General features: G+C 47.2%; 4 protein-coding genes and 1 long non-coding RNA gene across 6 annotated transcripts in view; 3 read left to right on the top strand and 2 right to left on the bottom strand.

Annotated features, from left to right (window-relative positions):
• Positions 1 to 3,519: 3,519 nt before the first annotated feature.
• LOC135397087 (uncharacterized) lies at positions 3,520 to 22,159 on the bottom strand. Of its 2 annotated transcripts, XM_064628422.1 has the most exons (12): positions 22,047 to 22,159; positions 21,121 to 21,165; positions 21,017 to 21,055; positions 20,646 to 20,687; positions 18,413 to 18,495; positions 15,837 to 15,977; positions 11,592 to 11,758; positions 11,249 to 11,464; positions 10,361 to 10,458; positions 6,981 to 7,095; positions 5,665 to 5,952; positions 3,520 to 4,279 (listed from the first exon to the last, which is right to left on the bottom strand). In XM_064628422.1, exons 5-12 carry the CDS (start codon positions 18,423 to 18,425, stop codon positions 4,136 to 4,138), a joined length of 1,182 nt encoding a protein of 393 aa, XP_064484492.1. In that variant the 5' UTR covers positions 18,426 to 18,495; positions 20,646 to 20,687; positions 21,017 to 21,055; positions 21,121 to 21,165; positions 22,047 to 22,159; the 3' UTR covers positions 3,520 to 4,135. The 2 variants fall into 2 exon arrangements, with proteins under 2 accessions (XP_064484492.1, XP_064484494.1); XM_064628424.1 differs by lacking the exons at positions 18,413 to 18,495; positions 20,646 to 20,687; positions 21,017 to 21,055; positions 21,121 to 21,165; positions 22,047 to 22,159 and having other exon boundaries at positions 15,409 to 15,929.
• Positions 22,160 to 22,614: 455 nt separating this feature from the next.
• Positions 22,615 to 32,737, top strand: LOC135397088 (papilin-like). Its single transcript, XM_064628425.1, has 4 exons — positions 22,615 to 22,932; positions 28,349 to 28,519; positions 28,899 to 29,073; positions 32,677 to 32,737. Exons 1-4 carry the CDS (start codon positions 22,866 to 22,868, stop codon positions 32,687 to 32,689), a joined length of 426 nt encoding a protein of 141 aa, XP_064484495.1. The 5' UTR covers positions 22,615 to 22,865; the 3' UTR covers positions 32,690 to 32,737.
• Positions 32,738 to 34,107: 1,370 nt separating this feature from the next.
• Positions 34,108 to 34,855, bottom strand: LOC135398222 (uncharacterized). Its single transcript, XR_010424043.1, has 2 exons — positions 34,749 to 34,855; positions 34,108 to 34,283 (listed from the first exon to the last, which is right to left on the bottom strand). It is a non-coding gene; the product is annotated as an uncharacterized LOC135398222 (long non-coding RNA).
• An 8,261-nt stretch (positions 34,856 to 43,116) lies between these two features.
• Positions 43,117 to 46,711, top strand: LOC135398221 (papilin-like). Its single transcript, XM_064629643.1, has 4 exons — positions 43,117 to 43,182; positions 44,149 to 44,322; positions 44,590 to 44,764; positions 46,609 to 46,711. The coding sequence occupies exons 1-4, from the start codon at positions 43,119 to 43,121 to the stop codon at positions 46,658 to 46,660; spliced, it is 465 nt and encodes a 154-aa protein (XP_064485713.1). The 5' UTR covers positions 43,117 to 43,118; the 3' UTR covers positions 46,661 to 46,711.
• A 12,815-nt stretch (positions 46,712 to 59,526) lies between these two features.
• LOC135398220 (actinia tenebrosa protease inhibitors-like) overlaps positions 59,527 to 61,912 on the top strand; it is an 8,429-nt gene continuing 6,043 nt past the window's right edge. The window contains exon 1 of the mRNA XM_064629642.1: positions 59,527 to 59,611. The gene's annotated coding sequence lies outside the window, so the exon portion shown is untranslated. The remainder of the gene's footprint in view (positions 59,612 to 61,912) is intronic.

The following is a 61,912-nucleotide window of genomic DNA, read 5'->3' as shown; positions in this document are numbered from 1 at the left end:
AGCTTGGACCTACGACTTGGACACGAAGACATGTGAACCTATTTTTAACAGCTGCTTTCTACAAGGTGTGCGCCGATAAAGTAGCCCCACTTTTATGCACATAACGCGTTGCCTCCTTTCATTACGAACTTCCGGTGGCGCACGACGACACCTTGACGCAATCGAAAAAAAAAAAAAAAGAAAGTGGCAATAAACTCTACTCTCCGTGCGTTTCAAATAGTGCATGACAGTCCACACAGTTCCGTCCACCGGGGGTGCCGGGGGTGCCACCGGCGCGGAAACCGAAATGAATAAACGCCACAGAGATGCTCATTTCTTTTATTAATGCCATAACATTTTTGCGGTACCCCCTCAGAAATTCCTGTGGTCATCCTGTGGCCGATGTGGCGATTGATGGCGCCCCCGTGGGCACGGAAAACAAAACAAGACCATACAAAATCTTCAATAATCGCTGGGATCCACGGACCTGTGCAGGAATAGTTTATGGCTCTGTAACGACCAGTATCAACGAAGCACCCAGCCTTTACGAAGGCAGCCTTCTATGCACGGTTCACTGGAGAGCCGCTAGGAGAAGGTCCACTTTGCGATTCCCTTTCTCCTTCCACCGTTCGTAGCTCTGTCGAATAGTATAAGACGAAACATCCCCTGAAGACTCACGCTGAGATGGTTCTCCATTGTGTGCGTCACCCCTAACATAACGAACGACTCCTCGCAAACTGAATTTTCTGTCACGCGCCAAATACGATTGCAGTACATCTCCACCCATCATGACGTTGGTAGACATATTGGTAGACTGGTTGGTAGAGGGCTGAATTCCACGAATGGGCACTTGTTCGCCGCCTTCTATTGAAAGAAATGTAGGACCGAAGGTCGCATAGCTTTCAGAGACTATCGTAATCCCCTCAAGACCGTGGCTTTTGGGCGCGACCTTGTTCTCCCCTATAGCTCCGAGCGTAGTTCAACTCCACCAAATTGGTGGCGCTGTCGAACACTATGACGTCGTTTGTTTACAAACGGAGAGGTCTATTGTTGCGCTCTCCAGTACCTTGCCTCCGTCCTTTGTCTACTACCCCCTCTATCATACTTATTGTATCTTGTGCTCTTTTTCATGTGACTACTTTTTGTTTCAGTGGATTCAGCAAGGAATCAGCAAGAAGGCAGGAGAACCCACTGACAAGCCACAGGAACTCACCGCGAAGACTGGGGAACCAACTGAGCGGAATTTAATCCACTCTTGCCCACTTACATGCAGAAAATTGCAAGTGGTTCGAAATAGCATGCAATAATGAAGTCGATTCCCCGCGATACCGTCGAGAATTCCATTTAGAGGGCAGAGTGTCTGGCTCTGACTTCATTGCACATCTGCGGCAACACTAGGCAAGTCATCGTTTTTCATTAGTCAACAAAAAGTCATTCATCAAAAAGAAAGAGCACGTTACATTGACAACACGAAAGGAACGGGAGAATTACGATCGAAGTAACATTTAATGCACCCTTTTTGTCTTCCCCTCACACATCCAGCTCTGTTTGCGCAACGATACCTCCTGAACGAGCATGTGTAAGAACACATAAGGTTTGTCTGCCGGCATGTTGAACGTGCTGCACTGCTATCTCTGTATGACGAATGCATGTTGAGACACTACGGTGGCATCGGAGGATGAAACCGAAGGAAGGATCACCGTCGAAACAGTGAGACTGAGATTACAACGTCCCGTTCAAGCTAAACCCAACTGCCGCGAAAGCAGAGCAGACTATATGTACACCAGGACGTGACCTCGCTCCGTCGTCGACCAATAGGATCAAACTTCCGTTAATGCATTACGGCTTCACTCATTTCCTCTGAAGGGAGCAGAGCAACGAGGGAGTGAGGGAGCGCGTAGTCCGCGTAGCAGAAAGAAAGCGCATTGATCACATGGAGGACCACTGAACAAAAGACGATCAACAGTATACATGGGCGGACATACTCTCGCTGAGGTCGACTAGCGACGTTTTACATAATGGTCCCCAAAGGCGCCATATAGCTCTGCAGCATTCAGTGGACTGATCCTCTACTAAAGCGCCACGCTCCCCTTGAAATTGCAGCCTTTCGGCTCGCAGCTGTTCCCTCCAGCTTTCCGATTCTTTCAGCACCCCATTCTCACCCAGACACCGGCCGTCATCCGCAGGCATTTGTCGTATGAGCCAAGCCGAGCGACTTACTGTGTCAGCTTCGGCTTTAAGGCGGAATCACTCGCTCCTGTTATGTCAGCTCGTCCCGATGGATGGCGCTGCGAGCAGAGTGTCACGTGATGTTTCTCTCCAGGAGATATCGGAAGTTGTCACCCTCTCCCCTCTTTCATCCCCTCCCTTTCCGCTCCCTTAGCTACGTTGCTACGTTTCTGACTGTTAGCAAGTCTGTCTAGGCGTAGCACCGGTGTCGTGTTACACGGCGTTGGGGAGCCCAGAGGTGGGAGGAAATTTATTGCGTGAAGTTGTTGGTTGCCACGTATTCGCAACCAGGCTCTCCCATACTGAGCACGAACAAAAAGAACGACTGCCTTGCGACTTTCTGCCTTTGACTGTACTGTTGCCAGCCTTGCCTTCCCCCTGTGTTGTCCTCTTCGTACTGTACACCGGCTTGCTTGCGCCATTCTAATTTGCCCAACTCAAAGAACGCTAGCGGAACCTTCCCCAAACGTTATCCCCCCCCCCCTCCCACGCCTACGGACGTCACCCACGTAAATCGTAATACGCGTATTGTTGGGCGAGAAAGTGCGGGGCTGCCACATGTTGGCTGCCCTGTACGCTATGGAAAAAGGGTGCTGCACTAATCATGTAAGAAAACTGTAGTAAGTAAAGCAAAGTAATTCTGTGAATTTCTTATTTTGGAGTGTAACTGCCAATATATCCCTTCGTGTCCGTCTCTCAACACGGTGTCCGGTTACACATAGCCACCTGCGCGTAGGCTGTACCTCCCTTCGGGGCGCGTGTAACAACCTCTACTGACTGAGGACCGTTTCGTGGAACAGTGCTGCAAAACCTGCTGTGTCACAACTGTCTTGTACCGAAATGCCCCAGTCAAACAGCCATCCGCTGCTTTTTGGCATATCCCTTCAACCTATGCATGGTGTTCCACATTCTCAATAAAGAAACAGTAGACAGAAACAAGAGACAAAAAACAAACAAGTGACAGTAGACATATTTCACGGAACTTGTGAAACGAGTATCAGTCTTGCAATGGTGAAATCAAGGTAATGGAAAGTAAGTTCTGGATGGATATTATTTAATCAAAATGCCCCAACCGCTAAAGACAGACTAAGCCCAAACCGTCAAATGTTTGCGTTTGTGAACATGGAGTGTGTCCCCTAATATTACTGTTCCACAACAAACTGCCAACGAGCCAAGAGCTGGAAGAGCCAAATAGTTCACCATGACAAAACAGTCAACAAGGCCCCGAGTTGAATGGGCAGGAGTAGACTGCGTAAACATGGCGCAGCAAATAAGACTAGGAACAGACACAAAGGGGGACAGAACACAGTCTGCAAATTCACAACCGAAGATTTATTGGCAGCAAACGACACAGAGGGCACGACGAACGAGGCCAAGTACACCACCGCCTCCCTTGCGCGCCTCCTCCACCCACCCTCGCCCCAAATGGAAACTGGTTGCGGTGGCAGCACTGCAGTACTTGCTAGCAGACGAAAAATTATTTTATCAAGGTTGGGTACACTAAAATAATTGCTTGAATTAGATTCCCAACAAAGACCTACACGACTTTACACAATTTTCAAGCTGGGCATTCGCCACGGAAGCACTTTGGTGGGCCTTTTTGCGTTCTCCCCATAGGACTACTACCCAGAGAAACAAATATTTCTATAAATTAAACAAAACGGTACAGATAATTGAAAATAGTGTCATTTCGTGTATGATATCTCATAGTATTATCTGACTGCAGTTTAGCGCAGTGCATGGAGCCGCTTGAGGTATAACCTGGAAATATCGAGCCCCATAGGGAATGCATTGAGGTGAGTCCCCCTTGAGCTTTACATGCAGTGACTTGCACTTTTGTCCTCTTCATGTAAACGCAGCGAATGACACATGACACACGTGAACAGGACGACAGAGCAATGCTAGTAAATAGTTCTTCCTGCGGACTTTAGCTATGTATTACATCCGCTATACCCTTCACCCTGCCCAAGCTGACGTCACTACCGCAAGATGTGCCATCAATCATGTCAAATGGGATGTCCGCGAGGAGCACGCCGATCGGGTATTTCACCGTTGTTTTCAGTTGCTTAATCTGAAAAGAAGTAGAAAAGAGTGGCCTGTTAAGATGTTTTGGCGTTATGCACTATGTCAAGAATGCACGCCCTACTGCACAGGGGAATCTGTTAAGCCGCGGTCGAGCGCCACTAGCTCCAGTAGCCTTGAAGGCTTCAGGAATGTAGAATTTTGCTCAACGCATCTCCAGTGGTCACGCCCCAGCAGTTCGGTACCCAAAAATATCATCGGTACCTTGTGTTATCACTAGGCAGTCCCACTGAGCCGCCCTCCATCAACGAAGGGTCAAAATTTAAGGGGAACACGAAACCAGTACTACGAAGCCGAGGAGCCCACAGAGCACGGTGTTCGTCGAGCCCGCCAGCATGATCTCCATCTTGAATGAGTGTGCAATGTCGAGAGAAAAAGTATCGTGCTTCTGAGGCTGTTTTATATCCACTCGGGTCCACCATCCAGCTCCCTTTTGCATGTTTGCATCAATACTACGCAAGGTATTTCAAATGGATCGCAAACTTGACACATACTTCGGATTACCTCATCCTGGGCCATAAACCTCTGCCCAGCACAGATAGCGCATGGTACCAGAGGGTACCCATATACCAAGGGTATCGAAATAGCACAGGGTACCGATGATATCCTTTAGCAAAAGAACTGCCGGGGATAGACTAAGGCCATTGGATCTTTCGGTGTAGAATGACGCAACCCAATTTACTGCATCGCAGTGTACGTTAGTAGGTAGGTAGTGTGTTAGTTGTAGGTAGAATTCCTACCCATCTCAGTAGAGCTGTATATTGCACCCCTTTTCTACTCCAACCAATTTTACCTTTTGGGCCCGCAGAGTAGAAATTGCCGTTCTACCAGCTTAGATAGGAAATTATACCTTTTGGAGCAAACGTGAGAAAGAGGAGCAAAGGAAAGGGTATACCCGCGAAGGAGGGTGCATGCGTGGATTTGCCCGAAATGGTACCATTAACATTGACTCTCCCAAGACCGTTTTCAGTGTCCTCATTAGGGGGAGCTGGCACTGATTGATGAGGTGCACAGGCGCTGCATACGCTGTGCACTGCATCTTTCAGTGTTCTCCGCAAGGCGGCTAGGCCTGCAAAGTGTTCGCATTGCGGACGATATTGAATACTGACTGCAGCTTGTACGGGGTGCTCCAGAAAACGGGTCATTGAATCATAAACCTAGAACTGAGTGGTCCCTGCTCGAAATATCGACCCGACCATTATCTGCAGGAGAAACGTACGAGACACGTGACCATACCGAATGAGCCTTCAGACCCAGGCTTAGTCGCAGTTTAGGTACTTACTTTTGCCTCCATACTGGACTTTGTGTCGAAGGATACCACGCTTCGGCTGGTGTCGAAGGAGTAAGTACTTACGCGAACGTTTAGGTACTTACTTTTGCCTCCATACTGTTCTTTGTGTCGAAGGATACCACGCTTCGGCTGGTGACGTTAAACTTCCTAACCGCCATATTTTGTGTCGTGCCATCGGTACCGCCAGTTGCTCGGCACCAGTTTTGGTAGCTGATTGGGCTTCTGTACTGGCATTTCTGTCCGAAAGCGGAACTGGTGTCACTCACAGTCGTATCGCTAGAGATGACGTGGCTGTATGCAGCCATGCTGAAGGAGACTCCCAACGGCTTGTCCGGAGATGTCACCTTCGACAGGGCGTACGCGGCGTTTTCCTGGTTTGTACAATAAGAAATGAGATCAGCGAAGAACAATGGGGATCATTCTATTTGTGGCGCTTGGGCGCAATATGGATCTGGTCTATGTATCGTAATACAACGTTGTACGGCAAGGACACCGCTTCAGACAATACTTTGTTGAAGTGCGCTGCTATTATAGCTAAGTATATACCTCAAGCAACTTGTCCAAGTATGCACAGTCGTCACGAATCTGTTCGACGACAAGTACAAGGTGTCCACGCAGGCGTGAATAAGGCGCTTCACATGCTCTAGGAGTCATCAGGATTGACACCAGCGACAACTGTGTGACTATGGGATATTTCCCCGATTTCGGATAGGGGGATCCAATAACCGTACGCGCCGATGATTCAGAATATGTCCTCCTCGGCCTGCACGTTTGCATGCACTACGGAGCACTAGGGAGCCTACACTCCCACTAGTCAGGCAGGACTGAGCTGACCCGAACATGGCAGATTGCCGGAACATTGCCGCGAATCAGCTGTTTGATGCCTCTAAATGTTGGTCGGCATAATAAGATAACAAGAGAGCCAAATTGGGTACGAATTGTACCTACAGCTTCCAGTCCAGTCAGCGTTTAGTCCTCTAAACTGTCCCCATAGAAATTGCTGACATCGCAGCGTGTCCCTACAGTTGCGACAGTGCATCGTAACACAGCATGCAAAAACTAGCCGCGGTAATTACGACGACTCTCCGTCTTTAGCGCCACGAAGTGGCTATGACCGGCGACTTGACAGACAGAGAGGACAACAGGAAGAAGTGAGGGGTGGGGGCAGGGAGGTTTGTATGCGTCCTGGACAGACTTTCGGGGGAACTATGCGGACATTGGTCTGGAAAGTCGACCGGAAAATGCAGTGGAAACTTCACAAAGCACAGCTGGTGCTGCGATCCGTCCTACGGACGACGTTCGTTCAGGACGAGGACAGTCCTCGTCCTGATCTTCGCCGCAGCCCCGAACCAACCCAACCCAAACCCAAGGAGATTCTGCCGTGATGATGATTACTTACAAACGTCGCATCGCCTTCTACGTTCCAAGACGAGCTGGCTCGTATTTTACAGTTGTCGTAATCGACGATCTTTTGCCACAGCTTGTTGTGAGTAATCACAACGCCGATGTGGACGCTGCACATAGAAGACATACAATTAACACGACTCCGCGTGAGGCGTTCGTTCTGAGGCAGCAGTGCCCTGTGCTACACGACAGTCTGTTCCGTACGAAGACACATCGCTCCAAGGTATGGAGTTTGAAAAACGCAAGGAGAATTGCTCGTAACTATCACGTATGCAAGAACCGTACCGCATGCGTTACAGCAGCAAAACAACGTCGATAATAACCCCTCTTGTTGATCAGGTAGGTCACCACGTTCATTCAGGTTCAGGCCAACTGAAAGCGGCCCTTGTTTAGCCAATGAAAAGGTGCAGAATGAAAAAAAACGGTCTTTCAAGGTTTGTCAGTGCTGAATCAAATGGTATACCTTGCTTGGATAAATCGCGAAGAAATTCGCCTTATACCCTGACCACAATGATCGTTGACATCAATGTCCGTTGAACATGCACGTAGCGCCACCAAGCGCATTCAAGCAACAGCAGCATTGTGAACGGCATGTCAATCTGTCCACAAACAGGATCTCGACGTGAGAATTTATTCCTCTATTTCACGCGCCTATCTCAATTTGCGAGGGATCTGTCGTTCGAAATCTGGACGCGGGTGTCATTTTACAAGGCACTACCGGACTGACTGGCAGACATCGTATGATAATGAACCATTAAACGTTCCCAAACGTCGCGTTACAATTGCGTAACCGTCAATTTAGCATTTTGCACTTGGCTGCAATATTTGAACGTTCGCCGTGGCCTCCCTGATGTACATATTTTCTCATTCGTACTCGTACTGCATATGCATAATGTTGCTCTCTCTGGAGTTCTGCGTTCCCCTGAATACGAGGTAACGGTTACTGCAGCCTTTGCGAATTTTCGTGTTTTTTTTTTTTTCTGGCAAGACAATACATACGGACAACACGGAATCAGCCGCGCCGTATGTATGTATATCTTCGTCTCCTCAGCGCAGAAAAGTAATCCCCTGTATGGAGGCTTACCCGCTCTGCTCAGCCTGTGCCGAGGTTGTAGTTTTGAACGAAAATATGAAGCAGAAAAAAAAAAAGAATAAACAAGAAAAGTGACATTGCTGGACATCACGTCACGTCACATCACGCTGGATACCGCACGTGTTGAATTTGAAAGTGCATTACTGAGGTGAGAGACTCAGGAGTACCCAGGAGACTCAGGAGTAGCGTCCCGCGGCACGCGAGCGCCACGGCGCAGTCACAAAAGGTTCGAGGAATTAGGATCAGACAGTTTCTCCGAGCAGCGCCGCTTGAGAACCTGTCAATCACAGTTTCGGTCCTCTGATTGGTCTGCTTTTTACGAAGCGGGCCACCATGACACCTTATTGCCATCCAAAATGTCGACGAAAACAAACTCGGTGAAGCGGGGGATTTCGTGACAAAAAATTTTCAGAGTACTGATTTTACGCTGTAAACGTACATCCTCATATACCTTTCTCGGAAATTATTTTCAACTTGTGCTCATCCATCGACATCTAACTGAAAATAATGTAGATTAAAAATCATACTGACAACAGAATGTGTCCCAGCAGGTGGTTCTGCCGGGGACTCTTTGTACAACAACGTAAGCAGACTACATTTCCCGACGTGCCTTACGCTCCCTAGGTGGCGTTCATGAAATTAGCACCAAAAATTCACTAGTTTTGCAGATTGCAAGAGGTATCCATTTCAATCCCATCTAATCCACTTGCCACCCAAAATGGCGCTGCTCATATTGGATACAGGCAGAAATAGTCAGGTTAGGTTGATTGATAGCGCCCCATATTTCAAGACTTCATTAGTCGGAAAGCTGACAAAGTGGGTGGAGCTTCATATAGGCATGACCCATGGCCAGACTCCCTTTTAATATGCACATATAATGCACATATATAATGCACATGCGTTGAAAGGTTACCTCCGTATTCAATAGACGCCGCTCACCACTTGCATAGCGCAGAGCCATTTATAGCGAGAGTTTGGCCATTCCTTGACCTTTTGCCGCCTCATGGGAGGAGCTTATTTTGACGTCAGAGTCGTCGTTGCGCAGCCCAAAAAGCCTAAATTCCTGCGGAATCCCCTTATCAGCCATCTAGTCCGCGCCATACTGATGCTGTCCGCCAGCTGGACGACACTTTCGTGGCCGTGTTGAATGCAATCTACAGGAATAACCGACTTATGACCCACTGGCGCCAGTGCTAAGGGGGCTTTGTTGCCCAACAGAAAGAAAGGATTTCGAAGCAAGAAGTACGCACGTGTCCTCTCCTTGGATTGTAAACAACGATCAGCATCAATATGGCGTCTGCGACCGGTTGACGACTGGATAACAATGGAGCACGACGAGGGAGGTCGCCCAGCCGTGATGTCGCATGACGGGCTTTAACCGGCCAAACTCTATAAACTGCTCTGGCATAGCGCAGTACCGTGTACTAAAAGGGAGTCTGGCCATTAATGGAACCTACCTATTTTATTGGGGCTCCACCCACTTTTTGAGCTCTGACCAATCGCAGGTAGAAAAACAGTTCCCTATTATTACCTCCATCCAGTATTTATACTTCACCCTTATTTACTGGGTGCCACCGTTCTCGAGAAACTGGATGAATTTCGATGGAAACGGATACCACTGGTGACACCAAAAGGACGGATTTTGCGCCCACTTTTATCAACGCCATCTGCATGGAGAGAGGCATGTTGGGAAGGCTCAGAACTGCAGAAATAGTTGCTGGCAGAAGAGATTGGCCAGGAGAGCGGTTAAACCGCCGTTCGTAGCAGACGACTGCCGCTGTGAACTGTTTAAATCACGTAACATTAAGTAGATCGAACAAAAATGAGGAAAGATGCATGTATAAATACAATTCAATGATATAATGCAAAATCCTAGGTATCCTTTGGCGTCTTGCTACTATCCTGGCATCGCCGTTTTAACTAGGCCTAACCTTAGCTACGAAACATTCGCGTAAATGATGGCGCGAAAAGTACAGATTTTGCAGATGCGTACACGAGGATATATACTCACAGTATGGAAGTCACAGCATGAAATTTCAGCTTCGCCGTTCCAAGCACCACCCTCCATTTTGAAGAAAATTTCGAGTCATGACGGCCCCCATGGAAAACGGCAACCAATGAAATGAGCCCAACTGTGACTGCCAGGTCGAGCCTCTTTTTTACGCTCCTCCCAATGGCAGGACTCCCTTTTAATATACTGCACTGGCCTTCGCGTATTAGCGCGCTTATTTATACCAGGAGGACACGAGAGGGCACTGGTGCAAACAAAATTTCCAACTTACTTGCCGAGAAACGCTGCGAGGCCCTCGAATTTTGCCGCTTTCGGGATTCTGAAGGCGCCAAAGTAGTGGACATTCTCCTCAGATATCGAGTCTAGGGCCTGCGGATAAAGACAGAAGTTGGATACTTCGCATGTCACTTGCTATGCTGAGTTTCAACATGCTCAGTAATACGCAAATACTGAAGTTATTAGCATTTAGATAACATCAGAGCAAAAATGCAGGAACATTGGGGTTAAGTAATAGTTGACACATTTGGTATCAGCACCCAGCTGTGACATTGCAGGAGGCATCCTCGCCATGGTAGCACTAGTGGAAGTAGTAATAGTAGTGGTAGAAGTAGTGCCATGAGCGGAATGGTACGGGTTCCCTCGCCGGGTTCGGGCGCCAGAGCTCGACACGGGAGTTTCGACCAGTGCAAGTACATTTCAAAGTACTAGGGAGATGCAAGATGTCGCATCTTGAAGAGGGAAACAAAACGGCAGGTGCCTCGTCCATAGACCAGCTCAGTTTTTGCACTGTGTTCGCTCTAGTTTGCATAGCGCCACCTGTCGGTGCGGTGGCGAATTTTGATAACCTGTGATGTCATCATATCATGTTTGATTAAATGCTGCAACATAAGCCGCCTAATTTATAACTGCTCAGGCAACCAGTTGTGCTATAGTGGATACATCCGATTAATTCATCCTGGCATCATATATGCCATCAAAAAGGAGGGCAGCAATCAAATTTATATTTCCCATTTTTTTTGTGTTTGCATTCCTAGTCGGGTACTTGATGAAGAAGTACTTCAAAAAGTACTACACTGCACTACAGTGTACACAACTGGAAAAGCACGCAGGAAAATAATTCATGCACACAATGCATATGAGTGCGTTGCGGGATACTTACAGTAAAAAATGTTTTCAAAGAACTGGTGACCTTGGCCTGGTCAGCCTGTACTGTGGGAATATCTACCCCCGTTACACCGCAGGCACGAACACCCGCCTGGAAAAGGTCCTTCAGCGCTTTCTGCACTGGTTGTTTACCCACGAGCCCAGACATATCGGCCAGATATGCTCCCATGAACGATATCCCAGGCTTTGGTGTGGGCTGTGATTTGATGAACTGCGAACCGATAAATATGTAGTTAGTTGAAATAGCAAAAACAAACTAACCGGTGTTGCATAAGACGCCACCAGCGATGCCAGAGCACTCGTACAGAATACAAAGAACGGTAACAGAGCATACGGACCGATTGGAAGGCGGCCCAAGCTTCGTAGTCTTGTGTCGGGATGACTTTGTCATTGTAGATAAGAAGATTGTCAAAGACAATGTAGTCGCATGGCACATCCTTGAACGCGGCATAGTCCTTAAACATCATGCTTACGGTGCACATGACGAAGTTTTTCTGCGGAGCCGCTGAAAAAGAACTGCTTGTGAAAACCAAAATCTCTGGCAATTACGCTTAAATTAAAACTGGGTTCGTTGGGTTACAGATCGTTCCTCATAAACAAGTGCAGCAGCACTTATGGCAACTGTCCTCATAAGCCTTTATGAACCCAGCTCTAGATAATGCATCATCAGGTCATCATGTTAAAACTTTGGGAATGTAATAGCATACACACATATGAAGGCGTGGCCAACCGTATGCCCCACGGCTCAATTCGAAGCTCCAAATAGGGAGGGCGCAGTAATAGTAATTCCCCATGGTATGAGTTTTTGCAGGATCACGAGGATTATTCACTGCCACCGTATGTGTCACCTAAACTAACCACTACGCAATGCGAGCTCAACTACATAGGAGCACCCCCCCTCGTTCATGTCAACTAAAGAACAAGTGGAATACTAAGCCGTAAGCAGAGGTGGACTGGATTGTGGGACCCGATCTTGGGACCCATTATCCTCTAACGCGCGTTATATGCTTCCTTCGGCCGTGATTCTCAACGAGCTCTTGCGCGAGTGTATCACAGCTGCGATCGACTTGTGATGTGCCATAGCATATTCTCATGATTCAGCCGTAATAAATGTGAACAATTTACGGTATATTGGTAACGTAATTGGTACACACACACACGGTTGAACTCGTCGCGGGCATGGCAGCACTCCAAGGCAAAGCCCTCAACAGAAAAGAAAATTTACTAGAGTAGAGTTCTACTAGAGTCACCAACCAAGATGCTCTCCATATCCTAAAGGGGTCCTGCCATCCCTGCCATCTCCATATCATTGGCCACTCTCACGTATACTCTCTGCACACAAACATCCCAGCTGTCAAGGAGCAATGATGCGGCATATGACTTCATTGCTCATTTAAAAAATATCTGGCACGAGGCCTACTAGGAGTTGGAGACATGGGTTGTTAAAACGATGTTCGAACGAGTGTTGAATTGTCGCCCAACGGGGTGAATGATGTTGGCGCATGCAAATGGATGACAGGCTACGCCCACGGTATGTGTGTAGCGGCAGTGTGTATGTGCCTTTAATTTGGAAGGAGATTTACAATAATGCGGCACATTTAGGTTGAGAAGTCGTTCTGGTATGTGTGACAGTGTGTTGGTATGTGTCGTCTGTGACGCGGAACCCGACGCAACGCGAAACCGCACCATGAAGGGGTTCATTTTAACCGTGATTGCATTCACAACCCCTTTAAATGATGCATTCACTGGCGTAGCCAAAGGGGGTGTCTGGGTCAGTTTGGGAGAGGGAAACTAAGGGAATCCTCCCACACCACCAACCTCACGACCATAGAACAGTCACTACAGCCTCTACCATATTATGCGTGTAGCACACTGCGGCCATGCTGCCATAATGCTGCGAAAACTGCACGTGTCTGACGCCCAGTTGGCCCTGAATATACTTCGGTGTTCCCATTATAATGGGAACACCGAAGTATATTCAGGGCCAACTGACTGCCTCGACTGTACGGCCGCCACGCACATGTGGTGGCTAAACATGAACCGACGCCGCCATTTTTAATAAGTAGGAGAGATAGTGCGTACGCAGTTGAAGCTTGCTATGCCGAGCCGTATTCAATGAAGTACGCATGCCCAAGGGGGAGTCCTCTGATGGCTCTACTGTGGCAAGCAAAGGGAAAAAAAGCATAGCAAGACTGGGGAAGTGTCCGGTTCCTGGCATGGCGCAGAGATAGTATCACGCATATCAGAAATTGGTGGCTGAGACAAGAATGATTGAAGTAAGTCTTTTTTCGGGGACCGTCACTAAACAATCAACCTGCATGACTGCAAGTTCTGTAGGTTTTCTCATCGCAGGCCTGCTGTCATACTTGATACACCTGCTGTTACACCTTTAGGAGGTACTTAAGTTCTACCTGCTACCTCACTCTCTGCAACAAATGGTGGGGTTATTGCTTATGATTCGGTGAGCCAAGCGGGCATACGCCTTTTTGTAGCAATTTGGGCATATGATAATTGCTTTTGCCACTTTGTTACACCATATCAGATGCTATGTTGACCTAGGTGGTCACTATAGAAGTTACCACCTTTTCACACCCTAGTGCAGAGGACAGGCAGAAAGAGTGAAGCTTTGAAGCAAATTAGTTTTAACCACGGCGGCCGCCTGCAGATGGCCGCTAACGAGCATACCCGGCAAAGGTCCATTACAAAGCAGGAAGAGCAGGTATAAAGGGACGGTGGCATCTGTGGGACCCACTAATGGCGTCGGTCGGCAATCTGCGCTTCTTCCGCAACTGCGGAGGCTGATGACAACAAGATCAGTGTGACGTCACTCCCGAGATTACGTTTCTCAGATGAGAAATGCGCCGTTCAGCCACCCACACCGCCACTACTCTGCCGGCACCTGCTCTTGTCACGTATTCAGCGGTCAAACTGCACCACTATTTCGTATGGGATTTTCGATACCGTAGTCAACGGAGAATAGTGACGCCATAGTTTCGAAATGCATTGAAACAGGTGCGGCCGTCCTTTTAAAGCGTCTCACGAAACTTTTCAATGTGTGCCTTGTGCTCCGTAAGAACCCTATAACGAGATCGAAATCAAAACCTCCCTAAAATCACGGAAAGGTAAGCCTATAGAAAGGTGAGGTACAAATTATATTAGGCAGCAATGATGCACCTGAGAAGAAGAAATGAGCTTCGTTTGTAACTTGGTTTGGGTGCCTTGTGTAACTACCCCATCTTTGCTAAGAACGAGTGAGGGCGCCTCCTTGAGAAAAGGAACGCGGACGTGTGTGGGACACTGGACGGCGCCTTCCTCCCACATTTCGTCCTCTCACTTCTCCAGTTACCGAATGACTGTTACGCCGCCGGAGGTTCTACAGCTGAAGCAGCGCCGATCCCAAAGCGTAGATTGTAGTCTCTGAGGCCGGACATAGTGGTATCGAATTCATGGATGGGTTTGCGGACGCTACGGAACCATTGGAAACCAGCTGCATTTGACTGCATTCACATGATGGAAAGTAACTTTGAGGCAGGAACATACAAAGCGACAAGCACAACACAACGCTAATCGAGACAAACAAACTTAGTTCGACACACCAAACCGCTGTCTGGCCTTTTTGATGACCAACATATTTGAACTGTTGCAACAACTTTAGTATGAGCATTTTAACTGATTCACATGCTGCATGCAAATTATTGTATGTAATGCATGTACATGAGCATCACGCGAACGCCACCCCGTGGGGACGTCTTACTACGCCCGTCCCGACCGGCGTAAATGACCGGCGGACAGCTGTTTTGGTGTTAATTATGTCGATGGGATCGTAGCACATAGAAGGGCAATGTGCAAGTATCCGGCGATAGATTCACAACTAAGTACTGAACTTGCCACCGTGGTCATTCATGTATTATGCTACATTGTTTGCAGTGTTTATGTTTGCATAAACCCTCGCTACAACATGTCTTATATACTGTGGATGTTTGTAACTTGGTGTTAGACCTGAAGTGCGGCCTTCTGCACGAAAATTTGTATGCTCTCAACAGACTTTCGACAGACGCTACTTGCTGCTATATATATATATATATACACGGGACGCAGAAACAGGCGACGATACGTACGTCACTTCGTAAGTCATTTCTAAAATATTTTGCATACTCTTTCCAATGCTGTCACTGCGGTGCTGTATAGAAGATCTAGAGCACATTCTTCATTGCCCAGCTGCCCAGCTTCATTGCCCAGCTTCATTGACGAGCTGGACTGTCGCCCCATCACAGAACTGCTTGATCCCTGGCTACATCCAGCCTACCAACGCTCTGCCAACAAAGCCCTCGACCTTCCTGGGTACCACAGAACTTATATCCTGATTGTGAAGGGGCCGGTTATTTCAATTCCCGCATTACCACCACCAGCACTGGGATCCCCTTTCATCCTCTCACAATAAAGTTGTTTTGCATGGAGGTTGTGAGGTTCTAGAAGATGTGCTCTTTGAAATGCTTCGTAGACTTGTTCGTGACAGATTCTGGACCAGTTCTGGAGCGGACTGACTGTTTTATATGGATGGCCCCTAGACAGCTCGTACGTACGAAGTTTGGTTGGGCCAGCAGGCTGTACAGGGACGTCTGATGGGCCGTCTGATGGGCTCGCCGATGGAGCTCCGCTACTGTCCCCCCCAGAGTCTTTGGGTGGTTCAGCGCTGTCATCATCGCCGCCGCTTGCGCCAGTGTCTGAAACAAAATGCTTTGTAGTCCAGAGCTGAACAACTAACGATTCCACTACCATTGACTATGTCACACGACCGCAGCAAGGAGCAGCAACGAACGGATCATCTGCATGTCTGCTTGAGGTTTCACCAGATGGAGAAATAAAGCAGCTTTTAAACCAACGGAAACACCACAAATAGGGAAAACAGCACAGCCAGTAGTATAGGGTTGACACACACCACCTCAGCACCAACTTCGAGCCCTCTTCAGAGAGGGGAACGCCCATAGGTTGGCTGCTAGCGCGTACACGAACAGAGAAAAATCCCTCGGGGCTTGACGTCGTAACCAATGACACAGATCGAAAACGGATCACCAAATGACCTAGCCAATCACCGTTCAGAATGACACCATTCTGTCTGCACGTGCCGCAAGCAGTTTCCAAAACCTGGGATTTATGCAAATCGTGCATTTATCACCAGTTAATTTCCAGAGCACCATTGTTAAGCCCTACTCTCAAGTCACGCGTGATAACAGCATAGCTCTCCCTATCGTCACGCATTAGGAGGTCAAGATCAGGTGGCAGTTCCTTCTGCTGAATCGGTCACACAAAAGAAAAAGGCCTTATATGATACCGTGAAAGACTATTGCCCAACCTAGGCTCTCGCCTCAGGGGTCTCAAATACGCGGACCGCATCTAGCCCGCAAACGGTTACGCTGTGGCAGAAGGGTATATCTGCCCCTGTACGTGTTAGGCAGCACGTATGTATGTCAGCAACGCTGCTTCTCTTTGCTCGCGGACCTCAACATGTTACCTTACACAACCTGGTATAATCGCATAATCGCAACTAATGTGAGGGCTCAATTCCCACTAAGCGGTGGGGTCTCGCAAGGAACAGGGGTGTAGAGAAGAAAACAAACGGAGACCGTATTTTCATTTGTGAGGAGTGATATTAAATTAAAGTAGTAAGGAGTACTGTAGTAGTTGTGACAGTAATAGTAGTAGTATAGAGAGGGTAGTAGTAAGAGGAAACGAGCAGTGGCGGTTCCAGGGCTCGATCCCCCCCCAAAACGCCCCCATTACGCGCTCCAACAAAGAAACCGCAAGAAAAAAGAGGGTCTGGACTCGCCCATGGAACGAGCTGGTGTAATGGACCTGTAGAGCCTTAGGTAGAGCCTTAGGTAGAGCCTTAGGCAGAGCCTTAGGTAGAGCCTTAGGCAGAGCCTTAGGTAGAGCCTTAGGTAGAGCCTTAGGTAGAGCCTTAGGTAGAGCCTTAGGTAGAGCCTTAGGTAGAGCCTTAGGTAGAGCCTTAGGTAGAGCCTTAGGTTTTTTAGGTAGAGCCTTTTACCCCGGTTTTTATATGTTGATTTGGTTGTCTCAGTGCATTCTATGCTAATAGCAGAGATTAAGAACAACGGGAGATTGAGAAAGGCTTCGCTAATGACGCCATGCGTCGCAAGGGGGGGGGGAGAGCTGAATTTGCTAAATACAAATACCCAGTTTTCAGTTATTTATTCACTGAACCGGGACAAGGGTCAAATACTTCCTATCACCCCTAAATAACAGGGGCTTAAACACAACCAGTTTTGTAGTTTCAGTTTTCAATTTTGTTGGTTTGATATGCTGAAGGTCTCACTGCTTGTTTCTCCTTTTTCTAATTTGCCCTTCAAACCATTCTTTCATTTTGGGCATTTTGCACTTCGACATAACCCTGAATTTTCTGGCCGAGCCTTTGCGATGGCTAGATCTACGTTATATTTCACTTGCTACGCCGGGACTGGGAGGTGACGCGGGTTCGAATCCTGTCACCGGCTGTGCTGCCTGAGGTTTTCCGAAGACTTTCCAGACAAATGTCGACACAGTTCCCCCTGAAGTCGGCCTAGGACTCATACTAACCCCCCGGTCCCCCACTCCTTCCTGGTGCCCTCCTCTCCATCTGTCTGCGTCTGTACGCCTCTCATAGCCACAGTTGTTTCGCGGCGCTAATTTATATTCCGCTATGCCTTACAAACTCCCCTACTACTACTACTACTACTACTGTTCCCTACTGATGTGTCCTAGAAAAGCAAAAAATTTCTTCCTTTTTCTTTTGTGTCTCGCTTTGTTGGAGAACACTGTGCGGCGCTGCCAACTATGCCCCATTTCCGCTTTTGCGGTTCCTTCTCGTCAGGTTTCAGACATGATTCACACTTCCCGCATATTTGTTACAGTTCACCGCAGAATTATTACGTCGAAGGCTTTGCTCTCAGGGAGCGTCTCGATTTGAATTAGATGTGTCCTTGCCCCTGCATCACATTTGATGTGGTATCACTGCCCCAAAAATCGAGGCACAATTTTGCACACGGCTCTGCAATATTCAACATGAACTGAACTGCCTTGTTCACCAAACGTTCGCCTTGTTTTAATCTGCCTCAGAGCACATCGCACAAAGTTTTCAAAATGATCTCCTCAGAGTACTCACCTTTGCCCATCATAATGAAGGCACCGACTCCAACTGCCGCAATGCACAAAAGTGCCACTGCGATGATTACTTTTTTGCTGCCTCTGAAAAACATGTACATGTTACATGTAGTAGTATAGAGAGTGCTGATGCAAGCTAGAACAAACAGACGTTCGCAGCTAATTATTTATTATTAATTATTATTATTATTATATTATTAATTTTATTAGACCTCTATCCGAGAAACGTCGTCGTGACGTTGGTAGACAGACTGAAACTGAAACAAACTGGAAGGGGAAAGCTGGTTTCTACGAACGGGCAGTTGTTTCGCTCCCTTCTATTAAAGGACAGGAGGACCGAAGGTCGCGTCCCTTTCAGCGACCATCGTAATCCCCTCAAGACCGTGGCTTTCGGGCGAGACCTGTTTCGCCCCTAGCTTCGAACGTAGTTGACTCGAATAATACGACGTCATTTATTTACAAACATTTATTTATTATTTATTTATTATTTACATTTATTATTATTTATTATTATTATTTATTATTATTATTTATTAGTTACATTTATTATTATTAAACATTTATTATTTAAAAGCGCATTTAAATGAATTTAAGCACTTTCGCACTACTGGTTACTGCTCTGCGAAGCAATCAAACTATCGATGGAAGACAAGCTCCGCTATTACGTATTATCGTATTTGAAAACCTGAAACCGAAACTGGTTTGATTTTGCTACGAAGTCCTCGTGAAGTTTCAGTTACGCCTCCATTCATTTTATTTAAGGAATGTAAGATAAGCGCTTACCCTGCGGCTGTAGGAGACAAGGTACATATAGTCAGTAGACATGCTATAGTAGTAGTAGTGAATCTAGCGAACTGGTAAGGAAGTATGAAGGAAATTGCCTCAGGCCGCTAATATTTCGAACAGAGACTCAGTTTTTCCATGAGCAGACTGTTCGAAATACCGGCGGCTGTCGTCCTGAGGCAATTCCCTCTATATAATCAATCAGTATAGTCTGTCCATAAACGTATCAGGCGTGCCACATTAGGTTCAATGCATAAGCAAAATGCAAATGAGCTGGTGTATACTTGACGTTGTCCTTGAGCTTGGGCGAAGGACAAAAGACGTCCTGTGTTGTCAGTTTATGGACAAAAGACACATGTTGCCACGTCTGCCTGTTCCCCTAAGGCTTCTTCAATGTAACAATGGCTGCACAGTTATTGGGTTATTTCATTCTATACATCTCTTGACAACCAAGTATGAAAAGGAAGTTCAAAACGAGAGGTTGAGCGATGCGATCGACGTCTGGCCGTGTAACAGGACTGCATACATGAAAATCAGTTTTCCCGTTAGAGATATGCTATAGTTGGGAATATCACAAAATGTTTACCGCTCCTCGCACGGGAAGAAGTCTTAGGGTGGCAGGCATCTCGAGGAAGGACAAAAGACGACCTGTGCTGTCTTTGTGTTTTGTGTTTTGTCCTTCCCCCAAACTTAGGGACATGTTGCCACATCTGCCTGTTGCCCTTCTTTCCCATGCGTTAAGTGCGGCGGCCATAATCTAGCCAACAGTATAATCTGTCGCTCCTTTCTGATACTGACTGTGAGGAGCTGTAGGCGTTTTGTGCTTTGCGGTGGGCCTTGAATATACGTACGTACGTCTTCCACCTCTAGGCTTCGGGGCACACTAATCATGTCACTGCCTACCCGCATGATATCGTTCCGTCTTCCCACTGTCTTGTTCTCTCATTCGTAATGCCGTTGAACCTGTTGTGTCGCGTTCTGTTGCAGGACGTACGAAGAGACCAGACCTCGAGACAGCCCAAAGACGCCCTGGTGACGTCCGCAAGCGTACGATGGTTAATGATTACCTATGAGCGTTCCATACGCGGCTCCTTGTTCTTTACAACGCAACGCAACGCATACCCCTAATGGAAAACTAATTTTCACGTATAATCAAAATCATCATGTAATATGATAATGTATCATATATATATATAATCAAAATCATGATAATCATCAAAAATGATTTTAGTGTTCACTGATGCGTATGCATTCCTGTTACACGGCCAGACGTCGACCGCATCGCGTGACGTCTATATTTATATAGAATATATTTATATTTATATAGAATATATACTAAATATATCTATATATTTATATAGAATATATAATGCATAGAATGAAATTGAGCACACAATATCTACACAGCCATTGTTACATTGGGATGCAGTTACCACATGTGATGTGCTTACCTTCACCAGCTCCAGAAACACCGGATTGTGACTGGCTGGACTCTGAAAGGAAATTGGCAAATCGGCTAGCGTAAGACAAGGGGCACGAGAAAAATGCCTAAGTTTGCGGGATGCAACAGAAAATTGGGAAAATATTGTACAGCAACGCAGACATGGGCGCACACTATCTGACGACTTTTTTGAGTACGTGCGCCAAATACAGAACGTCAGTTGACATCCTGAATTGGCACGCTACAGTAGCGTGTTGAAGGTCCTATGCAATTTGTGAGTCAGGCAAGCGTTTTGTGCACCAGCTGTCTGAGCTCGTACATCTCGGTATGTACATTACGGTTTGTAAAAATAATACCACTGCCAGAGGCTAATGTTCTTACCCATCCCAGACATCCCAGACATCGATGACATTGCGGACTCTGAAAACGAACAAAGAGCGCGTTATATATGTACTGTAGAGCAACCGAAATTACACTGCACATACCTTCGCCCATCTTTGCAAATCGTAAGTAAGGGTTACTCAAGGAATCTGGAAGATAAGTGGATAAGGTTAACACACTGTACTAAACTAGTCCTAGACAATGTTACTGGCACCTATCATTGGCACATCAGCAGCAAAAGCGATAAACTTGAGAATGCGGAAACGAGCCTGTACTTATACAGGGTGTTTCACGAAAATCCCCCGGCTGAATAATTCGTGAAAAGGTGGGGCTATCGAAGAAATTTCTTTTCGGTAAAGATCCTTGTGGAACCTGTTTTACGCATCGGGACCTCCGCAAAAAATATTGCAAGAAAAAGCCGCCTCGACACTTAGCGATTTTTTCGAGTATGCATGCGAAGTAAAAGTTGATGTTTATCTAAATAGTGGGCGTACGCAAATGAGCCGCTTACTACTCAGTTCATGGCCGATGTCCCAAGATCTTTACCAAAAAGAAAATTTCTTCGATAGGGCCACCTGTTCACGAATTATTCAGCCGGGGGATTTTCGAGATGCACCCTGTATATACCTAAGCCCGCTTAGGGTCATGAAGAATTCCTGCCTATGTCCTGTATTTATATATGAATTGCTATTCACGACTAATCAGGAAGCGAAAACGCTTGCCAGTGAAAGTAGATACAGTGCCTCGATCGACAGATGCTGATGTGGGACAGGGGCTGTTCCACAGAAACGCCCTTCGTGCTCGAGATAGTGGAGCCTCTCAATGCGAGGCTTTCACATTGATCGGTCCATAGTTAGTATACCCTAAAAGGACTACCACTTCCAAATCTATCGCAGGTTTACTCGCCCAATACAACGAATTTATCCAGAAGGAAGAACGATTATTATGTCCGACTGGCTGTTTAGCAACATGGTGCGTAGTAAACCACCACCACCAACCTGAGCAAGGTCAAAAGAGCTGCAGGGCTTACCAAAGACTGCGGAAGCTCAGCTGTGGAACACAATGTCTGGTCTCTGCGGACACGTCCAATGAAGCGTGGGCTGAAACTATGGCATTCACGTTCTTTATTGCGCGCGCAGCGCGTAATCTTCTTCGTTTGGCGAATTCTTCTGCGTCACCTGGCGGAGGCTTTCCTAGAATCCTCCGAAATCTCCAAATCTACCTGCGCATCTACTGACGCATACCATAGAGATTCAGCAGGCTAGATTATCCACACTGACACAAACAGGCGAGTTGGAGTCGCCACGTCGTTTCCGTTTGAGTTCGAGTCCCACCTCTACTTCGAAAGTAGAAAGAGATGAAGTTTGGCAGTGGAAGAAGACAACAACTTCGGCTTCGGCTTCGGCTCGCTTAACTTCACGGCTATCCTCCGCGAGTCCCACACTTATCATTATTCCGACAAGCCTCAACCCCCTCCTCCTCCGCCTCCTCTCATATATAGCTAGCGTTCAGGAAAATCCACGCCTATGACCCTCATCTGGTACTGGCCAATCGCCCTTAGTGGATAACGGCCATTTCCCCGAGGATGAAGAAGAAGAAGAAGAGCTTCGGAGAGCGCTCACGGGATGGCGCAGGAGGTCAAACGGAAACAGCATGGCGACTCCAGATCGCCCTTTTGCTTCAGTATCGATACTCTGTAGCGTATTTAGTGACTCTACAAAGCGTGGCTCTACGTACAAAGTGGTTGTTTCAAGTGGAAATCCTTTCATAAACCACTATCTCGAAAATATCGCTTACGGCTCCCTGCTGGGCTCCAGACAGCGTGCAGTCCAGGCAGTGGTGTTCCGTGATGATGTTGGCCGACCGTGTCGGAAGTGAGGTGAAACAGTATCTCGAAAGACAGTTGCTGATGATGGGTGAGACAGCATTTTCGTCTGCGTGGACCTGTGTCAACATAGTCGAGGTTCCTAACTTCCGGGTGAAACTATTAACAACTTTCTAGCAAGAATGGCATAACTTCAGTGTTTACGAACGTGCATCGTACAAAGAAAAGAAATACCAGGAGAAAGGTCGTCATGAAGCCATAGGCCTAAGTAGTCAGAAAAAGAAAGAAAAAAGAACACTTGTAATTGCAAATTTTTTTCAGCTGGGTAGGCTGAACGTCCGCGAAGACATCAGTCGGTTATTCGGGGATGATGCTGGGCTCGAAGTTGGTTGAAGCGGGGTAGTTGGTTGAAGTACATACTAAAGGAAAAACTGCAGCAAGATGACGCGGAAAACCGGGTTAAGATACCGTAAACGACAGATAGACAGAATGGCGTAGATGCAGGTTGGCTGGTGGATTAACTCCGTGATAGCTCACCCAAGCAGCAAAATGTACTGAAGGTCGAGTGCAATAGGGGTGAATGGTATGTGTCTTATCAATGTTCTTGAGTATCACGAGTCTGTTCAAGGCCTTCCACCTGCCCGTCCACCCCTATTGCACTCGACTTTCAGTACATTGTTCTGCTTGGGCAGCCCCATATGCTCATCGCTCCGGCTTGCCTGTCATGGAGAGACAGACCTGCAGTTTACTGTCTTAACGCGCTTGTCCGCGTCCTTTTGCTGCAGTTTTTACATGAGTATGATGGTGGGAGTGGCTCGAGCTGGCTGTGAAGACATGCATGGTGTTTTGTTTTTAATCATTTACGCACTTCTTAAAACAAGCTGTGAGGGCAGCGCTGGTGCCTTGAGGGCGGGGTACCCAGCCAGCCTGACATCGTGTAAGAAAGACCATGCATCTACTGGACGACTAACTACCTAAAATTCGTCAACTAACTTTTAAATTGATGTTTTCGAGAGAGGAGAACCGGAGGTAATCGCCTTTTGAATCCAGCCTCTTTCTTAAAAATCCCGACGCGAGCACGCACTCTTGCAGATATAAATGAACTGATCAGAGTGTGGTATCCAAATTAGGCGCAACCATAACCAGGCTCCAACAGCTCCCCATAGAGCCGATAGTTTGAGATAGTTCACACAACACTGGGCACACGACCGATGAGAGTGCAACGTTGTAGAAATTATGCAATGCAGGTCGGCCAATCAGGAGCCATAACTTTGGCTGACCTTTCGACCGGTTCTGGCTACCATCGACTTCTACCGGATTTCACGCCTACCGCCGTTACCCGATATTCAAAATAAATGAAGCTTCTTTTGGCTAAAAGAAATACTTATTTGACACAAAGCACTGCCTCAAAGATCTGATACATGGGTGCACTGTGAATACAAAGTCCACTGCGTTGCTGACGCACTGTAACTAAGTTCGAACCTGAAGCAAAACGAACACAGCTCTCGAAATCTGACGGGGCCAGAGCGTGTTCTTCACTCTCCAACCGCTCCAACTCACGAAGCATTCCAGTTCCGGAGTTGATAGACTGTTCGTGGGATAATAGTCGTGTCCAGGAACAGCACAACACACGTTGAATCACATCGACGCATGAATAAACCAGCGAAAACGTATACAAACTGTTCAGCCGATTGACATCACCGAAACACGGAACACAAGAGGACGCCTTGCCATCGGATTTTATGATGAGCATCTTCTTTCGTTACTTGCACAGTGGAAAAGGCGCTTGTGTGGCACGTAATCGTAATCCTGTTTTTGTTGTCAGGCCTCAAAATCCGACGGCGCCCGAACGCGTTCTTCACGCTCCAACCGCTCCAGCCCACGAAGCATTCCAGTTCCGTAGTTGATAGACATTACGTGGGATAATAGTCGTGTCCAGGAACAGCACAACACGCGTAGAATCACAAACTCTTCTGCCGATTGACATCGCCGAAACACGAAACACAAGAGGACGGACGCCGTGCCGACCGATGCGAGCTATTTCGAAACTATGCTGAAACGGCCGCCGAGACGCTGCACGCACATGCGCGCGTACAAAATTCGATTTCAAAACGTTGTCGACCAATCAGAGCGCGCACACAGTCTGGGCCAATGAGTTTGCAACGTCGTAGGTTGGCGCAGTGGTACATATTCTACAGCCGCATCCTCGGTTATTTGAGGAGGACTGCCCTAACTACGTAGTCGAGCGCAGAAACGATATCGATTCGGCTTATCTGGGCCAGAGAGCGGTCTATCTGAACAACTGTCAGCGTTTATTCCAAACAACTCGATCGCGTGACCCCTCCTACGCGAAACTATTTACTTTTTTTTTAAGTTTCCAGTTAGCGCAGCGAAGCAACTGTGCCTATGAGCGGCGTACAGGTGTGGACGGATGGAGAGAGGACAGCAGGAAGGAGTGGGGGGGGTTAGTATGCGTCCGGGGCCGACTTCAGGGGGAACCGTACCGACATTCGCCTGGAAAGTCTTCGGAAATCCCAGGGAAAACCTGAGACAGCACAGCCGGTGGTAGGATTCGAACCCACCACCTCCCAGTCGTCAGCACGACCTTGGCTACCACCAACGAGAGCGACGCCTTAACCCGCTCGGCCATGCCTGCCTGGTACACATTTTCCCTCCATTTTTTTTTGGCTCAAGAAGTGAGTGGTTTTAGTCTCGGCTTATTTGCATAGCAATTTTTTTTTTAAGTGGATGGGTTTAAATAATGGCTGGCTTTAGTTCTCCTGTCTCGCATTTTCCCGAAAACGACTCATTAATGAATTACCTAATTAATTTAGGTAATTTGTCGCCCAGTAGTTACGGTCTTCTGTCCCAGGATGCCTGCCCGAGCGCATAACTCGTAAACCGCATTTAGGTATCTCTCATTGTTTTGTCAGAAAAATTCATTTAAGAAAAGACGCCCTGTACACTTGTGTCTTCTTGAATGAACTGTGCAGAAACATTCTAAAGGGCATGTCCTGCAGGCACATTTCAAAATGCGCATTTCAGTCGCAACAGTGATGAGTTTGCGAAGCGTCTCCGGTAGTGTACGTGTGTGCGGTCGGCATAAAGATTCTTAAGCACGTCATAAAGCACTGGTCCACTGCGAGATATTTCACACAACACCTAATGTATGTCACTGTTGTGCATAGCGGTGCTGCTGGTAGCACCGCTACAAATGATTTTCTCTCTAGAGCAGTATCGATACCACTACATTGTGCGCTACACATTTCGGTAGCGGTGGTCCTTTCCTCCGCCATCGCTGTGGCTGCGTTCCATAAGGTGGCCAGGTGGCCAGGTGAGGCCTTAGCCTGTCTGACCTTTCCTCCTTTCCTTTTTTCTTCTTCTTTAATAAACATGTCCCCCCCCATAAGGTGAAAACTGTGGGACATCGAGAAAAAAGCGAGGCACCACTGACTTTCTTAACGAAGGCTAATGACAAGGACAAGGAATAACAACACCTCAAAGGTGAATGACTCTCAACTGTATTGAATATTACAACGTCCCATTCTGCCAAGGGGTCAGGTATAGCTCTAAACTAAAAACTAAAACTAAATCAGATGTTTTATATTTTCCGTGAATTCTTGTTGAGAGTAACGCTTCGCGATGCGTGTCTTGTGCAGCACATCAGCATGTACCCCGTGTATAATTTGGGGTATAATGCTGGCCCTGGCAACTTTATACCCAAAATTGCCGGCCATTACTGACACCCACGTGAAACTGATGCAAAAGAAAACCTGTGTCCCTCTTAGCAGGAACATGCAAACAGGCGCGACTGCGCCAAAGCACATATCCCACCACATGTCGTTTGTCGTAAAGGTTCGAGGATTAACAAATTGAACAAACGCATATTACCAGTTGCGTGAAGCTTAGCACTTGAAATTTGAACACGGCCACCAGGTGCGAGGGTAATAAATTAAATTTTTACATAATAAATATAAGCTCTGTAAATATGATGGATGGTATGGTATGGAATATACTGTAAGAAAGGGCATGCAAAAAGTCCTGCTACTCTGCGTGCGTGGGTTGGTAGCAAATGAGCCAGGTTTTATACGAAAATGAAAGCAGGGCTTAATTCCTCGTCAATAAACTGCTCTTAAATGCTGTCCTGTCACAATTGCAATTCCTCACATGTGAAGGACATGGTGCCAAAGCGTTGGCGAATGAAACAGGCCGTCTTTCTGGAAATCGGCTACGCTTTAGGGCATCGCGGAAATAATTCAATAGCCAATTGAAGTATTATACCGCATGCATGTGTTGTTAGCAAACGAGCCAGGTGCTATACGAAAATGTAAGCATTATTTAATTGGATGTCAATTACCTGCTTTTCAATGCTGTCATATAACAATAGAAATTCTAGCGCACACACTCACACATGAAAGATGGGCGTCAGAGCATTGGCGTTTCAAACGGGCTCTCTTTCTGGAAATCGGTGTTATTAGGGCATCGCGGAAGTAACTAAATAACCACGCGAAGTATTATATCGCATACATTCTTCCTTTTCACTGAATTACGCCAGTTGAAGAAATGCATTCATTCATTCAATTGAATCTTCCAACTGGGCGTTGTGAAGTTTATGTTGTGTTCGTCCTATGTTTAATTGCCCCATCCGCATCAACATTGCTGTTTTCCCTTAACCATGAGTAATGACCGGTTGTGAATAGGTCACTTAGCCCACCCTTATAAGTGCTTTGGGGTTCGCATCTATCGACAGAGACATTATGGAATCGAAAGTGTTCGTCTGCGTTATTGTGTTCTTCTTCCGAGTGAGTGACTCCGCAAGAGGTATGTTGCCCCATGTTGCGCTTTGTCTTCTTCTGTAGTGATATTAGGAATGAACGAACTTACAATATTTATAGTTAAGTGCGGAGAACGATCTTGTATATACAGCATACCATTGAAGTTTTTCACAATCGCGACAGAAGAGATTTGTGAATGGAATGTTAGATTAAACGGCACAATGGGCACTGTATGCTAGGTTCCCCCCTTATTGTTTGCATCCAACACGAAGTTTTTTATTTTTGTTTTTGTTTTTATATCTGTTCTTAACGAGACTGCTGTCGGGTAGCATATAACTTGACCGTGAACAAAGTGAACGGAGATCTCATCATATTTCTCTAATCTTGTCTTATTAGCCGCGAAAGCTGTCTAAGTCGCTTCATTGTTAGTATATCAAGAACCTAATAGAACAATATGACTGCAGGCCAACTGGTGAATGAGATTCATGATGAAATCCGTGATGATGGTGCATTTTTTAGTTGCTGTGCTCCTTACCCAAAGATTCATCTACCCCACTCCCTTTAAAGTTCGTTGCTAAAACTTCTCGAAAATCAAGCTCTTTTTTTTTTTCTGTCCCGGTTGCGAGACGACAGAAGTGAAAGCATGAAAATATAATTATCTCTGTCGATAATAAAATTCTATTATACTAGCACATGCTAGCACAGAAATTTATATAGTACATTTTTAAACAGGTCTTCCAGAAAAATGTGCAGTAAAGAGAGGAGAGTGCAATAAAAAAAGTTTCCTGACAAGATACTACTTCAACGAGACAAAGAAGCGGTGTTTCTCTTTCTTCACTTGTCTTGGCGAAGGAGACAAGTTTTACCCAGTTATGATGGAGTGTGTCAGAGACTGCGCACCAAGTGAGGCTCTTTCTGTTTCGGAGGAAATTTCTTAAAGCATGCAATATTATTTTCCACGATCGAATTATTTCCAACAACAGGGAAAATGCACTACGAGACAAGCAGGGCGTATAATTATGAGTTGGTCTACTACAAAAAACAAAAACAAAAGCACTCCTTATATGTGTGCTTAGATCTGTGTTCGATGCTGTGAGAATACGGCCATATATTGAACAGTGTTGTATTGAGCAAGTGGATTGAAACGATGAAACTCACCATTCATCACCCTATAATAAAGCGGCTGCTGTTGTTGTTGTTGTGTTGAAATGTTTCTTGTGAAATATAGAAACAATCGGCTATGGTAGGCTTGTGAGAATGTTTGTGTCGCTTCATTTTTCAGGACAAAAACCAGCAAAGTGCTACAAAGAAAAGGCAACAAGATGCAGAGGAGATATGCCCGGCGAGAGAGCCTGGACGTACGATCTTACAGAGAAGAGATGTGAAAAAGTTGAAAATGCTTGCGACGGTACCAAGAACAAGTTTGTATCACAGGAGCAATGTGTAGCAGAATGCTTGTACGTAAACGGCTGTACTCCTCTATTTTTTACCATGAAGTTACTTGTAATCGATGAGCATGTTCAAATTTTCTCTTCTCGTGATGGGTTTTCGTCGCAACATGGATTAAAACGGCGAGAGATAAAAAAAAAAAGAAGACGAAAGATATGCGTTAAAGGATGCCTGTTAAAGAGCTCAAGAATTCATGCACTGTATTTAAAGGTGGAATTACAGCGGTGGTCGCAGTTATTCTCTAGCGACATTCGCCATCAGGCGTCGTTGCCAACCGCGCGTGCTTTGCAAATTGCTTTCCGCGCATCGTTGTTTGTTTCTCATCGTCAGCTAGGCGTGTAAGAAAGAATATAGGTCTATTTCATGGCCATCGAACAAAGCATGCCCCATAGGCAGTGCCTTACTTGATGACAATACACGCCGGCCACAAATCTCAATTAGAGGAGGCCGGGAAGGAAACCAGAGAAACAACGCCAAACAAGTCCCCAAATCGAGGAGTTAAGGAGGCGAGTTCCACGACCACCTGACACAAGTCGCAAATGGAGCAGTCCAGGACGCGAGGTCGATTGCCACCGTGCACGAACCTCGAATGGGGCTATCCAGGAGACGAGCTCATTGGCACTGGACACTCAAATGGTGGAGGAGGCGAGGTCGCAAAGATGTAGAGCACATGTGCTGGCCACTCGACCGGGATATGAAATGGAGGAGACCATGATTATACTGAGATGACGTACTAGGTTTGAAGAGCACGTCAGGTAGCCTCGAATACAGGAATGAAGCCTTTAGGCGTTTCAATTAAGGTAAAAAAGCAAAGTGCGCCTTGAAGTGCTCCGGGAGCACGTGCGCATGGAGCCGGTTCAGATCGCTGGCCATAAGGAGAGTAGAACTCCGTCCTATAGCTTTAGGTCTCCTTTTGGAATACCAGACCGTGGAGGTGGTGTATGTGTTCTCTGCATGCGTCTTGTGGTACCCTTTTGTCCCAGACTTCAATCCCAAGTCAGATGTCGTCACTTTTGTCGTTGTCAACATGATGCGCACTATTCACAGCCCATCAAGCTACAACAAGGTCGCAGTCGATGAACATCATAACCCATCTTGCTACCTGAACTGGGTTCCATGACCCATCATTAAATGCAAACATCAACATCGCCTCACACGATATGTTATCGCTGAACTTCAACGTGACATAACATCATTCTCCATGATGTGATGGAGAATGATGGCCATCCGTGATGGCCATCATGAGTGAACCAATGCCCCAAGTGCTCCGTTACAGTCCTTTGAGTGGTCATAGGCTGCTGCCTTGCCTCGCGGTGTTTGACATGTTGATGGTGTGCTGATTTTGTGCTTACAAGACACCCAGCATCTTGGTGTTGCTACCAATATTATCTTTTAAATATGGGAATAAGCGACAATAGCTGGCGTTTTGGAATCCCTAGTAAATTACGCAGCCATGCATGCTGATCGCATCCAGACTATCTGACGTGCCTTCGTGTGCCGCAGTTACCTTACTAAATGGCTTCTTATTTTAAATATATTCATACAGATGCTGTCATCCTTTGGCCCAGGAGAACAGTCTCTGCTAAAAACATAGGCGACTCTCACCCTGAGGCTTCATCCCTTAACATTTTCTACCTTCCTACATCCTTTGGTACATATGTTGGCACACTTTACTATGTAGAAGCAGTTACTTTAGGTCGTTGATATTACTGTCACTGCTTTTGCTCATACATTTTTTTTACTTAGCTTTTACGAAGACTTTCCTTTGTGCCTCTTCCTTGGCATCGCTAAAATATTCTGAAGGCACAAGAAGAAGACAGAAGTAATCAAACTCATGCTCAATCAAGACATGAGAAGTATTTCTGGGGGTGGAGGGCGATAATTTATGTTAGGAGTAGCAGAACAAGTCTGGAGATGAGTTCAATTTCTACTCTTTTTCCCCCCTTACGAACAAACAAACAACAAACGAACACCCCCATACACAGGCCTATTCTTTCTTTAGTTTGCACCGCTCTCCGTTTTTTGTTTTTGCGTTTGAGCTCAGCTGCATCCGTTGTATTCACAGTGGCTTCGACCAGAACGGTCTGCTAGAGCAGTACAAACGCAAGAAGGAACCAACTACATTAAAAAAAAGAAAAGGAGAAGAAGAAGAACACTAACAGGGATGACTGAAAAAGGATACCGTGTGCTCCGTCCGAGGTACCATGGAAATGAATCACAGACTGACTGATTGGTTGATTGATCGTCCTCCGATAGTCGAGAATAAAAGTGCATGTGTGGAGGACCTCCTCCAGAACAGTGTGCGACGAACTTGCGTTCCTCATGGACGGAACCGTATTCCCGCTCACACGAAAGAAAACTTGCAGCTCTCTCGTTACAGATGTGGAGCTGAAGGGATTTGAAAAGTTCCATGATAGCTTAGACTTCGCACTCTGATACCATTTGAAGATGATGAGTTCGTGTGTCAATATGCAATTATATGTCTCACTTCACAAAGCACATGATCTCATCCGGAAAGTTCATTTTGAGTCTACGTGGTTTATGCGCTATTGTACGTATATTGCCGTTACAGTAGTCGATACTTTTGCGGTATCGAAGTGAGGATCGTGATACATTTTTTTTAAAAATCGGTATCGGAAAAGTATCTTCATTACAGAGTTACGATAACGCGATCTCCATATCGTTACCGATACTTTTTTAGTTCCCGCACTCTCCCTTCACCGACCATACTTCTTACTCTTATTCATTGTCACTGGTTGACCTAGCGCTCGATAAGAAGCATGTGGCCACGCCTACGTGCATTATACGAAACAGATGTTCACTTTTTTTCTTTAAACCTGGAGGAAATAGCCAAGCTGCTCTCAACGAAAGAGTTCAGGTCAACGAACAGAGGTCAAGTCCTCAACAGTTCGCTCTAGATTCCACTGCTAAGTTGCCGTGTCGCACTGAGTCACGCTCACGTATATTGTGGCGTTGCATCTTCGGATAGGTTTCCTTGGTGATTGGACTCCACGGCATGTGTGCATGTGTGGGGCTGACACTAACGTAATTGTCATATTGGCCTCTGTTAGCTGCCGGAGAGATCACGGCCTGCTAGGATGGCAGAAGACGACTTTGGGAACCCGCTATTGATAAACGTCAAGCAAATGCGTCCGACCTACATAATAGATATATATACTGCCTTTTTTACCGCAAAACTATCTTCTCCCAATTTGCTATTGTACAGATGTGGTGTTCACGTAACCCAGATTTCCATGTTGCATCCACTTCGTATTTCCAACAAAAGTGTCGGGCAAAGTATCGCGTTACTTTTTTTAGTAACGCTAGCGGTAGTCCGTTACTTTAAAAAAGAAGTATCGATATCAGTATTTCGATACTTTTTACTCAGGTAACAAGTATTGGTATCGCGATACCATATTTTGGTAACGGGTACAACAGTGGCATCATGTTACGTGCTTAATGACTTTAACAAAGTAGGCGACGTGCTCGTTTCAGGATATTTAAAAAGGCGGATGGATTTAAAGGTGTTGTGACAGTTGGTTTCCAGCTTTCCCAGATAAATACGAAAAGCTATTCTATCATCCGACATCATCCCATATTCAACTTTTCAGGTCCATGACTTGAGCCGGAATGGAGAAAAACGGCCCCGAAGAAGCGACATCGGTGACGTCACACAGGAGCAGCGAGGGAAAAAGCACGTCTCCCAAGCCAAATGGGGGGAGGGGTGAGGTAACACCGTGGGTCGTCGTATTGTGGCTGCGCCTATTTTCCGAACCAATCTAGCGAGAGGAAAAATTCTTTTTTCCACGGTGTTCTCATAATGAGTACGATGCATATATATTATGCTTCAACACATCAGAGAAAGCGTCGCAACACCTTTAAATAATGGCTGGCTCCAATTCTGCTGTCTCGCATTTTCGCGAAAACATCTAAATAATAAGTCACTTAATTAATTTTAGGCAATTAGTCGGCAGTATAGTTACATGCTCTTTACAAAGTACACATGGAGGAGAAAGCTTTCCCTCACTTCCCTACTTTGATTTATTTTACTTTGCTATCTCTGGCGCGCACACCCTCCAGGTGCTTACAGAACTTACATCAGATTGCAATGACACCAAAGTTATGGCAGCATTTTTATTGTTCCAATGATAAACCAAATCTTGTTAGGGACACTAAGTCCGGGAAACCCACTCCGAAAGGTACTTGAATTCTCTTCCGAAGCCAAAACAGATACTATTTATTGGTTATAACGCGACCGTTCCTGAATTCTAGAGTCCTGCTCGTCCGCGACACAAAACGAAGGATGAGCTGTCTATATGTCTTTCGATTACGCAAAGAAAGAATACTCAAAGCGAGGAATTGATTGAAGCATTAGCTCTGCATAATTTCAAAGTCTATGTTTCTGACTCCCTTTGGTTTGAGACATTCAGGTATAGGACCTTTGAAAGTCAAAAGCAGTGCGACAGAATCGCGCGTTTCTGTCCTTTACGTGAGAAATGATCCATGTATCATAGGTCCTCATCAATCATAGGACAATCATCCTTTTTGGAGGCAGATAATTTGACGGCGGACTACCCTTTATATAAGAAAAATGTCAGTCGGGTCCCCAGGATCGGCCCAAAAAGAAAACAGATGTGTTTAGGGAGTCTGAGCAAGTAAACTAAACAACGTAATATTTCTCGTCCAGTCAGCTACCCACATGGACGGGCACTGGGCGTACCTCAATGACTCTTCAACGACACTCCGCAAGTGCTATCCTCAGGATGTCCTGAGAATACAGCTCGAAGGACGAGGACACGATGACATTAGTAGTAATGTATCAGCTCAACTGGCCCACAACTCACATCTTCGTCTGGACGCCATTAATTAGCAATTAGAGCAATTTGGGACCCCCCACAGTAATTAGGACCCACCAGGGAGTCATTACACTAATTGGGGATCATCTAAGACACGTCCAGACCACTGTGTGAGTTGTGGGCTAGTTGAGCTGATAAAAAATAAAAAAAATAGGTAGAAAATAAAATGAAAAGATAGAGATAGAGTGGAGAGAAACAATTTATTCGAAAATCAACGATGCCGCGGCGAAGAAGCCGCTCCGCAACACCCGAGTGACCAGCGCCCGCCATGTTGGTAGTTTGCACCCAGCAGTTGCAGAGATCGACGACAGGTGGCCACGTAGTTGCAAGGCATCACACCAGATGCCGCCACCGTCATAGCTCTAGAGGAGAGAGACAGAGAACAAGATACTAGCGGCAGGTAAAAATGACAGCACTGCTAAACAAGTCTGGGCATGCGAGAGAAAAGGTCTAACCGCTACTGCTAAACAGAAAACAGTACACATCGGGGGAAAAAGGCTTACGGGGGGACGATCGCTTAGGCCTAACCACAACACTACACAGCTAACACAAGGCGGGAACCACACATCGCTAAACATGCGAGAAAAGGCTTAACACGAGCGCGGTCACCGCTAAACACGGCAAACATACGAGAAAAGGAGCGCGCTTGGGCATAACCTCAACACTACGCAGCTAACACAAGGCGGGAACCACACATCGCTAAACATGCGTCAACAGGCTTGGACACCGCAAAACAAGTCTAAACATGCGAGAAAAGGCTTAGCACGAGCGCGGTCACCGCTAAACACGGCAAACATACGAGAAAAGGAGCGCGTCAAATCACTCACCTTTTCCCCCGCGGCAACTTCCAGGCAGAAACTGAGCGAGCGCGGAGAACACACGTCTGCTCTCTATGAGAGGGAGCCAGAAACTGAGCGAGCGCGCGGAGCGCACGTCCGTCTTCCGCGACAGCCCGAGAGAGACTGAGTGAGGCGACGCGCAGCGGCAGCTATGGATGCGCGCGCGCCCTCTGCTCCACCCGTCCGCGCATGCGCGCGCGCGCGCAGCTCCCTCTGCGCCGGCCGCGGGTGTTTTCGGTTTCGGCTCTCCGCTGCGCGCGCTCCTAGCGGCGACGGGTGGCTTCTGAGCTTCACTTTCGTTTCTTTGCGCGCGCGTTTATCTCTATAAAGGCACCGCGCTCGCGTCATCATTCTGACCGATACGTGAAAAACGTCATGTGTGGTTTATTCTCCTGCGCTTCTCGTCGTCGCAAGGAAAAGACAAAAAACGAAGCACTTCGCGAATTTATACGCGGCATCGTGGAGGAAGCCTTTCAAGTCCACCGCCTGGAATGGTTGCAAGCGCGTCAAGAAATGTGTCAGGACAAGATGAAGACGCTCGATCGCATCTTAGCGGCGGACAGACTGGCGAAAAAGAAGTCCAACTTTAGCCTGGACAATCTGTATTGGGAACGCAGTTCCGATGTAGAGGACGACGACGAGGATGTGTAAATAAAAGCGATACATTTCTCTTCGAGTCTCAGTCTCTTCTTTTTCTTCGTGCAACGTGTACGCACGCATCATGTCTTCCCCCGAACCTTTTCGTTTCCTTCATCCTTTTCGCTGTATCTTAAGCGGCCCCTCCATGTGCGGCAAATCTACGTTCGTTGCTAACGTGTTGAGGAACCTGAACGACGTGGTAGACAAGCCTCCGTCACAAATATTCTACGTGCAGAAATATGCTTCGCCGAGCATGCAGGACGAATTCGGGGACTCCGTAAAATTTACCAAGGAGCTACCACGAGAGTGGGACACGTCGCGCGCTACGCTGATCGTCGTCGACGATCACATGACCGACGCCGGTTCCTTGAAGGAGGTGACCGATCTTTTCATTCGGGGTTCTCACCACGCCAACGCGTCGATCTTCTTACTCGTTCAAAACATCTTTTTCGACAGTAGCCATTTTAGAACAATATCCTACAACGCCAGTTACGTCGTCCTGTGGCGCACCGTGCGCAGCGTGCACCAGATGGAACATTTTGGCCAACAGCTATTTGGCAGAAAAAGATTGGAGTATTTTCTGGACGCATATAAACAAGCGATGTCGTCGCCCCACGCATATTTACTCGTGGATCTTCACAACTATAAGCACGAGGATCACAGGTTGCGTAGCAATATCTTTCCGGGAGAACGTCAATATATCTACGCTCCGAAATGAATCTCCGCCCTCACCTCACTTTACTCAAAGTACTCTCCACTCTACCCCCTACACGCCGACGCGACGTCTTGAGACGTTCGTCCTCGTCCGACATGAAACACCTATCTGAAATTTGCCTCAATGTATTGAACGGAAAGGTGGCTCTAGCTCCAGATACGTTCGCGCGTTTGAAGAAGCACAAACGCTTTTTACGACGGCTCGCCTACAAAAAGATTCACAAGAATCCGCAACGTTTGAAGCGCTATCTGTCTCAGCAGCGAGGACAGGGCGTTCTTTCGTCGGTGGTTCCTCTCCTGCTTTCCGCCGTGTTGAACCTTTTCGCCAATGGCCAAGGGAATTGAAGTGACCACCTCCTCCTCCATCGGAAACATTCTTTCCTCGAAGGAGAGTGACGACGTCAAAGTGAAACTCATACTGCAAGCACTGTATCGCATACTCAAGCAGTACGGATTTGACCCCTACGACAATAAAAACAAGGCGTCCGACGCTACAAATGACTTTGACTATTCGCTCCTCTCTCCAGAGGTGGACGAAGAGGAAGCGGAAAGGGTCGTCTCGGAATTAAAGAAGGTTCTTTCCTGGGATCGCGAGGGTTGTGTCTCCGTGTCGGGCAAGCCCATCAGACACTCCTCCGTTTACGAACTCGTCAATTATTTGTTGCAACGTAAGACGGGAAAGAAACCTTCCTGGTTCCCCAAAGTCTCGAAACTATTGCGTCTGATTTCTCTACCCAAATCTCGCGAGCCTCAACAACAGCAGCAGCAGCAGCAGCAGCAGCAGCAGGCCTCCATTGCGTGGACGACTTATGGAGGGATATGAGAAACCAGAGGGTGGTTTGGGGTGGGTGGAACGTTATAGAAAAGCACATCACTTGAGCAAAAAGAAGGCTCTCACCATTCTCAGAAAGCTGGATGCCTACACGCTCCACCATCCAGTCAGAAGAAAGTTTAATAGGAGACGCATCATCGCGCTCAAGATCAACGACGTGTGGCAAATGGACCTCGCCGATTTTTCAAAATACAAGAGATTCAACGGTGGCTACCGCTACATTCTCGTGGCAATCGATTCTCTCTCCCGCTTTCTACGCACCCTCCCACTAAAGACGAAGCGCCCCGCCGAAATGAAAAGGGCCATGATAAGACTTTTTCGGGGAGGTAACGTACCTACACGCATCTTTTGCGACAGAGGCGGGGAATTCTACAACAAGACCGTCAAGGAGTATCTCTCACGAAAGAAGGTACACATGTATTCTACCTTCTCTCCAGTAATCAAAGCATCGCAGGCAGAGCGCGTCATACGCACTTTACGCGACAGAATATTCCGTTATTTTAGAGTAACGGGAAAATACCACTTCGTTTCCGCGCTTCCCAAGATCGTGCGCGACTACAACACCACCAAACACAGGACTTTGGGCATCAGCCCGTCCGAAGTCACGCCCGAAAACGAATTGGAGCTGTTCAATAAGATAAATGGGAAGCCCGTCGTACCCTCCGTGAAAAAGGAGCTCAAACTGGGGGATAAAGTGAGGGTCTTACTTCACAGAAAAGGTTTTCATAAGAGCTCGGAAAGGAGTTGGTCACCTCAGATTTTCACCGTCTCCCGCCTGAGAGACACCTCTCCTCCCGTCGTGCACCTGGAAGCTTACCGGGGTAAGGAAGTGGACGGATCTTTCTACCCGGAGGAGGTACTCGTCGTAACCCGAGACGCCAATCAGCCTTGGCCAGTAACGAAAGTGCTGAGGAAGAAGCAGGTGAACGGTCAGAGCTTCTCCTTGGTTCGCTGGTTCGGTTACGACAAAGAACACGACAGTTGGGTGCCGAGCAGCGACGTGGTCAAGATTGGGAAATGATGCCAGACATCTACGTCCACCTGCTCTCGAACGCCAGCATGGATAAGTTTCTCTCGAATAAACTCAACGCCTTCACTGTATAGCTTTCGATAGTCCGCTTCAGCTCTCGAATCGGTATAAAGTCGGTCTGATGGATCTCAGCATAAGTAACGATTTTTTAAATATCGGGTACGAAAGGCAAGATGCGAAAATCGAGGTTTCTTTCGAGGACACGGTGGAAGCCGGCAGAACTTTTCGTGTCACCTCGGATCTCGAGAGGGATTTGGGAAAAGCCCTTTCGGAATTCAACGTTTCTTTCGCGTACAATAAATCGCGATACGACTTCGTCTTACCCGTGGACGTGAAAGCCGTGGAATTGGACCCTCGGCTCGCACAGGCGCTCGACGCCTCGCTAGCGTCCCGCGAAGCAGGTCGTGCGGTGAAACCCCCCAAATTGAGCGAACGCGAAGCCACCTCCATCTTATTGGAGCACGCCGCACCCGTCGCTTTCGGCGACGTCACTCTGAATTCGGAAACCACATCCCTACGGAACACACTCAACAAGTATTTCCAGACGCACAAGCTGGACGCCTCGCTCGAATTCGCGGTTACGGGTTTAATAGTTGTAATATTGTTCTTCTACACTTCGTAATTCTATTTACAATTTATTCTTCAATTTTTCTCCTTCATAACTTGTGCAGCGTTAATACAAAAACGCACTCTCTTTCCTATTCGGACGGGTAGACGCACCACCGTCCAGATACCTCTATCCATCGTTACGTCATCGGAAGAATTGTAGCACCCAATCAGACGCCAACGCGGAGGTACACATAACGTTCTGCTTTACCCTCTTCAAGATGATGGTGGTGGTGGTGGTGGTGGTGGTGGTGAAAGGGCTTGCCGTCTTGCTTCAAGCTGAACTTCACTACATGGCACAGTCCTAGCCAACCATCATCCCGAATGACAACGTTCTCGTCTCTCATTTGTTGAAAACGGGAGGCGTAGCCCATTTTGTAGCCGTGCGTAATTCGAGGGTGGTTCCATAAGTTTCCGGCCCGACCAACTTTTAATAGTCATAGAGACGAAACAAGTGTATCACTTTTCGACATAGTGACCCTTAACTTCGATGCACTTTTGACACCTTTCAACAACCATTCTTATACTCTTGAAAAAATAGTCCGAAGTTTTGTCCGCAAAATCCTGGAAAACTGCCTCTTGCACCTCACTATCGTTTTGAAATCTCCGTCCTCTGAGATCCCTCGTCAAGTTTGAGAACAAGAAGTAGTCACTCGGTGCCAAGTCTGGACTGTATGGTGGGTGGTGGATTTCTTCGAAGCCGCACTCGTTCAGTGCAGCCTCGACAACAGAAGCCGTGTGGACAGGGGAATTGTCCTGGAGCAACCGGACACATCGACTCAACCTGCCGCGCCTCTTTTCCTTGAGCGCAGTCGGTGCAGGAGTGAAGCATAATAAGTCGCATTCATTGTGGTGTTCCTCTCTTTGAAGTCGATGAGGAGGATCCCGTGACAACCCCAAAATATTGTTGCCATGATCTTCTTTGTGGATTGTGTGACCTTGGCTTTTCTTGGATGTGCTTCTCCTGGTTTGCGCCATTCCATCGACTCATTTCTCGAAAGGGGATCATAGTAGAGCACCATAGTCTCATCCCCTGTGACAATTGACTTCAATATTTCTTCTTCGTTCTCTTGATAGAGCTCCAAAAACTCTTTGGCACAGACGATGTGTATTGCTTTTGAACTGACCAGGGAAGTCGTGACACCCATCTCGCACTGACCTTTTTCATGTGAAGGCCCTCGCCGATGATGCGAAAAACGGTTGTTTTGGAAAGCCCCAGCCTTTCTGAGATTTCCTTCACTTTCAGACGCCTGTCGCTCAGCACTTCCTCCTCGACAAGAGACAAATTTCCTTGTGTCACCACTTCCACTGGACGACCATCGCGTGGATCATCTTGAATGGACTCACGCCCCAGTCGAAACTGCTTAGCCCTATCTTTTACCGTTATGTACGACGGAGAGGCTTCCCTGTACACGTTGTCCAGTCACGCTTTAATTTCTTTAGGCGAAAGTCCCTCTTTTGTCAAGAATTTTACCACAGCGCGGTACTCGATTTTTTCCATTTTAACTGAAGCGTGCAACCTGGCGGTTTGAAATGCCGCTCTGCAACCGACAAAAGCATGGAAAGAGTTGAGGTGGTGCTCCGGCCCTACAACAGATGGCGCCACGCGTCCTTAATCGCATTTTCAAATTCGCGCGCATTTTCTACCTCGGGCCGGAAACTCATGGAACCACCCTCGTAGATACATAATAGGATCCGCCTCTCGTTATCAACAAACTCTACAAATCATGGGCGAGCACGTTGCCATTTGGGAAGGTGGTTGGCTAGGAGTGTGCTATGTGCTGAAGATACGCACCTATCTAATTCACCCATACAAAAGGTGTCACAGACAACACGTTGAAATCGCCGTTTGGAGCCGACACAGTCGGCGGGGTCGCTTGGTACAGTTCAGAGCTCCTCCTTTAACCCAACGCCACACGAAGCAGGTGTTTTATATTTTCCGTGAATTCTTGTTGAGAATAATCCTCCGCGATGCGTGTCTTGTGCGGCACATGAATATGCGCCCCGTGTATAATTTTCGGTATAAAGTTGGCCCTGGCAACTTTATACCCAAAATTGTCAGCCATTAGTGACACCCACGTCAAGTGATGCAAAAGCAAACTTGTGTCTCTCTTCGCAGAAACATGCAAACAGGCTCAACTGTTCCAAAGCACAGATCCCAGAGGCCAGTTGTCGTAAGGGGGGGGGGGGTATGTTTAATAGAATGAAAAAAAGAAAAAGAAAGGTTCCAGCGTTAACAAATGCATATTATCAATTGCGTGAAGCTTAGCACTTGAAATGTGAACACGGCCACCGGGTGCGAAGGTAATAAATTACAAGGTTTACAGAATATAAGCACTTGAAATATGTTCGAGATTTACATCTATAAGCTTTAAGTACATCGCAAACGTATGCGTATAGCGAATACATAGTGCTGCACGCGAGAAAGTATATAATGTTGTATAGCAGCCATCATCCGCCAAGGGGGGAGGTGGTATATGCTATAAGAAAGGGCATGCAGACAGGTTAATCACAAACAAAATAATGCTACTCTGCATGCATGGGTTGTTTGCAGGTGAGCCAGGTGCTATACGAAAATGAAAGCAGGGCTTAATTCTTTGTCAATTAACTGCTCTTAAAGGAGCATAGAAAGTGGGTAGAAAGAAAATTCTCTTGGACCGCGTTCAAATGTCGCACCACTGAATTATGTTTTTACACCATAAATACTGTCCTAGCGAACATATTACGCCCACGGCAGACGTTTTAATCCCCCGCTCGCGCGATTTCTCCGCTTTTCTGTGGAGGCCACGTGACAAGCAGGAGAACGCGCGTCACGATGTGACGAAGCACCTGCATCCACTCACAGGAGGGATCGCAGTGTGACGTCAGCCGGCATCATCAGTCAAACACGGCAGAGGTGGCGGAGGTCTGAACGTCGTCTGCTGCGTACGTTTCTCGTAGTTTCTTCAGATAGACGCTTGTGCTCAGCAGCTCGGGTTGCGGTGTAGGTGCTTATTCTTTCTTCTTCTTCTTGGAGGTTAAGTGAGGTCAGCAAATGTGCATGGCTTGCTTTGCCGTTTGCATTGCTCGCTCGCGTCAGGTATAGATTTATCGACGGAGCAAGACATCGCTTCAGATAGATTCAGAAGTCGGCGCCAACGGATTTCACGACGCTCGGTGGTGACTCGTAATCAGTCTCATTGATATGTAGACTGCATATTCGGAGTTTAGTGCCAGGTTGAACATCCTCGCGTTGAATCAGGGCAAGCCACCTACTTCTTGCTGGCTCATTTGCCGGAACCTGATGCATCTGAAAGCCACGCGTCCTTTTTGTTTTCGTTTGCGCAGCTTCGAACTCCACACAGCATCACTGCAGGCCTCCTCAATCAAGCACGTACACACTTGTGTAACATACGTGCACGGGTAATTATACAGGCTCTGTGCTCTACCTTGATTAAATGGAACAAAAACGAGAGATGCATCTAAACGCGAAGAGCCACATTGAACGCCGCCACATACAAGATGCCGATGCCGACGTACATGCGGTTCGTACTCTCTTCTCGTAGACGCAGGAAATTATGATAAAAGAACCACGGTAACGAGCCATCGGTAAACAAATACAATTTTCAAAACGTTTGTTTTCCTGTTTGATATCTTAGAAGGAATAGCAGTGAACAAGTATAGCACGTGGCTCTGTCGAGAGCAGACGAATATTTTTTTGCAGCGAATGAGGCGCACCGCCGGTGTGACGTCACAGGACTGCAGGAGTGGCCTGGAGATGGTGTCCGAAAACCTCCCGCCGCGGGAGCGTTTTTTACAATTAGATTGCGTTGTAGTGGGACCTTATTAAGCAGAAATATTTTCCGTGTACCCTCTTCATAGGCCATTTCACGAAATACCAGCGGTTTTCATACGGCTTGAGTACCCTTTCCATGCTCCTTCCATCACATTAGCAATCTATCATACACTCACACATGAAGGATCGGGTGCCAATGCTTTGGCGTTTGAAACGGCCGTCTCTCTCGAAATCGGCTTCGCTAGGGCATCGCGGAAATAATTAAATAACCGCCTGAAGTATTATATCGCATGCAGGGTTGTTAGGAAACGAGCCAGGTGCTATACGAAAATGAAAGCAGGCTTTAATTCCATGTTAATTAACTCCCTTTAAATGCTGCCATATCACAGTAGAAATTCTAGCTCACACACCCACACATGAAGGATGGGTGTCAAAGCATTGGTGTTTGAAACAGGCCCTCTTTTTGGAAATCGGCGTCGTTAGGGCATCGCAGAAAAAATTAAATAACCACCGGAAGTATTGTATCGCATGCATTGTTCTTTTTAATTGAATTATGCCAGTTGAAGGAATACATTCAACTGAATTACGCTACTGGGCGTTGCGCGTCTTGTGTTGTGTTTGTCCTATGTTCAATAGCCCCATCCGCTATAACGCTACAACATTGTTGTTTTCGCTGTATCACGAGTAGTTTCCGATTGTGTATAGGTCATTTAGCCTACCCTTATAAGTGCTTTGGGGTTCACATTTATCGACAGAGACATCATGGAACCGAAAGTGTTCGTCTGCATTATTATGTTCTTCTTCGGAGTGAGTGACTCCGCACTAGGTATGTTACCCCATGCTGCGGGTTGTTTTATTCTGTAGTGATATCAGGAATGAACCAACTTAGAATATTTATGGTCAAGTGCGGAGAATGGTTTGGTATATACAGCATACCTTTGAGGTCTTCACAATTGCGACAGAAGAGATTTGTGAATGTGAGAATAAACGGCACAATGGGCACTGTATGCTAGGCTCTCCTTTTTTTGTTGTTGTTGTTGTTCGACACCAAGCTTTTTGTAGTGTTTTATTTTCATACTCCGTCTGTGACCTGACTACTGTGGGAGTAGCATAACCTGACCGTGAACGAAGTGAACGTATCTCTCATTATATATATTTTTAGTGTTGTCTTATTAGCCGCGGAAGTTGCCCAAGTCGTTTCAGCATTGTTAGTCTATCAAGAATCTAATAAAACGACATCAACGCAGGCCAGCTGGTGATCATGGTGCATTTTCTAGTTGCTGTGCTCCTTACCCAAAGATTTATCTACTCCTGTTTCTTTAAAGTTCAGCGCTAGAACTTCTCGAGTATATACTTGACCGTGAACATAGTGAACAGAGATATCATCTCCGTCTCCGTCATATCATCTCCATTTAGTCTTGCCTTATGGTAGCGGCGAAAGGTGCCTAAGTCGTTTCATTGTTAGTCTGTCAAGAACCTAATAGAACAATATGAATGTAGGCCAGCTGGTGAATGAGATTCATGATGAAATCCGTGATGATGGTGCATTTTCTAGTTGCTGTGCTCCTTACCCAAAGATTTATCTACTCCTCTTTCTTTAAAGTTCAGCGCTAGAACTTCTCGAAAATCATTAGCTTTTCTTTGTTTTTTCTGTCCGGGTTGCGAGACGACAGAAGTAAATGCATGAAAATATAATTATCTCTGGTGATATATAATTATCTTGGTTGAAAATCAAATTTTGTGAACCTAGCACATGTTAGCACACAAACTGATGTATATATCAATTCCTAAGGTGGCCTTCCAGGGAAATGTGCAGTAACAAGAGCAACGTGCAAAAAGCGAAGTTTTCTGACAAGATACTACTTCAACGCGACAAAGGAACGCTGTTATTCTTTCTTCGCTTGTCCTGGCGAAGGAGACAAGTTCTACCCAAGGATGATGGAGTGTGTCAGAGACTGCAGACCAAGTGAGGCTCATTCTGTTTAAAAAGAAAGATTTCCTAATGCATGCAATGTTATTTTCCACGATCGAATTATTTCCAATGCACTGCGCAGGGAAGCAGCCCGTATAACTATCACCATCGTCTACCACCAGAACATTACATGTCTGCTCAGCTCGTTCTTTGAAGCTGTTAGAATATAACAATAAATTGAATACTGTTACATTGGAGTGTTTCTTGTGAAATGTATCAACGATCCGCTCATGATAATGTTTGTGTCGCTTCATTTTTCAGAACAAAAACCAAATAAGTGCTTCGATAAAAAGGCAGCAAGATGCAGAGGAGATACGTCTAAAGAGACAGCCTGGACGTACGATCTGAAACGGACGAAATGTGTAAAAGTTGATGACGCTTGTGTCGATACCAAGAACAAGTTTGTATCACAGGACCAATGTGCAGCAGAATGCTTGTACGTAAACAGCTGTACTCCTCTATTTTTTACCATGGAATTACTTTTAATCGATGAGCATGTTCAAATTTTCCCTTTTCGTGATGGCTTTTCGTCGCATCATTAATTTAAACGGCGAGAGATAAAAAAGGAGGAGAAGAAGAAAGATATGCGTTAAAGCACGCATGTTATAGAGCTAAAAAATTCATGCGCTGTATTTCTAGGTGGAATTACACCGGTGATCGCAATTATTCTCTAGCGACGTTCGCCATCAGGCGTCGTTGCAAATCCGGCAATCGTTGTTTGTTTCTCATCGTCAGCTAAGGACCTGGAATGGGGCTATCCAGGAGACGAGCTCAGTGGCACTGGACACTCAAATGGTGGAACAGGCGAGGGCACAAAGATGCACAACACATGTGCTGGTCACTCGAAACATGAAATGGAGGAGACGATGATGATACTCGATGCTGAGATCACGTACTTTGTTTAAAGAGCACGCCGGGTAGCCTGGAATACAGAAATGAAGCCTTTAGGCGTTTCCCTGCGGGGTAAACAGCAAACTGCGCCTTAAAGTGCCCCGGGAGCACGTGCGCCTGGGGCCGGTTCAGATCAGTGGCCAAAAGGACAGTAGTACTGCGTCCTTTAGCTGTGATATTTGGGCCTTCTTTTGAAATACCAGGCCGTGGAGTAGGTGAATGTGTGTTCTCTGCATGCGTCTTCCGTTTGTGGCGCCCTTCTGACCCAGCCTGTAACCGCAAGTAAGATGTTGTCACTTTTGCGAGAATGTTAGCCAACATGGGCCCTAGCCCTAGCCCTATTCACAACCCATCAAGCTACAGCAAGGTCGCAACCCATGAACATCATAACCCATCTTGCGACCTCAACTGGGTTCCTTGACCCATCATTAAACGTCAACATCAACATCGCCTCACACTATATGTTATCGCTCAAGTTCAACATGACATCACATCATTCGCCATGATGTGATGGTGAATCCGTGATGGCCGTCATGAGCGAACCTATGCCCCGAGTGGTCAGTTACCGTCCTTTTGAGTGGTCATAGGCCGCTGCCTCGGGCTGTTAGACATGTTGATGGTGTTCTGATTTTGTGGTGACAAGACACCCAGCACCTTGGTGTTGCTAATAACATTATCTTTTAAATATGGGAATAAGCGGCAATGGCTGGCGTTTCGGAAACCCTAAATTACGCGGCCGTGCATGCAGATCGCATCCAGACTCTCTTACGCGCCTTCGTGTGTCGCATTTCTCTTACTAAATGGCTTCTTATTTTAGATATACTCATATAGATACACTCCTCCTTTGGCCCTGAAGAACGGTCTCTGCTAAAAATATAGGCGACTCTCACCCTGAGGCTTCATCCCTTAACATTTTCTGCTTTCCTACATCCTTTGGTGTACATGTCGGCACACTTTACTTTGTATAGACGCAGTTATCGTGTTGTGCCTTCCTCTATATGTGTCCCTGTCTTTTTGCTGCATAATATCTGCTATGTTACTTTAGATCGTTGATATTACTGTCACTGCTTTTCCTCATACATTTTTTTTACTTAGCTTTTACCAAGAGTTTCCTTTGGGCGTGTTGGTACATACCAACTTCCGTGGTATAGCGCTAAAATATACGGAGGGCACCTTTTGGGGTGTGTGTGTGAGGGGTGTGTGTGTGAGAATTTATGTTAGGAGTAGCAGAAGAAGTCTGGAGACGAGTCCAATTTCTCCTCTTTTTTTTCCCTTACAAACAAACAAACAACAAACGAACACATGTACACAGGCCTATTCTTTCTCTAGTTTGCGCTCTCTGTTTTTTGTGTTTGCGTTTGAGCTCACCTGCATGCGTTGTATTTACAGTGGCTTTGACGAGAAAGGCCTGATGGCACAGTACAAAAACAAGAAACCATAGAGATAGAAAAGCCCGCTAACAGCGATGTATGAAGAAGGATACCGTGTGCTCTGTCTGAGGAACCATGGAAATGAGTCACATACTGATTGATTGATTAAAAAATAATACTAAAGAATAATAATATTTTTTGCTTCACTTCGGATCTTTCCCTGACAGTCCAGAATAAAGGTGTGTGTAGCACCACCATGTTGTTTCCGTTTCACTTCCAGCCCCACCTCTACTTCGGCAGTAGAAATAGATGAAGTTCGGCAGTGGAAGAAGACAACACTTTGAAGAGTGCTGCACGGATGGCGCAGGAGGTCAAACGGAAACAACATGGCGGCCTTTTGCCTCAGTGTCGATACTCTGAAGCGTAGCCTATTTAGTGACTATAACTGACAAGTGGCGTTTCGGAAATAAGTATTACAAAGACCAGACGCATTCGCTATTTTAATGGCTGTTGACGGAAGCGAGAAGAACCATTTCCCGCTGTTCGGGTCTTTTTGTTCCACATCAAGTTGTGCTGAGGCTGAACGTTCGCGAATACAGTCAGTTATTCAGGGATGATGCAGGGTACCGAGTGGGTCGAAGCGGGGTAGTCGGTTTGAAGTACATACTGAAGTAAAAGCTGCAGCGAAAGGACGCGGACAAGTAGGCTAAGACACACTAAACGATAAGCGATGCTTTATTGCAACTTCCACAGAAAAAACACAATCAGGGGAGCCCAAAAGCAGCACGAGGCTGATTGACAAGGGAATTACCCCTTTAACATGACCATCGCGACGGCATGCAGCAAGGGAACAAGATCATCTATTCAGTGCTAAATATTGTGGAAACCAGTGATTCCACAACCTCGGGGCGTCAGTTCGTCCGTTCCGTCACCGAGGAAGACACAGCAAGCAAAAAGGTTCGAACAACAAACAAGGGTGTATTACATACCGCTTTCGAACAGCCGGCAGCCGCCAACACTCCTTGAGTAACAACTCCCCAAAACTTCAGCCCCGCTTAAATCATTTACAAAAACACCATCAGCGCCCTCTTCCAGATGGGCGTACCCGGGAACGACGCCCTTATCGACACGCTTGGTCGACTTATTAAGTTCTATCGACCCAGCACCTGGTCGCGATACCCCCCCCCCCTCCCCTTTCAAAGTCCAAGTAAAATGACCTTCACACATAGCGCATGTCCAGCACAACATCATCCGGGATCGACGGGGCTCCTTCCTGTCTCGGGAGGAGGTCCGGGCGGTGCCGCTGGAGGACAGTCAGTGTCGCTGCTACGTACGATACTGTCCTCCTGCCTTCTCTCAGTGCGTTCATCTTGGCTCGATGTAGAGGGCCACGGCGGTGAGCAGCACGGTGAAGTTCAGGCACCCCGCAGACGGGGCACAGTAGACGTTTCTCATCCTCGGTGAGAGCAATTCTCATCCTCGGTCGGCGGGGTGCCTGTCCTGTAGCGTAAGTCCTCGAAACGGAGGAGGGACCTGGCTCGGGTCGCATCCGCGGAGTGGTCTGGGCTGAGAGGACCAGCGGGCCATAGACGCCCAAGAGATTGCACGGTTGTACGCCACCACCGTCCAGGTGGCAATGGAGGAAGACTTCGGCGTTGTGGTTGGTCTCAGATCTTGACGATTTCAGCGTCTTGTCAAAGCCGGCTGTTGCTGACGAGCTGCGCCGGCCTAACCCTCTGTGTGTTTTGTTTAGGGGCCATCACTGAACAAATGGAAAAACAGAGAAACCCTTAGGTGGAAGCACCTAACGGCGAAGGTATGGCAAGGTCCTCGTGCATATGTCGTGGGAAGCTAAAAACAGTAGTCACACGAACGAAACACTAAATCACAAGCACTAGGTTCTAGCGATGGAGAGAGTGACAGCTGCGTGCGCCGCGAACTGTATCGACTGGAAGGTCATGGAACGGGATCCCGGTCCAGGTCTTGAGGAGGAAGCTGACCGTCTGCTTCTTCGCCTTCGGGGTCTCGGAGGTGGTAAGTCTTCAGGTCCGAGATATGCACTGGCCCAGTTTCTTCGCCCGTGTCACAGCGACGAAGCCTGTAACTGAGGTCGGAGGAGCACGCACTCACCTCGTAGGGGCCATCACACCTATCTGCAAGCGAAGCTGTAAAGCCGCGTGCGGGTGAGTCCGTCGAAGGGCCAGGTGATAGACGCTGTAGGTGAGGTTTCGTCGTCCTCGGTTGTACTGGCGAGCCTGGTCCAACCGTGCGACGTCCAGATTCTCCCGAGCCGTCCGAGCTGCAACGTTCAGTCGACTCCGGAGGTCTCCAGCAAACCTTGAATAAGGAGGCTGGGTACTGCCATCCCGGAGGCGTAGAGCATACTTGGAAAAGGTGCCTCTCGTCCCAAGTTCAGGAACGCGGGGGTGAAGTCCGACAGATCTGTTTAATGTTGTTCGTGTAGCGAACGCCAGTTCAGCCAGGTGAATATCCCAATCACGGCGGTACTGACTAGTAAAAACAACCAACATCATTTTCAGTTTCCGACTATCCGTTCGGTAATCTTAGCCTGAGGGTGATACGGGGAGGTCTTCTTGAGCTGAATGCCTAAGACAGCGCAAGAATCTGAGAACACCTTACTTGTAAAGCAGGTTGCGTTATCTGTGATAAGCTGAGCAGGAAACCCGAACCAGCAAAAGGCGTCGAGTAGTCCTTCCCACACTCTCTGGAAAGTCAGCGTCCTGAGAGGAAACAGCTCAACCGATTTCGTGGAATGATCAGTAACCACAAACAAATGCTGGTTACCTCTAGGACTACGAGGAAAAGATCCAATCACATCACAAGCAAATATTTGCCAGGGCCTAGTGCTTTGAACAGGCTGTAAACACCCAGGGGGTAAACCACCACGAGGTTTTGCTCTCTGGCATACCGGATAAGTGCAAACAGACTTAGCTACATCCGCCTCATTCCTGGCCATGTCGCAACACGACACAACTTTTCATAAGTTTTCCTGCCATAAGTTTGCCTGGCCGTATCAGCGATTGCGTGAGAAATAGCTCGAAAGGATAATTCCTGCTCTTCTCCCCACTGCCAGCGTGTAACGTTGCGCAACAACTGGTTAAGCGGCTGTGCTAACTCAGCACAATTATACGAATGAATTGTCTGTAGAAACCAACCATACCCAAGAAACGCTGCAAGGCTTTTACGTTACCAGGAACTCCATGATCGCCTTTAACTTGTCATCGTTTGGACTGATGGTTCCTCCGTCCACCATGAAGCCGAGAAGGCTGATCCTAGGCGATGCCAGCTGCAACTTTGGGGGTTGATGGTTAGCCCCGCGTGCTTCATCCTTGCAAGGATGATTGACAGGTGTTCCAAGTGTTGCTGAAAGTTTCTGGAAAACACTACGACATCATCCATGTACGCCATTGCGAAATTATACTTCGCATCTCCCAATACGGTATCCATTAGCCGCTGGAAACTGGGAGAGTTAGACCGAAAGGCATCCGTAAAAACTCAAACAAACCACCAAACACGTAAAGGCTGTTTCCGGGACATCCTCCGGGGCAACTTGGATTTGCAAAAACCCTCTTCTACAATCAAGCTTTGAAAACACTATAGCGTTGCCCAGAGAATAGATAATAGACTCGATGGAGAGAAAGGGGTACGGGAAAGGGGGGAATGGGAGTCCCCTATACAGTTACTGCGTTCAGTCGACGGTATAGTCATCACGTAACCATCACGTTTCGGAGCGAGGACGACAGGAAATGCCCCAGGGCTCTGGGACCTTTGAACTGCACCGGTTTGGAGCATTTCATCAAGAGCAGCGTCTAACAAAGCACGCTTATGCACACTCAATGGTCTCGGATTACAACTCCAGGGCCTAGCGTTTCCCGTGTCTATCCTATGCTGCAACACAGACGACTTAACGGGTTTCTCCGTGAAGACACCGTCAAACTGCCGCAGTACTTGTTCAAGCTGACGGCGCTCCAGGACCATGGAATGACCCTAAGACAGTCGCGAGCGGGTACGGTTCGACGGACGTCGCTGCAGCGTGATTAGCTGAGCTGCTGTCCTATGCCACGGCGAAAGGAAAAAATCCTGACGATCCGTAGTAAACGTGTCCTCCATTGGGCAGGTCCAACACCAATTTCTGCCGGATGATGAAGTCTCTCCACAGGATAACGGGCACCGCCATGCCAGGAAGGTGGACGAAGCGCTGCTTTCGTCGTCTCCCATCAAAGCGAAGCAGGAGCACAACTGCAGTTAGCTGCTGGAATTGCGTCATTGGGAGCAGACGTGAAGCGACATCTGTGGATTGCAATTGCACATTCTGTGATACGCAGTGCTCGTAAACACAATCGCCGGTAAGGGAGGCTAGCTCCCCTGTCGATAAGGGCGATGCAATGGCTCCCCAAAATTCGAACAGCGATATGTTTACGCAGCAAGCAGCACAATGTAAGAAAGTCGAGTGCAATAGGGGTGGACGGGTAGGTGGAAGAGCTTGACCGTGAAACTAAAGAACATTGATAATGCTCTGATAATGCCATTGCTCTGATAATGCCATTGATAATGTTCTCTTAACAATAGAGAGTTTTAGTATACCGGCCATAGGCTACCGGTGGGGCCGGTATTGACGTCATGCCTTCTTTGCGCAAGCGCGAGCGGAATACCGGCCTCCCGGTCCTACCGGCCGCCGGTCGGAGGGGCGAAATACCGCGCAGCCTATACCGCCAGCGTACCGCTCGCTTCACCGGCGAGATCGACAGCAGCGCCGCCGCTCTCCTTCCCATCTCCGTGCGTCGCTACCGGTGAAATGTCGCGGTAGAGTCGCGCTATACTAAACGAGCCTGTTATACCGGAGCCGGGGACTGCGGTAAGCAAGTCCACCGGTAGCCGCGGTAGCCTACCGGGCACCGGTAGCCGTATACTAAAACTCTCTATTGACAAGACACATACCGACCACCCCCATTGCACTCGACTTTCAGTACATTGTGCTGCTTGGGTTGTCCTCGGTGTTACCTCGGACGGAAAAGGCAAAAGGAACTAAGGCGTCTGCTATTATCTTGCTGCTAGCAAAGCCGGCTTCTGAATCATCAGGGTCACGGATTGTAACCGTTCGTTCGCTCTTTCGGCAGATAGCCGACGTCGTTGAGCGATTGTTTACCGGCGTCAGCTGCGACAGTTTCCCGTTGGCACATTACGAGGGTTTGGTCTTTGCTGCGGACAGTCCAGACGAAAGTGGTCAGGGCTGCCGCACGTCCAACAGCCGGCGAGCATTATGCGTTGCTGCCGTGGAACATGCCGCTGCTCCTGGGGCCTCCTAGGGATTTGCCCAGCTGAATAGCCGGGTTGACCATGGTTATGGGACAGGACGGGTCTGCCAAGGCTAGTGCGGGGATCGCCCTCTGTTCATAACGAAAGGGATCAGGTGCTCGGCGTGATGGCTCCGCATAATAATTGCGGTTGTGCTCATCCCGTCCCACAACAGCTAGGCGCTCAACCGAGGCTGCTCTCGCTGACCACGCGCAGCACAGTTGTTAAGGAAAAGGAAGAAGGGGGGCTCGCGCACGCCTTCACAGACTGTACAGCTGTTCTAATCATCTGTTCATTAAAGCCTGTTCTGTTCCCATCTCTGGCGCCTCCTCAACAAATGGTGCCGAAACCCGGCCTGGGCTCGCGGGAGGTTCTTCGCCCAGGAAAAGAATCAGGAGGACCACTTCAGGCCAGAGATATCATGAAACCGGAGTTGCTTCTCGTGAAGAGAACCTGCACCCGTCGGAGGTTGACTGCGATACTCAGCGAGGCCGAATAAGTCATTGCAGAATCACACAGCAGTTCGGACCACGTCCCAGCAACGTCATCAGGTGTGCCTCTGCAGGGACTTCTATTAACTGGACTTGACGAGGAACGTGCACCAGGCCGCATCAGCCCTGCAGAGGCCACTGGGGCGGATTACTGGCCATTGCATCGGTGCGTCGGCCTAACGTGGCAACGCCCACCGTCGGGCAAGCGCGCGCTGCCGACGCACGATCTGAAGTGGTCAGCAAGGACACCGTCGTCCGCTGGATAGGCGAGCCTTGCCGGCGCGAGGAGCAATGACGCTACTCTCGGTGGCAGACTCAAGTCTGTCAAGCAAAAAGCCTAAATTTGACGACATTAACTTACTTTGTATTTACCTCTAACAAATATAAATTTTGTTACCGCGTGGAAAGAAACCTTCTTGCACATACTTCGCTAGAGGAGCACGTAATACACGAATCAGCCAATGCGAATGCAGTGCAGTATCGTCTGCTGCCGTCGCTGGCTCGAAGGGAATCCTTCGGCGCTCGCTCGGAGGTGTCTCTTTGTCTTTTCACTCTACACATGTGTTGAGAATTAGTTTCGTATTTTATTTTAGCATCACATTCGTAGAAGACGAGGACGGTGATCTGTGCACTATACGCCGCGTAGAAGATTGCTATACTGACGAGAATAAAGTTATTTGGTGGACTTACGGTGTGCTTGCTGAGCTTGTCGAGTGATCTCGTCCTCCTTTTTAGTTCTACAACTAAACTAAGCAGTGATTCGGGTAACAGCTCAGGACTACACAGACTGCTGGGGCTTCCAGAGAAATGCCGGCTACAACAAGCAGCCAAGCTCAAAATGTGCGGAGCGGGGGCAGATGTCGACGGAGGAGGAGGCAGGTGCCAACATCAATGTCCACCAACTCCTTGAAGAACGAAGGAGAATCGTGGAACAACAACGGCGGACCGCAGGAAGCATTGATCGCCTACATGCCAAGTATGCCCAATGAAAGAGTTACTAACAATACGGATAATAAAATATGTGCTGGCTCATTCCCGCAGGCACTGGCTCCAATATCACAATATTTTGCGCACAAGCTTCTGCAGAAAAGGCATACAAATGAATAGCGCTAGTATTGCTAGTTTTTTTTTACTGCTGTGTCCAATTATTTCATAAATAAAGAAATGTCATGCTTGTGCAAGACGGAGGTTATTTCACAATGGTGTGTTACATACACACGAACTCAGCTAATGCGGGTATATAACATTCCCTATATGGGGAACACTCGAGGTCATGTCAATGTTTCCATGTATATCCTGTATGTGTATACACGAGGCTTTGGACAGTCGGAAGAAGGAAACAAACTGCTCTTCCGACAACGACGTGAAGACATCCTTGTGAGCACGAAATGTCCTCGTTGACTGCACTGAAGTGGCTACTTGGTCTTCTAGAAACCCGTACACAAGCGCCATTTTCAACGACGAACATCGCAGCGTTTTGCGTCGGCTGACCTCCTCGCCCAATGGCTGCGAACGCCACACACCCGGCGATGGTGGCAGGCTGCGAGTAAGGTCACTTCTTCCTTCTCACGACGAAGCGGGTCACGTGCAGCACGCGTTACTATGGAGACGACGCTGCGCTACGCACCGACAAGTGGCCAGTAATGGCTGCGGAGACGACGACGGAGAAATCACCAGCTACTCTATTTGCGGATGCTGAGAACACACTTTCTCCACCTGAAGACGTGCTTCACAGTGAGAGGTCACTTACAGATGTTGAACAGAGGAAGGAGCTTGCACTGACGGCGTCGCTTGTTGATACGCAGCGCTTGACTAGGGAGAGCCATAGCACTACGGAAGCGCTGCAACGTAAACTGGAGGAGGCAACATGGAGCAACAGCTGGACTTTCGGAACACGTAGCGGCTCAACTTCGCATGGTACCGTTCCTCTAACCACTGAAGCAGGTAGCACTGTCTACATACGGAGGCTGATGATCAACCTTCTGGGGCTTCTGCAACAGAGACCGTACAGGGTAGAGACAATAAGGTCGCAGGCGCGTCAGCGCAACCTGTGGTGGAAGCTGTTAGTCGTCGTTTGCTTTCCACCCCTCTGGACACAGGACAGGAAGAAGCAATGGAACAAGGTGAGGTTGTGAAGCACGACGATAAGTTTGGGCAGTCTCTGGAGACAGTGGCAGCGCCGCATGCATCACCCAAGAGCCGATCGTACGATACGCCGGTAAGGAAACAACGCTATGAAATTGATGCGGAAACTGAACATAATTCATTGACGAGGGCGAACAAACCGGAAATGGCCGACGAGCCTCTTAGTTCGATAACGGTAACCGAAGTCTTGGAAAGCCCGCCTTCGGGCGCAGTAAAGCCATTGGAAAATCGTGAGATTCTGAAATTTGCTGCTCACGATGCCCAACAGCCTCCCGAACGAGGACCAGTACCAGGCGTAGCAGCAGCCATATCACAGCAAGCGGCGAACGCATTGGTGCGAGCCGGTGCGAGAGAAGTTGAAGAATGGGAAGAACACTGTACGCTACCCCATCTTGGGGAGAATAGACTTCTCGAGCGTTCAGCAGAAGACGACCCACCAAAGTGTGTAGAAGCTGGTCGTACAGAGCCTGAACGTGTTTCACCACGGAACGACGAAACTGATGTAGGAGGACCTATGTGGATGATAACAGAGAATGAGCTGGTCCAAATCACGGAGTACGAGACGCAGGCGTTGACAGGAAAGATCACAGGAAATACAGTGCACGGTATTGTATCGGCCACGTATGTGCCAGCAAAGGCCAACGACGATCAGAGTACGTTGGATGAGAAGCCGGAACGGAGTCTCACAACATATGGGCCTCACAGACTGGGAAATAGCGAAGCTGCGGAACTACAGAAATCAGCAGTCGAGCATGCACGTCAGGAAGACGGAGCATTATCGGGGTGTCAGCACGTGGTTGTTCCACCCATGGCTGCTGGCAACAAGGACATCAGAAATGACGTCACCGGATCAGACGACACGGCGGGGAAAAATAGTGAGCACGTAACAACCAAATGGGACCCTGGCGGAGAGAAGGAACCCCGCAGCGAGACTATACACGCACCAGCACCGGCGTCGATCGTGGACGCTAACAATCTTGTTACGACCTAGACGCCAGGCTCTCTGTCGGGTGTCCCTGCATGAGTCGTTCATCATCGATCGTCAGTACAAAGTCGAAACCATCTCATCAAGTCGCGGGCCGGAGTGTTAAGGAAAAGGAAGAAGGTGGGGCTCGCGCACGCCTTCACTCATTGTACAGCTGTTCTAATCGTCTGTTCATTAAAGCCTGTTCCGTTCCCATCAATGGCGCCTCCTCAACAACAGTTCTAACGCCAATTCAGGCGGCATTACTACAATGGCATTGTGTACAAAATAACAAGAAATTGAAATTCAGCTGTTGTCCCGAATATCAAACTACATAAACAACGATCTTAAGCAAGAAAAGGAGAAGTCATTGATATACACCTTCTAGGTATGAAAACTGTTTAAACCATACGGAAGGGTATAAGACAGGGACTAAGGGCCGTAGCTGGTCCTAAACCTGAGTATTGTCCATTTGTCACAGTTACGAGTATGCTGTGACAAATGTCGTAACACAAACAAGAATAAACATAAAATTACTATTTTGTCGTGTAGCAACTAGAAAAGACTTGAACATATGTTAGTTGTACATCTTGACTATCTTCATTGATTGAAACGATTGACAGACCCGCAGTTTGCTGTCTTAACTTGCTGCAGTTTTTAGTTGAGTATGATGCTGGGAGTGGCTCGATTTGGATGTAAAGATGCACATGGTGTTTTGTTTTTAATCGTTTACATAATTTTTAAAACAAGCGGTGAGGGCAGCACTGGTGCCAGTTTTGCGGGCGGATTACGCAACCATGCTGACGTCGTGTGGGAAAGAGCATGCATCTACTGGACGACTAACTACCTAAAATTCGTTAATTAACGTTTTTATGTTGATGTTTTCGAGACATGAGAATCGGAGGCAATTGTCATTTGAATCCACCTTCTTTCATAAAAATCCTGACGCGAGCAGGTACTTTGAGGTGTAAAAGGTCAGAGTGGTATTCAAGGCGAAACCATAACTACACAACCGAGCGTGGAAACGACGTCGCTTATCCGGCCCAGAAAGCAGTCTATCCGTCAGCGTTTCTTACAATCAGCTCAATCGCGTGGTCCCTCCGACGTGAACATATTTTCTTTCTTGTTTTTTTAAATTTCCAGTTAGCGCCGCGAAGCAACTGTGGCAATGAGCGGCGTACAGATGCGGACGGATGGAGAGTGGACAGCAGGAAGGAGTGGGGGGTTAGTATGCGTCCTGGGCCGACTTCAGGGGAAACTGTGCCGACATTCGTCTGAAAATCGGAAAACCCAGGGAAATCCTCATATAGCACAGCCGGTGGTAAGATTCGAAGCCACCACCTTTGCACGACTTTGGCTAACCACCAACGAGAGAGACGCGCTAACCCGCTCGCCCATGCCGCTGGTACATATTTTCTCTCCATCTTTTTTGCGCTCAAGAAGTGCGTGGTTTGAGTTTCGGCTCATTTGCATAGCAAACTTTCGCGAAGGATATCTCAAAGTGCGTGCTAGTTTCAGGATATTAAAAAAAATAATAAAACACACGATGGATTTAAATAATGGCTGAAACCAATTTTCCTGCATCGCATTTCCCCCGAAAACGTCTAATTAATAACTTACCTAACGAATTTACGTAACTGGTCGTCCAGTAGTTACGTTCTCTGTCCCACAGGATGTCTGCGTGACCGCATAACCCAGCCGTGAAAACCGCATCTAGGTATCTCTCACTGTTTTGTTTAAGGAAATTCATTGAGAAAAAGACGCCCTGTACACTTGTGTCTTCTTGAGTGAACTGCGTACAAACCCTGTGAAGGGCATATCCTGCAGGCTGATTTCAAAATGCGCATTTCAGTCGCAACAGGGATCAGTGTGCTAAGCGTCTATAGTAGTGTATAAGTCTGCAGTCGACATAAAGACATTTTTAAGGACGCCATAAAGCGCTAGTCCACTGCAAAATACCCGAAATAACACCTAATGTACGTCACTGTGTGTGTACGCGGTGCTGCCAGTAGCACCGCTCTACAACTGATGTTCTCTCTAGAGCAGTATCGATAGCACTTCAGTGTACGCTACACATTTCGGCAGCGGTGGTCCCTTCCTCCACGACCGCTGCTAGGTTCCATAAAATCAAAACGTGGGGCACAGAGAAAAAAGCGAGACACCACCGAAGCGGATCGTTTGTTAACGAAGGCTAATGACAAGTACAAGGAATAACAACACCGCAAAGTTGGCGATATGACTCTCAACTGTGTTGAATATGACAACGTGAGCATTGCTACGTTCAGGTGCGCACGACCAATTCAAGACGATTGCGCTGAATTATAATATCCCTTTCACATATACATAATCTTACATCATAGTCATCAACCAAGGGGGGGGGGGGTTTATTGGCAGAAAAATAGAAAAACAAAAAAGAAAGGGGAAAGGCCAGCTATGCAGCACGCCGGCTTGCTATTCCCTAAAAAAAGGAAAAAAATATAAACGACCAAGGCATATACGTTATACTGTCCCATTCTGCCAAGGGGTCCGGTGTCCTTCTCAACTAAAAACGAAAGTAAACTAAAAACTAAAGAAAAAGCTATATATTTTGTTTTGTACTATTATAAATACACGTCGGTTGAAGTCTCAGCACGCAAAGTATAAATGTCGGCGGCGAACACTTGGTCAACCTGTCTATTTTATAGCTCGTTTCACATATTCTAGCGAGCACTGATGATAATTGTATAGAAATTAAAGGTGCCGTCCGCACAAAAAAGAAAAAGAGGAAAAACGCATTGAACTGAAGGTGCGATAGGAACAAAGGGTGCCTGAAATACATGTAACCGGAATATTTCTAGCCATGTCACGTCGAGACTGGGAGGTACCCGGGTTCAAATCCCGGTGCCGGCTGTGCTGTCTGGGGTTTTTCCTGGGTTTTCCTCAGACGCTTTCAGACATATGTCGGCACAGTTCCCCTATAAGTCGGCCCAGGACGCACATTTTTCCCCAGGGCGTCAGTCGTGACGTTGCCCACATACGTGAGGCCGACAACGGCAAGCCCTTTCACCATCACCATCACCACCACCACCAACAACCGGAATATTTCGTTTTACAACAGTCGGAAACATTGGAAAGTAATAAATTTAATCAGATTCTGAAGCCGGCTGCGCGCTCCCGGTGAATTGAGATAACACCCAAGCAGCACAATGTACTGAAAGTCGAGTGCAATAGGGGTGGACGGGTAGGTGGAAGGCCTTGAACAGACCCGTAAAACTAAAGAACATTGATAAGACACATACCGTCCACCCCTATTGCACTAGACTTTCAGTACATTGTGCTGCTTGGGCAGTGTGCGAGCCGACGAGTCTGTTGCAGATTAAGTACGCAGCAGATAAAGATAAGCCAAGGACACGTCCGTACTCTATCTCTGGAAAAGTGAGTTGAAGGACCTTAGAGAGGCAAAGTACAGGGTGTGTGCAGAAAAACATGACCCGCATTTTTACATGTAACTCGTTGTCTACTTAGCCGAGGAACTTCCGGTGGCGCACGATGGTGTATTTATGCGTTCGAAAGCTACAAAAAAATCCTGGAAGCCATACTCAGTGTAAAAAAATAAACAGAGCGCGAAAACATGAGCTTCCATGCATTAGAATAGGGCGGTCATGATATTGCATGGTAGTGTATTTCGGTCTCACGAGAGTTATGTGCAGGCACCGCTAGGGGTACTGCCGATGAGCATCCATGTGGGACATCGTTTCGATTTAAGCACCGATAGCTCCCCTAGCGGGACTTGAACACAACTCTCCTACGTTCACCATGGTGCCCTTTCACATACACAATGTTGTCCACCATGTTGCCCTATTCTGATACACGGAAGCCGCCGTTTTGGTTGTTCCGTTTATTTTTTAAGCTGAGTATGGCTTCCACAATTTTTCTGCAGATTTCGCACGCATAAATGCGCCATCGTGCGCCACCGGAAGTTCGTTAGTTAGGTAGGCAACAAGCCATGTGCCTAAATGCGGGTCATGTTTTTCTGCACACACCCTGTATATCCCAGGAATGCGAGTGAACCAAGAGAAGGAAAGCCGAAGTATTTCCATCAGCCAGAAGAAATATATTGGAGAACTGTAAGTCAGTTTTGACGCCAATGGAGCATGGTCATGTAAAAGGAAGTGAAGTTTTACAAGAAGGAGAGAATGCAAGTCGAGATATTCTACCCTACCAGAGCCTCATAGGCAGTCTTATGTACCTCGTGCAAGGAACTCGCCCTGATATTGCATTCGCTGTAAATTACTTAAGCCGGTTTAACAAAGATTTCACGATACAGCACTGGAAGATGACTAAACGAGTGTTACGTTATTTGCAAGGAACGCGAAATGCTGGAATAACATACACTGCTTGCCAAGAACCTGTCATCGGATATTCAGATGCGAGCTGGAACGAGGCTAACTCAGGAAGATGAAGAAGCGATTACGTTTTCATAATTAATTTTCATAAAGTGGCTCATAAAGTAAAGATTTTTTTTTTGGGGGGGGGGGGACTTGTTTTCGAAAGTTACGGTGCAAGCGCAATGACCATGAGATGTGGCAATCAGTCTGCAATCGAGATGATTGAAAATCCGGTCCAACACCAACGGTCTAAACATATCAACCTCAAGTACCTCTACATTAGGAACCGGGTTGAGAACGGGGATTTTATGGTGGAGTATTTACCAACACAGGACATTATTGCAGACGGCCTAACGAAACGAGTCCCAAGAGGAAGGGACTTGTTTTGCGCAAACAGATGTGGTTTAAACGTACAGTAAGAACTATTTAACGCGAGTGGGGGCGCGTTAATATGGGTTATTATTCGCGCGTTAAACTTGTCCGTCTTCGTCATTTTACGCGTCCAGAGAAAAATAAAGTTTGCCGAATGACGAGCGTGAAGCTCGGGACATTCCTAGCCATCACGAGATAGAGTGTGCACGTGTCCTTGGCTTGTTATCTGGTATGTACTTAATCGCAAAAATAGTCCGTTATGAAAGGCTGTCTTCCGACTCGCAATTTGCTGCCGAACAGTCGCTAGACTCATCTCCGAACCTAGAAACATCTCCGTTCATGCTTTCGGTAGTATCGGATTGCAACCAGCCAGGCGACGTCGTCAGCTGAGCGATTGGGAATCTCACCTGCAATACCAATTACGTCACCGGAAGAGGCGAAGCAGGGAAGGGCCGTTCCAAACGGAAGCTGGCAGTTGGTTTCGAATTCGTCCTTTTTGACGTTTCATGAAAAAACACGAAACGAATTTTGCGAAATTTTTCGAGGTTCCCTTCTTGGAAGGCGTCTTGAAGTGGATATCACATTAACTTTATGACGCCGGATTCCTGGCGAAAACCACTTTTAAGTTATTCGCGAAGTAGCCTACTCCTTCAATAACGTGATAATAGCGTTCGAATAATCCTCTTAGAAATGCATGACGACTATTAGTTGGTGCAGACGAGACTTAACCCGGCGCCACACGAAGGATGTGTTTTATATTTTCCGTGAATTCTTGTTGAGAATAACCCTCCGCGATGCGTTTCTTGTGCGGCACACGAGCATGCGAGACATGCATCATTTTGGGTATAAACATGGCCCTGACAACTTTATACATGTATAAAGCAAACTTGTGTCCGTCTTTGCGGAAACCGACAAACAGGCCGAACTGCTCGAAAGCACACGAGAGGCCGCGGTTGTCGTAAAAGGTTCCAGCGATAACAAATGCATGTTGCGAAATGCATGAGGCGAAGCACTCGAAATGTGAACATGGCCACCAGGTGCGAAGGTAATAAATTACAATTTTACAGAATAAATATAAGCTCTTGAAATATGTACGAGGTTTACATCAATAAGCTTTAAAAACGTCGCAAACATATGCGTATAGCGAATACGTAGTGTCGCTCGCGAGAAAGTATACAATCTTGTAGTAGCGACCATCCGTCAAAGGACAAGGTGGTAAATACTATGAGAAAGGGTATGCAGACAGGTTAATCACAAACAAATACTGCTACTCTGCGTGCATGGGTTGTTAGCAAATAAGCCGGGTGTTACACGAAATGAAAGCAGGGCTTAATTCCTTGTCACTTTACTCCTCTTAAATGCTGTCCTATCACAATAGCAATTCCTCATACGCTCACACATGAAGGATATGATGCCAAAGCATTTGCGTTTGAAACAGGCCATCTTTCTGGAAATCAGCTTCGTAAAGGCATCGCGGAAATAATTAAATGATCACCTCAAGGATTAGATCGCATGCATGGGTTGTTAGCAAACGAGCCAGGTGCTACGAAATGCTAATGAAAGCAGGCTTTAATTCCAAGTCGATTAACTGATTTTAAATGCTGTTACAGCACAATAGAAATTCTATCTCACACACTCACACATGAAGGATTGGGTGTCAAAGCATTG

The sequence above is a fragment of the Ornithodoros turicata genome, chromosome 6 (genome assembly GCF_037126465.1).
Source record: "Ornithodoros turicata isolate Travis chromosome 6, ASM3712646v1, whole genome shotgun sequence".
In the NCBI taxonomy this organism is placed as follows: Eukaryota; Metazoa; Arthropoda; class Arachnida; order Ixodida; family Argasidae; genus Ornithodoros; species Ornithodoros turicata.
Note: the sequence above shows the minus strand (reverse complement) of the source record. Positions and strands in the feature narration are given on the sequence as shown.

Bases quoted from the DNA above. Each gene is read 5' to 3' on its own strand.
- LOC135397087 (XM_064628422.1), bottom strand. The intron at 10,459-11,248 runs GTAAGTATCCCG...CTTTATCCGCAG, and splicing joins CTTTGAAAACATTTTTTACT to GCCCTAGACTCGATATCTGA. The intron at 7,096-10,360 runs GTAAGTTGGAAA...TTCTATGTGCAG, and splicing joins CTCGCAGCGTTTCTCGGCAA to CGTCCACATCGGCGTTGTGA.
- LOC135397088 (XM_064628425.1), top strand. From the start codon at position 22,866: ATGATGTTGGCCGACCGTGTCGGAAGTGAGGTGAAACAGTATCTCGAA. The intron at 22,933-28,348 runs GTGAGACAGCAT...ATTTTTAAACAG, and splicing joins AAGACAGTTGCTGATGATGG to GTCTTCCAGAAAAATGTGCA. The intron at 28,520-28,898 runs GTGAGGCTCTTT...TTCATTTTTCAG, and splicing joins TGTCAGAGACTGCGCACCAA to GACAAAAACCAGCAAAGTGC.
- LOC135398221 (XM_064629643.1), top strand. From the start codon at position 43,119: ATGGAACCGAAAGTGTTCGTCTGCATTATTATGTTCTTCTTCGGAGTG. The intron at 43,183-44,148 runs GTATGTTACCCC...TCAATTCCTAAG, and splicing joins AGTGAGTGACTCCGCACTAG to GTGGCCTTCCAGGGAAATGT. The intron at 44,765-46,608 runs GTACGTAAACAG...TTGTATTTACAG, and splicing joins CAATGTGCAGCAGAATGCTT to TGGCTTTGACGAGAAAGGCC.